Raw genomic sequence first — 72,089 nt, forward strand, 5'->3', positions numbered from 1 at the left:
CCATACTAAGTAGCATTTTATGGGTATTATGAAAATAAAAATACTGCCTGTAGAGGGGCACCTTGGTGGCTTAGTTGGTTAAACATCCAACTCTTGATTTCAGCTCAGGTCATGATCTCAGGGTCAGGAGGTACAGCCCTACATTGGGCTCTGCATGGAGCGTGGAGCCTCCTTAAGATTTTCTCTCTTTCCCTCTCCCTCTCCAACTACTCCCCATTCATGCTCTCGCTCTCTCTCAAAATATATATATATATATATATTATATTTACAAATATACATTGTATGTATAATATTTATGATATATATGATATTTATAAAATATTACATATATATTGCCTATAGATTCCAGTTTAATCATGTTAACTTTATTATTTAATTTATTTTCTTAAAGTTACCCATGAAAATAAACAACACGAAGAAATTATGAAAAATAGTTTGAAAATATTTTTGAAAAATAAAAGGAGGGGCACCTGGGTAGCTCAGTCAGTCAAGCATTTGCCCAGGGTCTTGGGATCAAGATCCTATCTGGCTCCTTCCTCGGCAGGGGAGTCTGCTTCTCCCTCTCCATCTGCACCTCCCCCTGCTTGTGCTCTGTCTCTGTCAAATAAATAAACAAGTTTTTTTTAAGTGAGATAAAAGTTAAAAGAAATAAATGTATTGCCCATTTAAGGAAGAATTTATCCCAATTCTCTACTATCTACTTCAGAGGTTAGAAGCAAAAGAAATTCTATGAAGCCAGCATTAGCCTAATATTAAAACTAGACAAAGACATTGAGGGAAAAGAAAACTTCAAATAATATCCCTCATGAAAACACATGTAAAAATCATCATAAATATGTTCACAAATTAAGGCGCCTGGGTGGCTCAGTGGGTTAAAGCCTCTGCCTTTGGCTCAGGTCAGGATCCCAGGGTCCTGGGATCGAGCCCCGCATTGGGCTCTCTGCTCAGCAGGGAGCCTGCTTCCCTTCCTCTCTCTGCCTGCCTCTCTGCCTACTTGTGATCTCTGTCAAATAAATAAATAAAATCTTAAAAAAAAAAAAAGGTGTTCACAAATTAAATAAAAATGTATGAAAAAATTATACACCATTACCAAGTGGGATTTATCCCAGGCATGCAAGGCTGACTCAACATTTGAGTATCAAAGAATGTAAAGTATCACATTAACAAACTAAAAAAGAAATATCACAGGCTAATATTATAGATGCAAAAAAGGCACTTGACAAAATCCAGCACAAATTCATGATAAAAACCCAGTAAAGTAGCAATAAAGAGGACCTTTCTAAACTTATAAATACTATCTACATAAAACCTACAACTGACATCATAGTTAAGGTGAGAACATGAAACCTCCTCAGTAAGATCAAGTATAGGGCAAGGATACTACCCTCACCACTCTTTGTCAACAATGAAATTCCTTTTTAATGCAATAAGGGAAGAATGTATACAGACTGGGAAGGAAAATATGAAACTGTTCATAGATGTCATGATCACCTCTATAGGAAATCAAAAAGAATCAGTAAAAATTTCATGAACTAATAAGTGATTATGGCAAGATTTCAGGATACAGGATTAATAGACAGAAGTTGTTTTTCTGTATGTCAACAATGAATAAGTGAGATTCAAGATGAAAAACATAGTACCTTTTTATTAGTACTCAAAAAAATGAAAGGCTTAGGTATAAATCTAACAAAATGTATGCAACATCTCTATGAAGAAAACTATAGGACTCTGGTGAACAAAATCCAAAAAGAATTAAAAAAATGGGACAGATATTCCAAGTTAATTGAAAAGAAGACTCAAAACTGTCCAAATGTCATATCTTTCCAACCTTCCCTACAGACTTAATATAATCCCAAGAAAAACCCCAGTGAGCTATTTTATTGATATAAACAACCTGATTCTAAAGTTTCTGTGGAGAGCAAAAAACCAAGGATAGCTTATGCAGTATTAAAGATGAACAAAGTTGGAAAACTGATGCTGCCCAACTTCAAGGGTTATTATAAATCTACAGTAATCAAGACAGTGTGGTATTGGTGAAAGAATAAACAAGTAGATCAATGGAACAGAATAGAGAACTGGGAAATAATCCCCATAAATATAGTTAACTCATATTTGACAAAGGATAAAAGGCAATACAATAGAGCAAAGATCATATCTTCAACAAATGGTGCTGGAATAACTGGACATACACATGCAGAAAAATGAATCTAGCACAAACTTTATAAAAATTAACTCTAATTGGATCATAGACCTAAGTGTAAAATGCAAAACTATAAAACTTCTAGGAGTTTACAGGAGAAAACCCAGGTGACCTTGAATAAGGTGATGCCTTCTTAGATACAACTCAAAAGACATGATGTGTGAAAAAAATAACTTATAAGGTGGAGTTCATTTAAATTAAAAACTTCTGCTTTATGATAGGTGATATCAAGAGAAAGAATAAGCCACATTATTTGCAAAAGACAGATCTGGTAAAGCATTTTTATCCAACATATATATAAAGAATTCTTAAAATTCAACAATTAGGAAATAAACAACTGGGTTTTAAAATGGGCCAAGGATCTTAAACACTTCACCAAAGATGGGATGGCAAACACACATATGAAAAGATGCTCTACCATATTGGTTCTTGACTACATGTTTCTCTTAATCATAATTGTGTGTGACATACTATTAATGAATTTTTATCTTTTTCATTAAGATTTTCATGTCATCTTATTTTAATTAATTAACTTATTTACTTGAGAGAGAGAGAGAGAAAGAATGTGGGGGGGAGGGGCAGAGTGAGAGGATGAGAGTCTCCCAGTCAGGCTCCATTCTGAGCATGGAGCCTGATGCAGGACTCAATCTTCTGACCCTCAGATTACCACCTGAGCCAAAACCAAGAGTCCTACACTTAACATATTATGCCACCCAGGTGCCCCTTAACACCATCTTTTAATGTTCTTCTGGGCCAGTTTTGCTTCTTAATAATAGCAATGAATATTCAAATCTGCTATTTTTTTTTTTTACTTTGCTTTAAATTTTGTCCTTAATCTAATTTTTTTACCAATGATGAACCCACACTGATATATCATAATCATCCAATGTCCATTGTTTACCTCAGGATATAATGACATATATCCATCATTATAATATCATGCAGGGAAATGCAAATTTTTAAAAAATATGATGCCACTACACATCTATTAGAATGGTCAAAATCTGGAACACTGATAACACCAAATGCAGGCATGGAACACATCCTGGATCATATGTTAAGTGTACATTTTTAGCTTTTTAAAAAAACTACCAAACTCTTCCAAAGTAGCTATACCATTTCACATTTCCATCAGCAGTATATGAGCATTCCTGTAGCTCCACAGTCTTACTAGCATTTAGTTTTTGCTATTTATTTATTTGGTTGTTTGTTTCAAGTTTTTATTGAAATTCCATTTAGTTAACATAATACAATATTAGTTTTAGGTGTAGAATTTAGTGATTTGTCACTGACATACAGCACCCAGTGCTCATCACAACAGCTGTCCTCCTTAATACACATTTAGCTTGGAATAAAAATGACTTATTGATTATTATATAGAAATTCTGTCAGTCAGCTGATATATAAATGTATGTCTGTAACTGTAAGAAGCAGTGTGTAATTATTAATGACATTTGGGAAAGCAGTTACCTTAAGATCGTTCATATTTGTTTTTAGAAATACTACCAATTCATTTTTTTTTTTTTTAAGTCACCCATTTAACCCATATTCCCTGCCCACCTCCCCTCCAGCAACCATCAGTTTGTTCTCAATACCTAAGAGTCTGTTTCCGGTTTCCCTCTCTCTTTCTCCCCCATTTATGTTCATTTATTTTGTTTCTTAAAGTCCACTTATGATTTTTTAAAGAAATCATATGGTATTAGTCTTTCTCTGACTGACTTATTTCATTTAGCATTAAATTCTCTAGCTTCATCCATGCTGTATTTTTTTAAACATTTATGGAAATGACAGATTAACCGAAGTTGTATTCTCACGTTCCCTTCCACTATCATGAGCGTAACTCCATTTCCCTTTTCAGAACAATTACTTGAAAGATCTTAAGCATGACCAGACACAAAGGTAACTGCTTTCAGTAACATCATTAATGATTACATATTTTTTCTTGCAGTAATAGATACATATTTATACATCAACTGATTGACAGAATTTCTATATAATAATTAAAGAGGTCATTTTTATCCTGTTATATCTAGAACCCTCTCTTGTAATTGAAAGTGAAGACATGTATGCATACACACATATAATATAAATAGCGTATCTTCTTTTTACTAACATTACTGATGTTGCTAATTAGATAATAGCAATTAATTTTTTTTGATGCTTTTTTTAAAGATTTTATTTATTTATTTGAAATAGAAAGAGAGAGATCACAAGTAGGCAGAGAGGCAGGCAGAGAGAGGGAGAAGCGGACTCCCTGCTGAGCAGAGAGCCCGATGCGGGCCTCGATTCCAGGACCCTGAGATCATGACCTGAGCCGAAGGCAGAGGCTTAACCCACTGAGCCACGCAGGCACCCCGATAATAGCAATTTAAAGATTCACATGGTCACTGATGATTTATTAATTGAGGGTAGCCAGAAATAATCGTGAAATGAGCATCCTACTGTATGACCTTCCAAAGGTCAAGGGCAAAGCCAACACCAAATGACAGGTTCCAGTCTAATAAAAAATATAAAATGAACTTCGCACTTCATATCACCAATTCTATTTTCTGCGCCATTACTTCTGCTTTATGTTGCTTCTGTGAGAGATTACATTCTACTGAGTATTTGTCTACTTCCATCATTTCTCTATCTAAAAATTCTCCAAGCAGCTTTCCTTTCGTTTTAAAATTTTAATCTTCTGATTTTTTAGGTTCATGTCCTCTTAAATTTTGAGACTACAAAATAGATTTTACTAAATTACTTAATCTTTTTTTTAAGATTTTTATTTATTTATTTGACATACAGAGATCACAAGTAGACAGAGAAGCAGGCAGAGAGAGAGGAGGAACCAGGCTCCCTGCTGAGCAGAGAGCACAATGTGGGGCTCGATCCCAGGACTCTGGGATCATGACCTGAGCTGAATGCAGAGGCTTTAACCCATTGAGCCACCCAGGTGACCCCTTAATCTGTTTTTAACTGAATTCTTGTTGCCACCTTATATAATCATTTGAAGAAGCAAATTATTTTTCCCTACTTGCGCATTCTCAAACATTATTTCAAGCCTATAGTGTGTTCATAAATGGAGCAAAGATGTTTCTTTATTACCCCATTTAGTTCCAGGTAGCTATTCAAACCTTTCTTTCAGATTTCAACTTGGATGTGTATTTAATATAATGAATATCACTGCTAAGTGTTCCTGAGGGGAATGGGGAGAAATCTAGAACTATGAGCTATTTTACTTATAGAACTTAATTTCTGTATAGTTTTATTTTTTTCTTTGAAATATGTGGAGCAGGTTATATCAATCTCTGTTTCAGATGTGACTTTCTTTTACAACAGGGGCAAACCTTCCACATCATGAAAAAAAATCTCACCTCATTGCCACTTTTCAATTTGATATAGCCCCTGGAATTTATCATCACCCATAGCTGATTTTAATATTTAACTTTTAGCAACAAAATTTGAATTGCTCTCTACCATTCTCCCTGCTTTCCTACCTTCTAGTCTGTCACCTTCTAAGTCAGGGGAATGTGTGGCAATCTTTCAGATCTACTCCACTTTGGAAATGAAACACAATGTTGCCATCCCCATAGAGATGGCCACAACTTGATCTTTCATATATTCCTTCATCTGGTTCTCCTTGTAGTGAACAAAAATTAAATTGCTCAAGTTTTCTGGCATATGCATGGCATTCTCCATTTTTTTTTTTTTTTTGTAGTTTCAGGTTTTTATTTAACTTCCCATTAGTTAACATACAATGTAATATTAGTTTCAGGTGTACCATGTAGAGGTTCAACACTTGCATTCAGTACCTGGTGCTCGCCAGGATTAGTGCATTCCTTAACCCCCATCACCTATTTCACCCATCCCCTACCTCCTTTCCTCTCGTAACCATCTGTTTGTTCTCTATAGTTAAGAGCATGTTTCTTGGTTTTCCTCTCTGCTTTTCCATGTTCATTTGTTTTGTTTTGTTTTTTCTTAAATTCTACATGTAAATAAAATCATATGGTATTTGTCTTTCTCTAACGGACTTATTTTGCTTAGTTTTAAATGCTTAGGTATATTCTTTTGTTTTTGTTTCCTGCTTATTCTAATGGAATATGGAAGACGAATAATGCACCCTTCCCAGAAAACCATTATTTTGATAGATACTCCTACCAAACAAATAAAAAATGCTCCTATGAAAATAATTTTAACCTGATAGGGAAAGATGACCTAGAAAACATTGCACAGATTATCTGAAAGCCCAGATAATAAAATTAGTGATTTTTTAAAAAAGGTTGACTAATTAGAATATTCCTTTTATGGATCTTACTTTCCTATATTTTTATAGGTTTAACTTTTCAAATTTGAATCTGGCCTGGGGACGCTAGTTTTCCCACTCTTGATTTAAGAGCATAAAAGTGATTAACTTATTATTAAACTGGTAAACAATGGTAATTTTTCCTCTGTGTAAGACATATTAGTAGATCCTGGGAGTGCTCTCTCCATATCCCCTAAATGCTTGGTCTTGTAATGTATGCTGGGGGTTTCTTACTACCACCTGCTTCCCTCTTTACCTGAGACTTTTTACCTGGGTGCTGAGACCAATATTGCCCCTATGTAGCTGCACTGCAAATGAGCATTCCCATCCCCCGGAGCTGTACTCACCCTATGACAGAAGAGATAACAGCTCCCTTGACTCGGGAGTGTGTTTTATACCATTCCCCATGCTGCTCTGCTGGGATAAGACCCCACCTGCTCAGAGTGGAAAGTTGTTTAAAATCATTCTTCATTGGCTTCCTTTCTTTCTAGTTTTACCTTCCCACTCTCCATGAGTATTTTCTAAAATTACTCCCAAATTTGCACTTTCTCTCTGTCTCAATGAGCTGCTTTTGTAGGAACCTAAATAAATAAATAAAAAGCTCCATTAAATAGAGCTTGTATATACAGAATTAAAAAGAAACAAGACCTTTCCGACATAATCAATAGATAAATATACCACGAATTTATATCAAATGTCATATATAGTAATATTCAGTATCTTAACCCACAGCTTCCTAATAAGTATTTGGCTGTTTACTGGTATATCACAATTGTGTTACAGTTCACAAAAATAGTGGTTATATCATCCCTGGCAGGCCAGAATTCCTAGTCAAGGTGTCTCTCCTTAAACATAATATATTTTCCCTACTCTACCACATAAATATTACCATATCCTGTATATGCCAATATTTTTTAAATGTTGGAAGAACCATCTTACTTGTGTAAGAAGTTTCTTACTGATATCAAATTTTTCTGCAAGCTGTATAATGCACAACCTTAGTGGATGCATTGAATGAAAGTTAAATTTAATGCCATTAATTTCTACAATAATCATTAGTTATATTGAGCATTAAGTGTTTGGAGAATTCCCAAGGATTAAAGAAAACATAAATATACCCAAATATGGTTCTTACATATTACATTAGGATATAGATATTTATCAACTTTAGAGAATTCTCAGGATTTTGATTACTAGTTTTGGAGATGTAAGAATTGTCAATTAACTAACCCAATGAGAACGTTAATAATACAATGAGCTAATATTCTTTGTAGAAAAATGAGAGGATGATAGCTAATTGATGCACTAGCGTCTTCAGATGTAACTAATCTCAATTATCTTCACTAAATGGCCATATTACTAGAGTCTCTGATATACAGACATTCACTACCATTGTTTTTTGACATGAAGTAAGTAAATAAATAAGAATATGCAAATACATTTATCTTCAGTTATTGAGAGGTTCAGAAAAGACAAAATTTCATCTTTTTTTAAGTTTTATTTAAATTCCTATTAATACACAGTGTATAATTAGTTTCCACTGTACTATATAGTGATTAAACACTTCCATACAATACCCAGTGCTGATCACAAGTGCACTCCTTAATCCCCATCACCTATTTCACCCATCCCCATGCCCTCCTTCCTTCTTGTAGCCATCAGTTGTTCTCTATAGTTAAGAATCAGTTTCTTGGTTGGCCTCCTTCTCTCTTTCCCTACCCCCACTTGCTAGTTTGTTTGGTTTCTTAAATTCTACATAGGAGTGGAATAGTATAGTATACTGACTTGTTTTGTTTAGCATAGTACTCTCTAGGTCCATCCATGTCTCCATGTCATTCATTGCAAATGGTAAGATTTCATTTTTTATGGCTGAGTAATATTCCATTATCCATATATATATGCCATATGTAACAAGGTTCTGCAATAATCATTAGTTATATTGAGCATTAAGTATGTGTGTGTATATATATACCATATATATATATATAATGCATGTATATGTATTATATAAATATGTATGTCAGTGTGTGTGTATATATACACACACACACGTATACCTCTATATATACACATATACATATATATATACCTCTTCCCCCCCTCCCTCAAATCTAGAGTCGGGGTAGATTTGGGGCCCAGGTTAGGGCTCGGGTTAGGGTTTAGGATAGGGTGAGGCTATGTGCCCTATATTCTGCAGTTCAGATATCATTCTGGAGTGTTAGGTTTAAGGTTAGGGTTATGGGATAATGATTAGAAGTTAGGGTAAATATGGATATGGCTAAGGCTAGAGTTCATGTGCCTGGCATCCTGACAGTTCAGAGACCTCTACAGAGGGTCAGTTTTAGGGTTAGGGTTAAGTGTTACAGTTTGGGGTAGGGTATGTTTACATTTAGGGTTAGGGTTAGTGTTAAATATTATGGTTGGGTTTAGGGTTAAAGTTATCATTAGAGTTAGGGTTTGCATTTGTTCTTACTATCTTGTGGTTCAGAAATCTCTCCAGAGCGTTAGGTTTTAGGGTCAGAATTAGGGTTAGTGGTTAGGTATTGGGTTAGGGTTAGGTTAAATGTAGGTTTAGGGTTAGGATTAGGGTTTAAATTTGGTTTAGCATTAGTGTGAGTGTATTTACCTGATATCCTGGAGGTCAGAGACCTCTCATGATGGCAAAGTCTAGTATTAGGAATTATAGTTTGGGGTAGTGTTACGTTTACTATTAGGCTAGTGTTCTTAAATTCCACATATGAGTGAGATCATATGGCCTTTGTCTCTCTTTCACTGACTTATTTTGCTTGGCATAATACTCTCTACCTCCATCCACATCCTTGCAAATGGCAAGATTTCATTCTTTTTTATTGTAGATAATGACTACAAGTACATTTTTCAGGACACAAAACTTCCTTGTTATATAGAAAATTAGTTTATCAGTCTATCCCAAGACTGAAGAAAATGAAAGTATTGGGAACTATTTATGAAAATATTAAGAGCACAATGTTTTATTCAGATTATATACGAGTTTTCAAAATAACTATCAATGCACAGTTAATCACAAAATGCTGGCATAGCATGAAAGTCTTTATGCTATATACTTTTCAAATTCCTTATTCTATTTTAAAAGTTGACTATATCTATGTTTTTATTCCAATTCAGAGCAAATTATAGTGTATAGGAAAGAAATGTCTGGAGTTTGTTTTGGATCTGTTGTTATGTTGATCTGTTTTCACAATATTGCCTTCCCAGAAGTCTTTTATACCCATTCTGTGAATTTGCCTTTACCTCAGAATTTTATTACTGTTGTGAACTATGCCTTAGTCTCAGCTCGATCACTGTATACTTATATAGCTAAACAGAATTTTATTGAATTTATTTGAAAATAAAACATTTAATATAATAATAATCTTGAGCTTTATCATACTGAGTATATGATTAATGTTATGTGTTTCCTTATAAAATATATATTATGAATCCAAATGAAATAGCATATGAAACTGCAGCATCAAATGGGGAATCTGCACTAGAATCTGAAAAGCAGTATAAAAAGATGTGATTTGGCTGATCTTTATTATAATCAACAAGTTATTGAGTGATTATGTAAAGATAAAAATAAAACAATGTCTATGAAATTGTCTAGAACAGTGCTTTGTCCATAGTAAGTATATAACAAACTGAATTTGTAGCAAACGTTGCCTAGAAGTTGGGGATAGAAAGGAAAAAGTACTTGTTCTCTTCTATCAGGAAGACAATTTAATTAATGAGGCAAAGATACATATAAATTTAAACTGATTACTTATGTAAGCTAGTCTTTGCTATTATGCTATATGACTTAGACTGAAGTAAATTCTGATGTGGAATGACCGTAGTCCTTTTTTAACCCTGTTTAAAAGATTTTATTTATTTATTTGGCAGATCACAAGTAGGCAGAGAGAGAGGGGAAAGCAGGTTCGCTGCTGAGCAGAGAGCCCGATGCGGGGCTTGATCCCAGGACCCTGAGATCATGGCAGAGGTTTAACCCACTGAGCCACCCAGGCACCCCTTAACCATGTTTATATATGCTTTGTATCTAAGTCGTAAATCTGAAATGTGCATGTGTGTTCTATACTCTATTTTAGCACTTTCTCCCAAATATTTGGCATTGCTGTACTCTGTATAATGTTTGCTGCACAAATCCTCAGTGGTGATGACAGTGATAGAAAAAGGTTGGAAAGAGCAGCAACTGTTTGGTAGAGGAGCTTGCACTTGGCCATGGCCACGGAGATTGGGTGCCACTGAAATAAAACATCAGAGAATAAGTATAAAAACATTCCAAAGAATAAAACAGTGTGACAAATAAAGGAAGCAGGTGTGTGTGTGTGTGTGGCATGCCTGGGAAACTGTGATTACATAGATACGGATAAATTTAAGACAGCTAAAAACTAAAATGACAGGAGTTCTTCTGTTTATAACACTGTAATACACACACAAGAAGAATGTTCAAATGACCATACTATATATAAAATGTATAGAAGTGTTCTTTTTATCATGAATGAACAAGGAGGGTGCAGCCCAGATTTGGCAGAGGAACTAAACAGTTGGATTCACTCATTAATTCCCAAGCATTCTTTTCTGGCATGCACTAGAGAATGGAATGATTATATAACTCTGTAATGTTAAAATCTGACAGCTCTCCTATAAGTCTTTCTGGTACTGTATTTTTAAATGGCTCTTCTTCACCAGCTGGGAAAGGCATCAGAAATCTCTAAAATATAACCATTCTCATTTTTTCAAATCAGTTTTTTGGTGAAAATCATAGCAAGCCCAGACCTCATGCTGAGGACATCTGCATCTGAAACATCATAAAGCAGCCTTGAACCATAGCAAACCGTAGCTCAGAATTGGCTACCACATTGATTTGAAGAAGTGCACTGTATTGGTTTTCTGTTTTCTTCTGTTTTTTATCAATCTCCAAACAATTGGATCTGAAGGCCATTGCATCCATATTACAAAGTTGGTAAAGTGTGCTTACTTAGAGCAAAATGTAAAAACTAAATTAATAAATAAAATTAAGGGTAAGATTGAGAGACACAACTTTTGCACAATCCCCCCACTTTCGTTCAGTTCATCTATTGTACAGAAGCAAATTTTATAGAAAATGTAGATATCATATGAATGGATTTATAAAGGGGACTTTCTTTTTTTTTTTTTTTTTTTTTAAGATTTTATTTTTTTGACAGACAGAGATCACAAGTAGGCAGAGAAGCAGGCAGAGAGACAGAGAGAGAGGAGGAAAGGCTCCCTGCTGAGCAGAGAGCCCTATGCGGGGCTCAATCCCAGGACCCTGGGATCATGACCTGAACCGAAAGCAGAGGCTTTAACCTACTGAGCCACCCAGGCGCCCCTAAAGGGGACTTTCTAAAGACTTAAAATTACAAGTGACATCTTGTCTTGGGTCCTAAGTTACGTATCTGAATGTCAAGTCCTTAGATATTTTTCTTGTTTATAAGTATTTGAGTTATTGAAGAAATTTTACATCATAAAATTACTTTTTTTTGCCCTTTTTACAGACCAGATAAGGTTCTCAGTCTATCAACCTGCATAAAACTCTTGACCTCCTACTACGTTTCAAAGTTTAATGAGCATTTCTCCACCAGACACTAAACTTAATAAAAATAAGGACATCACCCATCTGGATCACCACTTCCTCCCAGAGTAAGCTAATGTCAAACTACAGACCACAGACATAAATATTTATTAAATGAACACATCTGTTAAGTAATTATAAAAATAAGAGTGTTATAAAGAATGGTGTGGGCCATGAGAATTATTGGACCAATAGGAAATCACAAACTGAGACTTGAAGAACGAGTAAAGATTCTCTATGAAAGCATTATTGAACTATATATAAAGAAGGACATTTTAGGCTGAGAAAACTATTATACATTCAGTAATTTCTCAATCACTGCTTCTGTATGTGTGTGTGTTCTATGTATATGGGCTTAAGTATGTGGATATATGTTAAAATAAGGTATGTGTATAAGACATAATATTTATGTAATTTATAAATAATGCTTAGGAATATGAGAATCCCTTCTATCATTTCTTTGTCTTATCTTGTCAAGGATCTTCTACACATAGTTTGGAACTATTAAACAGTAATTCTTTAACATATCTCTAAAGATCTTTGGAATTAAATGGAACCATCACAACACTTAATTTTAGAGACTCTTTTCTTCTGAGACTTGCCAGCCCTGGATAGCATGATGTTAGTCTTTTCTCCTGTTTTTCTAACTATTTATTCCATGTCTTTATCCTTGGCATTTCATCTGCTCAAGATTTTTCAAATGGGGGCATCTCTGGATGTATTCAGGCTATGTTTACTGTTTTGTGTCAATACATCTGTCTCTTGTTCTGTACTTTAAAAGAATTCATCTCTTCAGTTTCTTCCCATCCACGTCTACTGTTCCAACTGTCAATTCTGAGGTATGAGTTTTTTAATCTAAATGTCTGATCTCATTTTAAAGCTTCAATCCTGAGTTTCAGAATTGTCAGAAGACATTTTTACCTCCATGAAATGCTATTGTGTCAAAATCAAATGGTAAAAAATATCAGACACAATGATGGAGAATATGTAAAACATGAATAGAAAAGGGCTGAAGGCACAATTCTGGGGATTATCAACATTTCCATCTAGGGAAAATGAAAACTGTAAAGGAGCTAAAAATAAACTAATATAGAGTAATAGGGTAAACCTGAGGAATCATGTAGAAAAAGTAAGGGAGAAGAAGGTTACCAGAAAGAGCAAATCTCTCTACCTGTATTTTATCTATTTAATCTACCATCTAACTGTAATTTTACAATCAAGAAAAGTTTCCAGTGGTTTAACAAATAAAGAATTATGTGTGAGGCTGAGGACAGCTTCTAAAAGAGAACTGGAGGGGCACCTGGGTGGCTTAGTGGGTTAAGCCTCTGTCTTCAGCTCAGGTTGTGATCTCAGGGTCCTGGGATCGAGCCCCGCATCAGGCTCCCTGCTCAGCGGGGAGCCTGCTTCTCCCTCTCTTTCTGCCTGCCTCTCTGCCTACTTGTGATCTCTGTCTGTCAAATAAATAAATAAAATCTTTAAAAAAATTAAAAGAATAAAAGAGGACTGGAAATATGGAATTGGAATTTGTGAAGCTGTGAAATAAATGAATGGGGAGATATGAAGACAGAATAGATTTACTCTTCCAGGAAGTTTGGCTTTAGGCTGTCTTTGATATGATTATAAACAAAAACATCAGGAAGGAACACCAAATCCAGCCTTGTGTCTTGCCTTTCCTGAAGAAGAGCACATGAATTGAGTGTTAAAGAACATATCATATTTTCAAGATGACAAGAATTGGGGCACCTGGGTGGCCGTGTTGTGGTTAAGTGTCTGAATGTTGGTTTTGGCCCAGGTCATGGTCTCTGTTAAGGTCCTGAGATAGAGCCCTGAGTAAGGCTCCCCACTGGATGTGGAGCCTGATTAAGATTCTCTCTTTCCCTGTCCCTCTGCCCTTCTCCCACCTATCTCCCCCTTAAATAAGTAAATGATTTTTGTTTTAAGATGACAAGAATGATCACAGTGGCATTCTAGAGTACTAAAACAAAAACCATAAGTTACTGTCAAGAAATGATAGTGGAACTCAGCGGACTAAAGCAGATAAAGATGAGGCTGGGAAGAAATTTAAGGACCAGTTCATAGAAGGTCTTACATGCCTTACTAAGAAGCTTTAAATTTAATAATTATTAATATCAGTCAACATAGAGTTATTTTGTGTCAGACACTATTTAAGGTTTTTACCCATGCTATTTATTCATGTCTTCAGAAAACAATTTTTAAGATTTTATTTATTTATTTATTTATTTATTTATTTAGAGACTGGGAACAGAGGGAGGGACAGAGGGAGAGAGAGAATCTCAAACAGACTCTGAGCTAAGCATGGAACCCCACACAGGCCTCAATCTCACAACTCTGCGATCACAACCTGAGCTGAAATCTGCCTAGACATTTTGCTTGTCCTCTCTGTGTCTAAGTTATCTCATCTTTAAAAGTAGAATAATTTTATGTGCTTCATAAAATTGATATAGATTTGGTTAAAGGGTATCTGGGTTGTTCAGTTGTTTGAGCAGCTCTTGATTTTGGCTCAGGTCATGATCTCAGGGTCATGGAATCAAGCCCTGCATTGAGCTCAGTATGAGCTCAGTATGAAGTCTGCTTAAGATTCTCTCTCTCCCTCTGCCTCTGCACTCTCTCACCCCACCCCCACCCACTCTCTAAATAAATAAATAAATAAATAAATAAATAAATAAATAAATAAAATCTTTAAGAAAGATTTAGTTGAGAAAATACATATAAAACACTTAGAAGAACATCTAAGAGTAAATACTCAAGTATTTACAGCTATAAGTATACCAACTTTATGAATTAATTCTTTATATTAATTAATTAATTGACTGATGAAATTTATTTAGAAAGTATCTGACAGAATATAGATAAGGATATATCTATCCCTAAAGGCCATATTCTTAATATATGCAATTCATATTAAAATGATAAATATAAGAAGAAACAGCTTTTTAAGGTAATAAAAATTACTTAGTTGGGGACATAGTAATTTTTGAAATAACCCTGTGACTATGAAGTATCAAGTATTAGACACTTAGATGTTCAGGTCTGCTATTTAAGACAATGATCTGGAATAATAATAGACATGTTGGAATTGTCAGCATATTGATGGTTCTATTATTGCAGCTTGTTCTAGGCAAGATTGACCATAAATTCTATTTCACACTAATGAAATAAATAAGGAGCTGGGGAAGAAGTGGCCCAAACCTTTTAAGTAGATCTGCTGAATAGTTTCATCTGAGTTTGGCTATATCTCTAGGTTCAACCACCCATTTATAAGAAATACGGATGATAGAGAGAATTCAGTCAGTAATATCCAGGCTGTGGGAAACTTTAAGTGCAAATTCCCCAATTACTTCCTCAAGTTAATTGCCAGGTTTGGAGTGTTAAGAGAGAGATACAGGGAAGACTATAGATTCAAAGAACCATAAAGACAGTAATCAGTCACAAACTATGAACTTATCTGGATCTAGCTTCAAGCAAATCTTTGTAATTTTTTTTAAAATGACATTTGTAAAGCAATTGGAAATTTGAATACTGACTGGAGATACCTATCTTAAATATTGCTAATTTTATAGGTGTCTAAATCATTTATCATTTCCTTTATTTTTAAAGAACATTTATCTTTCAGAGAAACATGCTGATGAAATATTACCTAATATATACCCTATGGTATTTGCTTTAATACCATCGAATACTAGGGATATAATGAGAAGAGATTGGCTGTGAGTTAATGACTATAGATGCTGGGTGTTGGATACATTGACGTCCATTATACTACTATCAGTTTTTGTATATGCTTATGTTTGCCTAATATATGTATTCAATATAATGTAGTTATGTAGTATATATTAAATACAGTATGTTTAAAGTAAAAATTAAAACAAAAATCAAATAAACTCTTTACAGAGAAATAAACATAACCTAAAATGTAAGCTGAGGCAGAAAAAGGTTTCAAGAATATGAGCAAGACTGTCAGAATCAAGGTATGGGGTCAGACTAGAAGTCAATGAATTTGACAACATTGAAATGATTGATGGTTTTCTGTTTTTTATTGGTAACACATTTCTACCAATCACATAGTCACACATTGTTATCATAGTCTTCAACTTCTAATTCTCCCTCAAATCCTGTGTTCATTATCCCTTCCCTCAAGCTCAGAATTATGTAGAGGATAGCTTTCTTTCACACATCTCATACTTTTCAAGGTGTTGTTTTCTTTCATGCCTCTTCTTTTCCTGTTACATTTGTCATTATAGTTTGCTTTCACTATTATGAACCTTGGTAATTCACTTTTTACCTTCTTTCCCTCTAATGTATACTGCAGCATTTCTATCTACTGAACGTGGTATCAATTGTTTAACTGTGGGAATCTAAACCCCTTAATTTCTCTTATGAGTATTCCACTAAGAAATAATTAAACCTTTTGCACCACATCCTTTTATGACCTTTGGTCATGTTTCTAGACTTAATCTTAAATATATGGGAATAAAATAATTTCTTGATTATAATTGTAGTTTTTTTTCTTTGAATGTTACTGGAAAATACTGTACTCATTAGTTTTTTTTAATTAAGTTTTTATTTAAATTCCACTTAACATACATGTAATATTAGTTTCAAGTGTACAGTTTAGTGATTCAACATTCACATACAATACCTGGAGTTCTACTCATTAGTTTTAGAAAGTGACCGATCTCTATGCTCACATAGCTTTGTAGGACTATTTCCATCCCCAGCCCTGAAAAAAAGAAACCCTCCCTAATATCAAATTATTGGCTTCATGCTAACCTAGAAAAAAATTTTGCTATGATATAAGAAATGTAATTTAAGAATATTAAGCATTCTTAATGGGTGGCCCAGTTAAGTATCTGCCTTCAGCTCTGGTCATGATCCCAGGGTACTCGGATGGAGCCCAGCTTCAGGCTCCCTGCTCATCAGGAAGCCTGCTTCTCCCTCCCCCACTCCCCCTACTTGTGTTCCCTCTCCAGCTATGTCTCTCTCTGCCAAATAATAAATAAAATCTTAAAAAAAAAAAGAGTAATAGATATTATTTTTTTTAAGTTCAAAGGCAACATAAATTTTGAAATACTACAAAGGATTGCATTTTCCCAGAAATTTCAATAAATTAAGCATTCTTGATCAATTTAAATTTTTTGACTTTGTATTTATATCCTAAGATAATTTATTATGTATTACACATAAACCAGCTCATACTAGAACATTCTGTACATATTTCTTACCAACTGTGAGCCATGGAATTTTGACTATACAGCTAGCCCAAGTTTATTATTATAGCAATAACTAAAGGTCATTTTTATTGATGATAGATGTTCTTTGGCTCAGTGACTTACCACAGTTCTGAATTTCTCCTCTGCTCATCCCATATCTTTCTCACTTAGATTTCACCTACATTCTGTCACTTGCACATATATTTAAAGTTCTTGAAATTTCCATCTTCTGTAAAATGGAGTTATTTCTGGTGTCCTCATGAACAAGTTGATATGAGCATAACTAATTTGCACATAGTATATACTCAATGAATTATAGCTATTGTTATTGCTAATTAGCATCCTTCCTTAATCTTTACTTCAAATGCTCCATAGTTTTTTATATTTAATCTTTATAGATACTGGTTCTGTTGGCTCTCTGTTGCTGTTATAACAAATTGTCACAAATTTAATGGCGTAAGACAGAGAAATTTATTATCTTACAACTCTGGAGGTCAGATATCCAAAACTGTCTTTATTGGGCTAATATCAATGCACCTATAGGTTTAAATTCCGTTCTGGATGTTCTCAGGAGGAATCCATTTCCTTGCCTCTTCTAACTTCTAGAGACCACTTAAATTCCTTGACTCATGGCACTAGTTCTCTATCTTCAAAGCATCAGTGCATCATCTTCACATTTCTCTCTGACTCTGACCCTTTTAATGCCCTCTTTTAGGTTTAAGGACCCTTGTGATTACATTAGGCTCACGTGCATAATCTGTGATAATTACCACGTCTCAGAATTTTTAGTTTAATCACATTTGCAAGCTCTGTTGTGCCATGCAAGTAACATATTCACAGATTTCGTAGATTAGAATGTGAACATGTTTGGGGCATCACTATTCTTCATACCACAAGAGTTTTTCATCTAATAATTTGGAAAAAAAATCTGACTACTGATTTACCTTGTAAATCAAGTATCTAGATTACTGCTTCTTAAGACCCTTACTCTACCTACATGTTCTAGTTAATCTGAGTTCTGTCAGCATGCTACATTCTTTTAAGATTTTATTTAAATTCCAGTTAACCTACAATGTAATATTAGTTTCAGGTGTACAATATTGTGATTCAACACTTCCATACATCACCTGGTGCTCATCATCACAAGTGTACTCCTTAATCTCCATCACCTATATCACCCCATCAGCCTCCCCTCTGGTAGCCATCACTTTGTTCTCTCTAGTTGAGAGTCTCTTTTTTGGTTTGCCTCTCTCTTTTTTTCTCCTATGATCATTCATTTTGTTTCTTAAATTCCACATATAAGCAAAATCATATGGTACTTGTCTTTCTCTGACTGACTTATTTTGCTTAGCATGATACTCTCTAGTTCTATCCACATCATTGTAAATGGCAAGATTTCATTCTTTTTTATGGCTGAGTAATATTCCATTATGTGTATATATGTGTGTGTGTGTGTGTGTGTGTGTGTATACACACAAATGAATGCTTATCTTTATCCATTCATCAGTCAATGAACATTGGGGCTCTTTTTATAAGTTGGCTATTGAAGCTAATGCTGCTAAAATATCAGAGTTCATGTAACCCTTTGAACTCATATTTTTGTATTCTTTGAGTTAACACTTAGTCGTGCAATTGCTGGATTATAGAGTAGTTTTATTTTTAACTTTTGAGGGAGCTCCATACTGTTTTCCAGAGTGGCTGCACCAGTTTGCTAACCCACCAACAATGTAAGAGGGTTCCCCTTTCTCCACATCCTCCCCAATATCTGTTGTTCTTGTCTTGTTAATTCTATGTCACTGTAATATTTTTCTCCAGTAGAGGCAATCTCATGCCATTGTGACTTCTATGCAGTCCTCCAGTAGCTATTTGATATTATGAAAATACCTTAACTTTTCTAAGGCTAATTTCACTCATATGTAAAATAGAAAAAATATCAGTGAGATAATACATGTAAATCATTGTAATACCTAGCATGCTTAATAAAAGTTAAGTTAATATTATTGTAGTTGCTGTTAGAGCCCAGTAGGCAAATAGATTCCTCTATTGTTTAATTCCATTATACTTATTCTGTTAGAAGATTAAACATTCCCTTGGCCCCTAGAGTATTATCGATTTTCTACTTTATGCCCATTTTTATTTGAACCATAATATTCTATGTCTTAAAATGAAAGAATATTTTGATTTTCCTTGCAGACAAAGCATTTCAATCAGTGTGTAAATAGACAAGGGTCATAAGTTAGATCATTCTATCTAGGGTTAGAACTAAAACATATGGGTATGCTTTCTATCTACTCCACTCTGCCAGTGGCAGAGGATTATCATCATCATCATCATCATCATCATCATCATCATCTACCTCTTCCACCACTTTATTTGTTTGAGTGTCCTCCTTATAAAAGGAGACATCTTTGTATTCACAAGATGGTATCTTCTAAAATATCAAAGTGACAATATGGGCCACTATCTACATTATTTCATGCCATTTATTACTCCATTGTCTATGTCTACGACATCGGACATGGTAAGTCCTTGAATGAATGTGTGGAATTTCTTGCGGAGAGCTGAAAATATGAAGTAAATGAATGGGTGGCGGGTGATGGAAGACATTGCTAAAGAAACAGGCATAGGATTAATGAAAAAAACACTAACATTTACTGAGGACTGAATATATACCATGTGCTGCTACGTACTTTATATATTAATATAAATAAACAAATGTTCATAAATTTTTAATCCTCATCCTTTTATCATCACTTCATTCCCTCCCCCTGTGCCTGAAGGTGAAATTCACTGTGTGACCCTAGCTAATTCATTTGAACTTAGTAAATCTTAGAATAATATGGAAATTACAATAAAAATTCCATCTCAGAAGCTTCCTAAAAAATCTAAATTTATAGAGTTATACAGTTTTATACAGTTTCCATCACAACGTCTGGCATTACTTTTCTTCTCTCATTGTATTTGAATTTGACCAGTTTAATTTAGCATGGCTGTCTGTAAGTGGTGTGAATTGTAAGAAATGTCGTGTCACTATATAGAAAGACCATAAAAAGTAATAACAACTGATAAGTATTAAATCCTGATATATGCCAAGTAGTTTTCCAAGTGTTTTACATGTGTTTATTCAATCCTAACAACAAACCCATTGAGTTAGAGCGAGGTAAAGCAAGTTGTCTATGACTATATAGCTATTAAATGCAGACGTGAATTCTGATCTTATGTGGTCCCATTATAAGCTTTTAAACACCAAATGCTCAGTCAACATAGAAATATAATTCTAACACTGTGCTTGTTTGTTTTTTTAACTCTTACCAGGTATTGTATGTTGAGGTTAATTTTAAGAATGCAGTACTGGGGGGCGCCTGGATAGCTCAGTGGATTAAAGCCTCTGCCTTCAGCTCAGGTCCTGATCTTAGGGTCCTGTGATCGAGCTCCACATCAGGCTCTCAGGGAGCCTGCTTCCCCCTTTCTCTCTGCCTGCCTCTCTGCCTACTTGTGATCTCTATCTGTCCAATAAATAGATAAAATCTTTAAAAAACAACAACAAAAAATCCCATCTCTTCCAAAAAAAAAAAAAAAAAAAAAGAATGTGCAGTAGGGGAAATGAAAACCTGTAAGAATCGTAAGCATACTATTTTACCTATTATCTTTTTAAGCTATATATTTTTAACATATTGAGTCAAAGTAGATATACTTGAGTTTCTTACAAATATAAGCATTAATATATCTGGGGAGGTGTGTTTTGGCTGGATTTTGCATGCCCTTAAATTCCCCATATTTATCATATTAGTGTATAACCAAAGTAATCATGTACTGTCATAAATGCATTTTGCGTTGGTTGGATATTCTTTTTTTTTTTTTTTTTAAAGATTTTATTTATTTATTTGACAGAGAGAGATCACAGTAGGCAGAGAGGCAGGCAGAGAGAGGGGAAGGGAAGGAAGCAGGCCCCTGCTGAGCAGAGAGCCCGATGCGGGACTCAATCCCAGGACCCTGAGATCATGACCTGAGCCGAAGACAGCGGCTTAACCCACTGAGCCACCCAGGCGCCCATGGTTGGATATTCTTGAGACAAGAATTTCTTTCTTCGGTTGTCCTAAAATATAAAATATTTTTATATTTTATAATTTCTAAATAAATATTTCTGTCGTGACTTCTTATTACAAATCTAAAATTATTACAGTGTGATTGTTTTTTACTTTTCATATAAAAATCTCTCCACCAGTAATATACCTGCACGTTAACTTTCTTTAAAATAAATTAGATGGGCACCTGGAGAATACTCAGCTATGTGCTCAAGCAACTTTCAGAGTATAAGTAGCAAGTATTTTTTAGTCAGTAATATGCACATGTTTTTCATGGTCTGATGGCTAGATAATTTGATATTCCTTCCTCTATGTCTCTTTTCATAGATCAAATTTAGCAAACCTTTAGGACAACATGTAGATTTCAGATGTTTCATTACACAGAATCAGTAAACCAATCGCTAAGTTCTTGCTCAGCACTTAGGCTCATTTTTTATAGTATCTACCACTACAAGATGTTATAAAAATCTCTTTTGAGGCTATTAAATTTAATCAGTGAGGCATTTTTGAGCCAAAACATTATACTGCCCACATCTTAAGCATGTCATGAATACAGGCCCTGGCTGTTTACAGTTTTGTTTTGTATTCTTTTTATCTTAATTTGGGGATGTCTGGGTAACTCAGTTGGTTAAGCATCTGCCCTCAGCTCAGTTCACGATCCCAGGCTCCTTGCTCAAATCCCAGGCTCCTTGCTCAGCATGGAGCCTACCTCTCCCTCTGCCTCCCACTCCCTCTGCTTGTGCTCTTTCTTTCTTTCTCTCTCTCTCTCTGACAAATAAATCAATAAAGTATTTTAAAATCTTATTTTGATCAAATAAATAAATAAAGCAAAAGATTGCTCTCAGCCATTTTGATTTTCTCTCTTGTCATTAAAATCATCTACTCATTTCTGCCACCTGACTCTTACACAATTCTGTAACACACACATAATTAACATTCATTTAGTACAAGAATGAATGGCATCATTTTGAATTACTTTTCTGTGAGGTGAAATAAAATGCATGTTTTATAGAAGCTAATAGTGGCGTGTAATTTGCCTACAAAATGATATAGCTAGTATTTCCAGCATTTGTTTACAGCTGGTAAGCTGCATTTGTTTACAGCTGGTAAGATCACTAATTTTTGCTTATTACTTGTAAATTTTCTTTATCTGTAACTCTACTCTTCCTCTCTCACATGCACACATGCAGTGTAAATAATGCTAGAGTGAGATAAAAGTCAGTTTAGGTATCAGTTCTGCCACAGACTGTCTTTGAGACTGTGATTAAGTTATTTAATACCTTATATCTATTTTCCTCATCTGTTTAATGGGATAAAAATGCTCACCTGTGAGTATCTAATGGAGCAATATCAAGAAGTACACAGTAGTTAGAGTCATATCATATTAAGTAAAGTTGTATAAATTATATAAAACCTACTATTTGTAATTAGAGCTTCTAGATTATTGAACTTTTTGGATGGTATTTATTTCAATAGTGCAAAAATATTTTTGTTCAGTAGATCTGTAACTTATAAACATGTATTTAAATCTCCAAAAAATATATTAACTATTGCCAAAAAATTTAAAGGAGGAGTGGAGAAGAGGGACATTAACAAGTAATTCACTCTGGCTCTATGTGAAGGATGACTACCTGAGTAAATGACCTCAATCAGATCCCCATGCAGTTGTCTCTAAATGAACTTCTTTATAAACATGTTAATGCCATTTGTTAGTGGAAAAGGGGGTTTTCTATCTATAAAATGTTTTCATATGATATTATTTCTCAGATTAAATGGATTATTTATAAATAAACTACAGTTTATTTATTTGAGGGGCATACCGGTTGATGAGTGGGAGGCAGCAACAAAAAATATTTATTTGGGTAATTAATGGTATATAAAATGTAGCAGTATTCAAACCAAAATTGCTCCATTTAATAAAATTTTATTGGAAGTTGACTTGGATCCAGATCCTCTATCACTGTTTTTTCAGTGACCTTGAGCATATTAATAAATTTCTTTTTTTTTTAATTTTCAGCATAACAGTATTCATTATTTTTTCACTACACCCAGTGCTCCATGCAATCTGTGCCCTCTATAATACCCACCACCTGGTACCACAACCTCCCACCCCCCCGCCACTTCCAACCCCTCAGATTGTTTTTCAGAGTCCATAGTCTCTCATGATTCACCTCCCCTTCCAATTTCCCCCAACTCCCTTTTCCTCTCTAACACCCCTTGTCCTCCATGCTATTTGTTATACTCCACAAATAAGTGAAACCATATGATAATTAACTCTCTCTGCTTGACTTATTTCACTCAGCATAATCTCTTTCAGTCCCCTCCATGTTACTACAAAAGTTGGGTATTCATCCTTTCTGATGGAGGCATAATACTCCATAGTGTATATGGACCACATTTTCCTTATCCATTCGTCTGTTGAAGGGCATCTTGGGTCTTTCCACAGTTTGGCGACCGTGGCCATTGCTGCTATAAATATTGGGGTAAAGATGGCCCTTCTATTCACGACATCTGTATCTTTGGTGTAAACACCCAGGAGTGCAATTGCAGGGTCATAGGGAAGTTCTATTTTTAATTTCTTGAGGAATCTCCACACTGTTCTCCGAAGAGGCTGCACCAACTTGCATTCCCACTAACAGTGTAAGAGGGTTCCCCTTTCTCCACATCCCCTCCAACACATGTTGTTTCCTGTCTTGTTAATTTTGGCCATTCTAACTGGTGTAAGGTGATATCTCAATGTGGTTTTAATTTGAATCTCCCTGATGGCTAGTGATGATGAACATTTTTTCATGTGTCTGATAGCCATTTGTATGTCTTCATTGGAGAAGTGTCTGTTCATATCTTCTGCCCATTTTTTGATGTGATTGTCTGTTTTGTGTGTGTTGAGTTTGAGGAGTTCATTATAGATCCTGGATATCAACCTTTTGTCTGTACTGTCATTTGCAAATATCTTCTCCCATTCCGTGGGTTGCCTCTTTGTTTTTTTGCTGTTTCCTTTGCTGTGCAGAAGCTTTTGATTTTGATGAAGTCTCAAAAGTTTATTTTCGCTTTTGTTTCCTTTGCCTCTGGAGACATATCTTGAAAGAAGTTGCTGTGGCTGATATCGAAGAGATTACTGCTTATGTTCTCCTCTAGGATTCTGATGGATTCCTATCTCACATTGAGGTCTTTTATCCATTTTGAGTTTATCTTTGTGTACGGTGTAAGAGAATGGTCGAGTTTCATTCTTCTACATATAGCTCTCCAGCTTTCCCAGCAACATTTATTGAGTAAATTTCTCTTAGACTTTGAAGTTCGTCTTGAATATTCAAAACTACATGTGTAAAATATTGGTTACTTTGTAGATTCTCAAAAATGAGAACTGGATATTTCAATAAATTATTTTAAATATAAGCCAAAATGTGTCCTAATGGAGGGAACAAAAAGAGATATTCAGCTGGTAATTTCACCTGATGGATTTAAGCCCTAGAAAATAGTATATCCTCTATGCCTTGTTCTTACTTGTAATATTTGAGTCTTTAGGGAATTTAAATGCCTTTGTGATATGTGTTTTGACTTGACAATTCAACTCTTCATGTTAGCACAGCATCCAATTATTTATCTATCATCTATCTAACTATCATCTATCTCTCTAGCATCTATCTCTATCTGACTTAAAAAACCCTTATCATTTGTCATAATATAATAGTGGCAACAATATATTTTTTCTCAACTTCCCATATCATCCTTGTCAAAATTATTAGAAAAAAGAAAGTTGTCATATCCAATCAGCTCCACTCCATAATTCCATGAGTTATGAATCTTTTGTTACCAAATGAAACATATAATTAGACTCTAAAAAAATAACATCAAACAATTTCCAAATAATTGCTGTCTCACCATTAAAATTAAGGCAAATCTGTAACCTTTTCCATATATCCTACTAGATTTTTTTGAATTTAATATAAAACACACGCAAAAACTCCTTTCTTCTCTGGTGTGACTGTGATTGAAACTTTCACACAGTTCCCAAATGTACTCCTCTGGTAATGAGTTCTCTCTCTCTCTTTTTCATTTTATTTTATTTTATTTCTTTTATTTCTGTTTATTTGTTCATAAAAATCAAAACACGTTTGGCATGGGTAAGGTTGTCTTTCTTCTTGTATACTATAGTTGATGGAAAGGAAGAGAGTAGAGAGGAAAAAAGAACTTCACAGAGAATCTCCTAGGTTCTAGATTTGGCTGTGTGCAATATGTTTGCTACTAGCCACTTGAAGCTATTAGAGAACCGTTGAGATATAGCTAGTGCAAACTACAATGTGCCATAAGTACAGTGCATACATTGTATTTTGAGGACAATACAATAACAGACAGAATGTATGAACTCATTAATGTTTTATGTTTATTGCATTTGGGTGATACTATTTTGGATATATTAGGTTAAATAAATTACACTGTTATAATTAATAATACTCATTTCTTTTCACCATTTCTAGTGTTATTATTACAAGAGTAAAAATTAGTATGTGTCTTGAATTTGTAGTTTATATTTTATTTCTTTTGGCAGCACTGTTCTAGATACTTCACAATAACACTCTGAGTTACAAATAAATACAGTGTTTCCTACCTGTATCATGGAGCCTGGGAATTTGACACTTAAGATCCTGCTTATATTAGTTTTGTACCATTATATAACAAAATATCACAGACTGAGTAATTTAATCAATACCCATTTGTGATCTTGTTGAAGAATGAAAGTCCACTCAAAATTTAAAAAAGATATTCCACAGGAAAATCAGCTGAAGAAAAGGGAATTTCATGTCCTGCTTTTTCATTCTCCAGTTATACCCTGTGGTAAACTGCTCATTCTCACTAAGGCAGTTTTTTCTCTCAGTTTGAAAATGAGTGCACAGTGTCTTTTAGCATCCTAGGATTTCATAAGGATAAAAAGAAATGGGTATATATATTTTGTAGAATTTTTACACACAATAGGATATATGTATATGTTATATACAAATAAAGTTTGGAGTGCTTATACAAATGTAAGTGATTACTATAATTTAGAATATACCTTTCTTTCTTTCTTTTTTTTTTTTTTTTCTGACCTGCCAGATTCTTGACCACTATGTTTTGCCAAGTCCTTTTAGGTCATTGGAAATGTTTCTAAGGCAACATTTCTGTCCTCATAGAACTTAAAGAAAGAAAACAAAACAGGGATGCAAAAGAACCAGGCTGAATCATGTTGGAAAATTCATATTTCCTTTAGACTTTGTATCTTAAATATCAAATCTTCTCCAAAGGATGTGTAAACACATGGTACAATTTGCATTTCTAAGAGAAACTCAGGTTATGCTTTACCTTCTTTCATACTTGTCTGTTGAACTTAACATATTTGAGTTGCCTGTAAGTTGAAGAACTTTTCTTTCTTTTTTTTTTTAAATGTTTTATTTATTTATTTGACAGACAGAAATCACAAGTAGGCAGAGAGACTGGCAGAGAGAGAGGGAGGAAGCAGGCTTCCTGCGGAGAAGATACCAATGTGGGGCTCGATCCCCGGACCCTAAGATCATGATCTGAGCTGAAGGCAGACGCTTTAACCCACTGAGCCACCCAGGCACCCCTTGAAGACCCTTTCTTGCACAAGAGTTAGCAGAACTAATGCACCTTGCTCTGCCTTCTGCAACAGTGTTGTACTTAAATCAGCTGAGGCCTTGAATCAAATTTCTGCTTGCTTGGTGTATGTTACAGGTAAGTAATTAACTCATTATTTTTTTCTGAAAAAAAAAATTTCTCATGGAAGCATTTTGAAGGAATATGAAAATTAATATTGCTTATTGACAAACTCCGTTTTAGGAAGAAAAGGTATGTAACTATATAACAGTTATTATTTTCCTTTTTCTAAATAATTTCAACAGATATTTATCAAACATGGAGATATGCTTGGCACTATCTAGATGTTGGAAATACTGCAAGAATTAAGACATAAACTTCTTGTCTTCCCTTCATGGACTTACATTCTAGCTAAACAATGAAACAGATAAGAAATAGTGGTCATAAACGGTCCAGACTGTTAAAAGTAACAGTTCTACAAGTAAATGAGGGTGAAGTGGATACTGAATGTCAGGGTAGGGAGCTGCTATTTTAATGAGATCTGGGAGTAGTCCCTCCATATGGTGACATTTGAGCAGAGAACTAAAAGGAGTGAGGAAATGATCCATGTAGGTGTATGAAGAAAGAATGTAATAAACAAATGCAAAGGGAGCAAAGGCCAAGAGGAAGGCTTGTTTCATGGCCTAGATTTTGAACAAATAACAAGGAGTCCATAATGACTGAAAATAAAAAAGCATTCATCGTAGAAAGAGAAGGTGAAGTTAGAGAGGTAGAATAAACCCTATGATGCCAAGTCGTAAGACAAGTGACCTGAGAAATTTGTCATTATACTTTTGGGTAGCTCCCACTTTATTATTTTATTCCAATTATTTTGCCTCTTTAATTTTGGCAGCTTTATTTTATAGTTTCAGATCTGGTATATCTTTTGACATTTTTATTCCTGAGAATATCATACTTCTATCACTATTGTAAATGGTAGTTTTACTTCAATTCTTAGCATTTATTTTGAATATAAAAAATATGATTGGTTTTGTTGCTTGATTTTGTGTCCTACAACTAAGTTAAATAAATTATTAGTTCTAGTTCCTTTTCTGTAGAACGTTGGATTTGCACATACATGGTAATGCCATCTGTGATAAAGTTTTACTTCTTCCTTTCTCATCTCAGTAACTTTTTTGGGCACATTTCACTAACTACAGCATCTATTATAATGATTACAATGTTGAATAGGAGTGGTGGAGCAGATAACCTTGACTTGGTGCTGTTAAAGGAGAAATACTTAAGCTTAATATTAACTCTGACATAAGCCAGATGTTACTGTAAAATCTCCTATCTCAGACTGAGGAAATTCCCAACTATTTCTAGCATGCTGAGATTTTTTAATCAAGGGTGATGATTAGATTTGCCAATGTTACTCTACATCTATTGAAATGATATGTGTGTGTGTGTGTGTGTGTGTGTGTGTGTGTGTGTCTTCCCCTTCATTCTATTAAAAAAAAATTGACTTCTATTGACCTTAAAAGGTGGGGTAGATGGCCAGCTCTGTTGAGCATGTGGCTCTTGATCTCAAGGTGATGAATTTAAGCCCCACATTGGGCCTAGAGGGCAGTTTAAAAACATAAGTAAATTAAAAACAAAAAACAACAAAAAAATCCCACAAAAAACAGTTACAAGAACTTTCTTTCCTTGGAATAAACCCACTTTATTATGGTATATTAATGCCTGATTTTCCCAAAGTACCAGCTTTTAGTTTCATTCATTGTATTGTTTTTCTGTTTTTATCTTATACATGTTTTTTATCTTTATTTTTTCTCTTTTCTTTGAATTTTCTCTTCTCTTCTTCTCTAGCTTTTTTAACATGTGAAGTGAAGACATTATTTGAGAACTTCCTTCTTTCCTGTTAGAGATTTTTTTGTTTAGTTCCAAAAATTTTTGTCTGCTTACTAACTTAGAAGAATCTCAAATTTTGATGTTATTTCCATTTTCTTTCAGTTCAGTGTTTTATATTTAGTTATGTATTCTTTTCTTTTCTTTTCTTTAAAAGATTTTATTTCTTTATTTGGCAGAGAGAAATCACAAGTTGTCGGAGAGGCAGGCAGAGAGAGAGAGGGGGAAGCAGGCTCCCCGCTGAGCAGAGAGCCCGATGCGGGACTCGATCCCAGGACCCTGAGATCATGACCTGAGCCGAAGGCAGCGGCTTAACCCACTGAGCCACCCAGACGCCCCAGTTATGTATTCTTTTAGACTGATGGTTTATTTGGAGGCATATTATTTTGTTTCCTAATATTTATGTGGGAATCTTTTGGAAATATCTATTCCTTATTTCTTATTTAATTTTATCAAATCAGTGCTAATATAATTTAATTCTATTTTGATCATTATCTGTTTTGAAATATTTAAACATCATTAAATTTCCTGAGACTGCCTTTATGCCCAGAATATGATCTTTCTTGCTGTATAATCCCTGTGCATTTAGGAAAAGTCAGTGTAATCTCCTGTAGTCGAGTGATGTATGCTACAAATGTTAAATTAGGTAGTATTGGTTGACTGTATGATTTAAGTCAAGTATTCTAATTTGGTTGTGTTTAAATGCTTGTGCTATGTTGTTTTCTATTTGTCCAAACTGTAATTTTTTCCCTTTTCTTCATCTTGTCTTATAGGCAATTTTACTTTATTTTTTCCTTGTTTTGTGACCTATAATTGACACATAGTATCATGCAAGTTTCAGGTGTAAAATGTGATGATTTGATGCATGTGTATATTGCGAAATGACCACCACAATGAGATGAGTTAACACTTTCACAACTTCACACAATTATCTTTCTGTGTGTGTGTTGAGAACCCTGAAGATATACTTTCTCAACAATTTTCAACTACATAATACAGTATCATTAATTATAGTCACCAGGCTATACAGTAGATCTCCAGATCTTCTTAAGATCTTCATCTTAACTGGAAGTTTGCACCCTGTGACTAACATTTCCCTCTCTCTTCCATACCCAGCCCCTGGCAACCAACATTCTACTCTCTATTCCATTCTTTTCCTTGTCTAACATCTTTTGGATTTCATTGATCATTTTTAATAACTATGTTACCATTTTAGCTATAGCTACAATTTCTTTTTTTTTTTTTTAAGATTTTTTTATTTGTCAGAGAGAGAGAGAGGGAGACAGAGCGAACACAGGCAGACAGAATGGCAGGCAGAGGCAGAGGGAGAAGCAGACTCCCTGCCAAGCAAGGAGCCCGATGTGGGACTCGATCCCAGGATGCTGGGATCATGACCTGAGCCGAAGGCAGCTGCTTAACCAACTGAGCCACCCAGGCGTCCCTACAATTTCTTTTTTGAATGTTTGCTTTAAGGTTCAGTAAGTACATTTTAATGCATCACATGAAATGCGAAATAAATTAACTTAAAATAACATTATGCCTCTTCTTTTGCAATGTAAGAACCTCCCAATTTAATTCTCCTAAACTGCCTTTTTAGCCTTTGTGCGATTGCTATCAAAAATTTTACCTCTATGTATGTGACAAACTGTATAATATGTTGCCATTATATCTGCATCTGTCAATTACCTTAACCAGTTTTAAGTGGAACACCTGGGTGGCTCATTTAAATAAGGCTCATATCATGATCTTAGGGTCCTGTGATGGAGCCCCACATCAAGCCGCACACTGGGCTTCTTGCTCAGCGGGGAGCCTGTTTCTCCCTCTGCCTGCTGTTCCCCCTGCTTGTACTCTCTCACTGTCAAATAAATAAATAAAATCTTCAAAAAACACTTTTTTGGCAAAAAAGTGTTTTATAATTACATACGCATTTACTATCTCTACTAATATTGATTTATTTTGAATAGAGATTTCTATATCATATCATGTTTTACCTGAAGGACTTTATATAAACGGAACCATTTATATTAACATTTATATAAACTGCATGATTTATTATTTAAATCATGTTTATTATTTCTTTCAACATTTAGTATTTTTATTATTTCTTTCTACATTTACATATCTGAGAAAGTCTGCTACTATTTTTTTTAATTTTTTATGCATCAAAGCCTATTCTTTTTCTTTTATGTTCAGTTAGGCCACATATAGTGCATCATTAGTGTTTGATGTAGTGTTCAGTGATTTATTAGTTGCATCTAACACCCAGTGCTCATCGCAACACATGCCCTCCTTAATACCCATCACTGGGTTACCCTATCCCCCACCCTCCTTCTTTCTGTAACCCTCAGTCTGCTACTTTTAAAAAAGGAAAAGCTATGTTTGCTGGTTATGTATTACTAGTAATCTACCTTAAGTTTTATTCTGTAGCAACAATCAAAATATCATTCCATGATTCTCTGTCTTGATTTGATTTTAAAAGAAACCTGCAATAATCATTTTCTTGTTTCTCTCTGCAGTATTCCTGTTGCTTCTGTTTGCCTTTAGCATTCTCTGTTTTTCAAGAATTTCATTTTAGATTACGTGGTACAGGTTGTGTTTCATATACTTGGGCTTTACTGAATGTGACTGCATTTGTTTATGGTTTTAATAAAATATGAAAATATGACAACTATTAATTCTTGTTTATGATTGTAATAAAATATGAAAAGATGACAACTATTAATTCTTCTAATATTTTTATTTTCTTTTGGAAATCCAAATTATACATATAGTTGATAGTGATCTCAGAACTCCTTGATAGTGTGTGTACTTATTTTCAGCTTCCTTTGTATTTCATTTTCAGTAGTTTTTATTGGTTAACTTCAAGTTCATTAGTCTTGCCATGTTTTTGTTTCCTGCAGTTTTTAATCCTTTATTTATTTCATGCAGTGTATATTGCTTAGATCTTATACTTCCCATCTCTAAAAATTAATTTTATTGACTTTTTATTGTTTCAATACTTATAATATGCTCAATTTGCCATTTACCTTATTGAACATATGAATTTTAATTACAATAAATCTTTGAATGTCATTGTCTAGGAAATCTATAATGCTAATTCCAGGTAGGATTCCATTGATTTTTTTCTCTTCATTTTATGTTTCTCTGCTTTTTGAATGCCTGGTTAATTTGGATTAGAGATTGGATATGGTGAAGTTTTGAATGTTACCCTACAGGCTGCTAGATAGATATTTCTGTATTTTCAAAAATTTTTTGAGTTTTGTTCTGAGATACACTAAATTTCTTGGAGACCGTTGGTTTCCTTCAAAGCTTGTTTTTAGGCTTCATTTTATAGGACCCAAGCAGCTATCAGCCTCTTACTCATTTTTGCCACTACTGAGTCAATATCCTTCTGTGATTTATAGTGGTTTTTTTTTTTTTTTTTTCCCCTCCGAACAACGGGAACAGGAAATCATCTCCACTTTATGTGAACACCTGGGATTATTTCCTTTACTCCTCTGGAGTGGTTTGTCCTGGCCTTGTACAGCTTCTTCACACTCAAATGCTGTTCAATCCTTAACTAAAATCTTCAGAGAGGCCTCTCTATCCCTCGCTTTGTCGTTCTGTAACCTTTTCTTTTCCAGCATAGTTCCCTACAAATTCTGTATGTCTGGGATTTTCCAGACCCAGATTTATCTCCTGAACTCGTAAGATTTCTAAGTTCCACTTTGATTCTCTTTCTTCATTCCTCAGCCTGGCAGCAGTTTCCAAGCCATATGCCCAATTATAGAACGAGTATCATCTGTTTCCTCTTTCTGCAAATTCAGTCTCCTGCATTGCCTACTACCTAAAGTATGAAAACCAAAGGTATTTTATTTTTGATGCTTTGCCTGGATAGTAGGAGTTCCAAGCAGAAGGGTTTATATTATCCCTCTTATTCTACATTGACCTGAAGTAGAAGTCAGTTAATTACCTTAAGGCTCGAGAACTAAATTTAGAGGCACAAGCTGTTTCAGATTCTGTGTATATTTAGGGAATGTAATAGAGTAAAACTGTTGAGAATGTCTGATCTTACCATATCAATAATGCACTAGTATTCTACATACAGTGACATAATTTATTATTTTTATATATTACTGTTTAACCAGTGGCATTGAATTTTACAGAAATATGGCTAGGTAAGTTGTAAAGGGCCAATAAAAATAACCGTGACTCAAAAATATATCAGAATTCAATCACCTGGTTCAGACCAGTGTAAAAACAATTAAAACTACCAAGCAGTTTCTTTGAAAATATACATCAGTGTAGCAGATGCTGAAATTGGAAACAACTTTTTTTTAAAACTCACTGAAAGAAAAATGGAAAGGAAAAAAGTTCACTTTAATTCCACTGGGTAACATAAAAATACATTTTACTGTCAGATTATTTGCAAGTTTATTTAAAGATACCATCTCTGTGAATATTTATGTACTGTGAGCATGACTCCTCTTCTGGTAGTCAGAAATTTGTGTTCAGCTGTCACTCAGAGTGGCTACTTCAAGATATTCTGCTTTGAAAAAGTCATTGAAAGTTTTAAAATCTTTCGTCAAGGACATCTTTTTATAGAATGCCAAAGGGCACCCTGGGAAAAACACTCAACATATATTTTTCTGCTTTCTCTTTCTCGAGGATAGTAAGCTCATAAGCATCGAAGCAAATTTCAATTACTATTTTCATGTTACATTTTGGGGAAGGAGTAGGAACTTGATCCTCAATAATAGTTCAAAATAGAGGATCTTTTCAAAAGCAAAATCATCTATCATATTGTTTGACTTCACCAATAATGAAATATTAAGAGTCATAAAAATGAAATGAAACTTCTAGTGCTATAGCTTACTCTTGAGTTGAATGGAATCAGTTACTATCTCTGAGATCTAGTTTGTTTATTTACCTACCACACAGGTTTTCCTCTGATAATTTTTAAACATTTACTATTTTAAAATTTTAGAATGGTTTTAGATTTACAGAAAAGTTACAGAGATAGACTCCCATTTTCTCCACACTCCAGTTTCCTTATTATTAGCATCTTATATTAGTATGGTACATTACAATTAATGAAATAGCATTGATAAATGATTACTAAATAAGTTTATAGTATATTCCTATTTAGTTTTTAGCTAATCTCATTGTTATGTTCCAGATTCCTACTGACGATACCATGTTACATTTAGTTGTCATGTCTCCTTAGGGTCCTCTTGGCTATAACTCCTTCTCAGACATTTCTCATTTTTGATGACCTTGATAGTTTTTCTTTTTCTTTCTTTCTTTCTTTCTATTTTTTTTTAACCTTGACAGTTTTATGGAGGAGTGGTCATGCTTTTGTAGGTATACCTCTTTTGGACTTTTTCTGATGTTTTCTCATGAGTAGACTTATTTTATGCTTTTTTTTCAGTGGAAGTTCATAGAGGCAACATAATTTTCATCACATGGTATCACATATATACTATGAACACGGCTTATCACGGAGAATCTTAACTTTGACCAACTGGCTGAGATAGTGCTTTCCAAGTTTCTCCACTGGAAAGTTATTAATTTCCGACCTTATCATTCTTGACTCTATGGAAGGAAGTCAATATGTGCCGCCCTATTTAAGGAGTAGAATTATAAACCCATTAGGCTCATGAATGAGATCATCTGCACAAATTCCGTGAGATAATTCTACATGAGAGATTTGACTCTTCTCCAAATATATCTACTTAATAATTTATTTCTATTAGTATGGACCCAAGAGTAATTTATTTTATAATTTGATTAGAATTCATTGCTACATTAGTTGTTTCTTAAGTTGTTATAACTTTGGTCATTGGAAGCTATTTCTTTTCACTCCTATGTGCCTTTGACGTAATCCCATCATGACCATGGGTTCATTAGTTTGTTTGTTCAGCACTTTTTAACTATGTGGAACTACACGTTTCTTTGGGATCCCCTTATATATTTATTGCTTCAGTCCTTAATTCACACATTTCTCAACGGAGTCTTTGTACTTATTTATTGGTATTGGTTAATACGTATGTCTCCAATGCTATCACTACATGGATCATTCTAGTGTTCTCATGTTGCTGGTCTGTAACCTCTTCCTCTAACTGTGAGAATCCTGGCTCCCTCCATCCATTCAAGTACTTAATTGCTCGATTCAAGTGTAAATATAAAATGACTCTAGAATTGATAATCCAGACCCTTTGGGGACAACTTTATTAACTTTTATACAGTGCTTATATACAGCTTATTTTACCTTAAGTCTTACAGATGATATTCATTTCTAAAGTAATTTAGGTTAGCACCAGTTTCTCCACTCCCTTCAGGTAGGTTGCACCATACATTGGTAAATAAAGTTATATTAGTCACATTTTGAATTCGATACTGAAATCTCTTGACCTCTTGTTTCTGTTTTTGTTTTTGTTTTTCATTTCATACAACAACTTTCTCACCTTGTGCTATGAAGGGCCATAAATGATGACAAATGCATATGGCCACATATGCACCGATATTGAATCACACAAAATAGTTTCAATAGCTAAACCCAATTTAAAATTTTTCTATGCTTCATACATTCAACCCCTTGCTGAACTCCTGACAACCATCCATCTGTTTATAATCTCTATAGTCCTACCTTTTCCAGAAGGTCTTATAATTGGAATCATGCAGTAGATAGCCTTTATGGAATGGCTTTTTGCACTTAGTAATATGCATTTAAAATTCATATGTGATGTGATGAGCACTAGGTGTTATACACAACTAATGAATCATTGAACATTACATCAAAAACTAATGATGTACTGGGTGTTGGCTAATTGAATTTAAATAATAAAATTTAAAAATTCATACCTGACTTTAAATGGCTTTAAGCATTATCTGGCCCTAAACGTCAATAGTACTGAGGTTAAGAAACTCTGCTAGACTGTCCATTGTGAAATACAATTTTACTGTTGTTGTTTATCTTTGTACAATGGTCTAAAATTGTATTTTTTAGAACCTCTAGAGTTCTACGGAGGTGTCTCAATAATTTAACCAGGGCATCTCTTCTGTCTACTTTTTGATAAATTGGGATTATTAATGAGATATTATGAAAAGATTTTAATTGTTCCCAAGTGTCTATTTCTTCCTTTGTGCTTCTAATAACAGAACCACCACTTAAATTTTTGAAGCAGCATTGCTAGAGACAGTGTTCCCTAGCCATCCATATGCATTCACAAATGATGAGGTTTGATCAATCGATTGTGATCATAGGTGATTTGTTCAAAGCCACTTGCCCTGAACTACTTTTTCTTACCTTCTAGTTGAATGGAAACAAACTTTGAATTCATGTTTTGAGGGTGAGAGAACCAACCTATAATGTGACTGCTCACCTTATGACTATTTATTTGAGAAAAGAACTTTATTTTGGTTCTCACCCATTTAATTTAAATTCTCACAATTACAGATGACATGTATGCTTCTTGATAAGGTGACTGTCTCTTAAAATCATTTTTGTACTACAAGATAAAGCCTGACAACATAACATGATGTACAAGGCACTTTGTGACATAACCCCCGCTTGCAAGTCTTGCTCGTCCTCATTAAACTTTGCTACTCTACATGTCTGAAATACCAAATGTAACAAGCTGTCTCAGCTCTGTCTATTTCCATCCTATTCATAAACTTAAATTGTCCAATCACCTCATTCTAATAGTCTCACTGCTAAAAACTACTATATAAATCTTTTAAATATTTTATTTATTTATTTCAGAGAGAGAGAGCATGAGTGGGGTGCCGAGAAGTAGACTGCCCCCTGCACAAGCTGAGCAGGGAGTCCAACACAGGACCGGATCCTAGGTCCCTGAGATCATGCCCTGAGCCAAGCCAAATGCAGGTGCTTAACCAACTGATCCACCCAGGTGCCCCTAAAACTACTTTAGAATGGAATACATACTTAACACATTTTTCTAAATAATAACCTGTGTAAGATTTTCAAAATTATACAATTAATGGTTCAACCAAGCAATGCTTAGCAGTTTATAGATTGAAAAAAAAAAAAATCATTGGTTTTTTGACCTTGAATTCTTATCTTAGAAAGTATCAGTGAATAAAATAAGAAAGTATCAGTGAATAAATAGCTAATTACTAGATTAACTGTGGTATTATTTAATAGTAATGTTTATAAACAAACAACTTTTGTTAAAATACACATCTGGATTTTAACTCTTATTTCTAGATTCCACTTTTATTTTCAGTTCACTACTTAGGGTGATTTTTTAAAAAAAATATATCATTTATTTATTTGACAGAGAGAGTGATCACAAGTAAGCAGAGAGGCAGGCAGAGAGAGGGGGGGAAGCAGGCTACCCCTGAGCAGAGACCCCGAAGGAGGGCTTGATCTCAGAACCCTGAGATCATGACCTGAGCCCAAGAGAGAGGCTTAACCCACTGAGCCACCCAGGTGCCCCACTACTTAGGGTGAATGGTTTACTTCTAATTCCATCTAATAATCCAATATGCAAACTCCCTTAGATCAAAAAGTTATTTTCCTTTTTAATTAGTTTGTGTACAGGATTAGGATGTTTAAGAACACATGCATTCAATTTACTGTGAATATTTTAGTCAAATAACTATTTTATTAATATGTATTGCTTGCCTGAGACCTTAACTATAATGTATCTCCTGTTATTCAGCAAATATGACTCTTCTAAGTGAAAAATTTTATAGTAAGAAAAAAAATACAAGAAATAGGTTCATAATGCCTACACTCTAGGAGAAATTTATAGGTGAGAATTGTTTTTTTTTTAAACTGATAAAATGTTTAGAAAATAAAAATTCCTTGAATGTGATGACCAAAAAAAAAAAGACAGAAAAGCATGATAACTATTGATAAATATATTGATTTATGCGTTGAGCCTGATAGTCAACCAAACATGCATAGCTTCTGCATAATTATTTGAAATAGGTAACTTGTGTAGTTTTCATAGGAATTATCTCAGAGTTTATAATTCTTCAAGGATTATTCCTACAATTATCCCTATATTTTTTTAAGGAAGCCATATAGTAGATAAAAGCAATAAGCAAACAAAGCAACACACACAAACAATAACAACCGAAAAACATCCCCATTGATTTTGTTGTCATTAATACCTGAATTGAATCCCAGTTCTAGTTATTTAATAAGAATATGATAACAGCTAGGATATTCAATATATCTTACCTATATTGTCCTTATTAAAATAATATGAAAAATAATACAAGGCTAATATATTTAAAAGCCTACCAAATTTTTGGTAATTATTAATTTTCTACCCCTTTTTAAGTAATAAAAATACGATCATTATGTTTTCTTTACCAAAACTTAGTACTTGTGCTCTGAAAAGTTTTACTTTGAATTGTTATTATATTGATATAAAAATCCTAAAAGAAAATTGAAATGTTGATTTGTAAGGTATTGCCACAAAGCGAGTAAGTTTTTTAAGATATTGAAAACTGTTAATTATTAGAGGTACAGGATGGTTAATCACTCCCAACTAACTTCATTACCAGCATAAAAGGAAAGAAATCTCAGACTCTATTCTGCCATATTTCAGCCATTCATGAACAGATATGAAGAAATTTTCTTATACCCACTTCTCTCATCTAGAATAAAATCTTAACTATTTTTTTTTTTTTTATGGAGGTCTAAAAGCACCCTCCTTGAAAAACTCAGCTGTGGTGCATGATTAAAGACTCAGGAGGTAGAATTAGGCTACCCAACTCTGCAAACTCAGGTGAACTGTCTATACTGTAGTTGAATTCAGAACCTTTTAGGAATCAAGTGCAGGGTACTATCTCTTAGTACTATTAAAGAAAAAAAACTATATTAACCCCTGCTAAAATGATAATGAAGATTTTATTCAGCACCATCCCATTGGTATCAAGACTATTGCAATAGGGGGATTTAAATTGGGCTCAACTTCTGTTATAACAAGAAGTAGGATTTTATAGCCAAGGAGCACATTGGATGACAGAAGGTCAGTGAATGGAAAATTACTAACAGGAAACATCTAGGGAAGGGGAAATTCTTGCGAATTGAGTGAATAGGATTTTTGATGAAGTCAGGCCAGGGTGATCAAGTATCACCGGGGACATAGTAGGGGTAAGGCCCTAGATCTGATACCAAGAATGATCAGATATCAAGGGTAAGGGTTCTTGCTAAACTAACTTAGCAGAATTCTTGCTACAACTGGACTATGGAAGCCTAGCAAGAATAGCGACCAAGATTGAGGCTTAGTAGACAAAAGGACTCTAAGGAGCCTAAGTGATGCTTAGGAGATAGTCTTAGGAGATAGTCTTTCTCAGTAAAAAGAGTGAAGGTTCACTTGATTCTTTTTTTTTTTTTTTAAGATTTTATGTATTTATTTGACAGACAGAGATCACAAGTAGGCAGAGAGGCAGGCAGAGAGAGAGAGGGCGAGGGAAGCATGTTCTCCATCGAGCAGAGAGCCCAATGCGGGACCCAATCCGAGGACCCCGAGACCATGCCTGAGCCAAAGGCAGAGGTCCAACCCACTGAGCAACCCAGGCACCCCGGTTCACTTGATTCTTATGCCTCAAACATGCAAGACTGTGGAAATCCTAGAAACTGTTTTAAACAAAACACGTAACTTTAAAACTAATAGTTTTACCAAAGGGAATCCACTTCTAACATCCATTACTGAAAGTGGTAAAGCTTCTGATGTTGAATCAAGATATGGATTATAGAAACGTTTGAGGAAGACACCTCTAGGGCATAGGCATTCTGATTAAATCCTAGCTAACCATACACATACTAGATGAATGAATTCTTGGCTAAGTGAGAATGAATTCTTGATTAATCTAACTGAATGCTCTCAGACTATCAATTAACACAAATGCACACACATTTATTATATACATGGTCAACTTGGAAATCTCTTAATGTAAGTATAGATATTATACAATCATATATTTATTTAATCATGTTTTGAAAATAGTAAAAACAATAATGATAACTGGCTTAGAAAATTCAGATCGTATGTCCATTAGATTTACAGAATTTACAATGAAAAATTGATTGATCTTAATTCTACCTCTGAATTTAAATGCCAGACTAACAGAAAACTAGGATGAGATAAATCTGGGAATCTGAATTATCTGTTTTGATCTTAACTTACCTCATGCTTTTCTTATGAATACAAGCAGAAGAATATGTTAATTATTCTTCATAGGGTTACCATGAAAGGGAAGTTAGAGGAAATTCAAATATATCTGGAATTTCAAACACATTTCTGTAAGCCAAAAATGTTATTAGAAGAGTGAGAGTCTCTCATTAAAAACTTAGAAGATAAAGACATGGTGCTTGACAATAAAATTGCAAATAAAATCTAATTAGTGAATATGCTAATTCTTCTCCCCACCTGTTCACATTAACAGGAAATGATATTAATGTTTTCAATAGCTGAAAAGGGATACAATTAACTTTACATTATCATATCAAAAGAACTGAAGTAACATTATAAAACCTAGCTTTTCATATATGCATGAAGCAAATGCAATCTTCACTGAAAAGTGGCTTAAAAATTTTAGAAATAAAGAACTGTCTGAAATTAGAAACCATATTATTGCAAAATCATAAATGTTTCCTCTTTGTTGAGCAAAAAAATGAGCAAAATGTAATTCTTGGTAAAACAGTGATAGATTTCAGAGCACATTTAAAAGAAAGAGAAAAAAATAGCACAGAAACATAAATGTAATTTTCACACCCTCTGAAGAGCTTTGCACAGCATTTTTAGAACAGTTTCTGTATTTCATTTCGCTCATTAAAGCCATGTAGCTTAGCAATAGTGTCATTTTGAATAAATATATTTCCTTTACAACAACCTAATGCAGATTTTATGGATAATTTATTTACATAAATTTCCTTTGTGTCATCTTGTGTTTATCAGAGTTCAATTTAACTTATATGATATATTTATACATGATAAATTAGATTTTTTCTTTTGATGTAATTCACCTTATATTATATTGAGTTCCAATTTATCTAAGTAAGAAATAACTTTCAATGATGATATCCCTGGCCTACAGAATATATATTTGGCATAAGCAATTAGTCTAACTAAATCATCTCATTCTTTACAGTTGAATCCAAAATTCTTGTACAAAATTTTATAAAATAGACCAAACTCTGCATAAATATTTAAGATCACATTCTATCTTTTGAATTGTTAACTGGTATCAAAAGTTGTCATCTGCTGATGTGGAAAAGTAATGGAGGATAAAATACCCTTTTTGAGGATGTACAGTTCAACCAAGCTAAATTCTGTTCATCAACAGCACGAATTAGTAGTAGATATAAATCACTGAAATACATCTTATTAAATTCGAAGAGCTTCTTTAATGATATTCATATTGCAATTCTTAATGCATAACTCAAAAATATTGAAATAATAAAACTAGTATAGATGCCAAATCCCTTAGATGTGTTCAAGTCTCGTTAATTTTGGTAGAATACCAAAATCATTTTAAGACTCTGTTTGATGTTTTAGCTATGAATTATTCTTAATGTAAATAATACTCTAATGGAGAAAATGTGTTATTCTTTAAGGAAAATTGAGAACAGTAGAAAATTAATTTCTATTGCTAGATAATGAACAATGTAACAAAGTTTATATTAAGCACTAATCATATGCATAGTACTCTGGTAAAATTAAAAAGACCGGGTGAAAAAAAAGAAATGCTGTATTGCTGTTGAGATAATATTAAACTTCATGAATAAATTAAAAAGCAAAGCAAAAATGTGTGATAAGCATTGAATAAAATACAAACTTTTATTACAATAGAGGAAAGAAGTGAGCAACTAAGTGTTTGAATGGAAACCTAGAAAAATGTCTAGATATTGGCTTCCTGGTGTGTGCGCATCTTTTATCCCTTATTGTTTATGACTTTTATCTCTAAACTGTTTATGACATATAACTAAGTGTGCCCTTCTCCCTCAAAACTAGTGGTCCATGCTTATGTGATCATGACTTCATTCTTATTCAAACCTTAATTGTCATCTTTTATTCCTTTCATTTTGTCACAGTTAATAGGTCACAATTTATTACTTTATTTTCACTTTCCTCTTTTCAAATTTAAGCCACTATATATCTTTTATTTAATCTGCTAACTTTATGGTATAATTACTATGCTATACCTTTCCTGTTGATTATCAAAGTTACTAGAAAAATTGGCTGTTCTCCATTAGTCTTGTTTCTACTGGTTCCTTAAAGACTCAAAATTTGTTTACTATAATTTCTCAAGATTTGTTATACCATATCAATCACACTGCAGTCTTTAGAGATAGTGATGTTAAAAATTATAACTATACACAATCAGAGAGATATGGGAAAAGAATCAGAGGATTTCTGATTCTAGATATCAGTCATTTAAATATTTAAATATTGCTCTTTAAAACACCTATAATTTCATATTTGCATACAAGACTTCTCACTGTATGCAAAAGAAGACATTCACTTGACCTCCCTCTCCACTTATGCCTTTTCTGTTCCTCTTGCCAAGAATTCCTGGGTCAATACTCCATTTCTACCTATTGAAATATTGACCAAACTTTAAGCACTGAGCTTAATTCTGTTATCTCCATAAATAGTTTCCAAATTCTTCCTTTAAAAATTAGTATCTTCTTTCTCTATTTTTTTTGTTTTTACTCAGTGATACCCTTTACTTCATTATATTCGAACTGTTCACATATGTCATCTCTTCCTCTATGATGTCAGCTCCTGGTCTTATAGGGACGGTTATAAGTTTATTTTGAATAGACAACCAGTGGATTCTGAGTTCCAACAGCAACACAGTCATGCCCAGACAGCCAATTAACATTTAGCTTTGGTCATAATATAAAGAATGTATGAAATCTTAGCTGCACAAGTAGAAAGTCATGAATAGTAGATAAACTGAACTTGAAGTATATGTTTGCTTATGCCATAGTTAATATTTCCCCCATTCCTATTTTATAATAAAAAATTACCCAAGTACCTATAAAATTTTTCTTACTAAATGATCTGCTGAAAACCTCTACTAATGAATAATAATAGTGGAAGTAAAAGGCATATATGTTTGCTACTGACATTCATAATAATTCTTTGATGTCTTCCCATTCAGAAAGATTCTGGTTTGGGATCAATATGATATATACCATACATGTATACACATTCAAATGTGTATATGTAGTATGTTTACACATGATTCACAGTTGAATCCTGATAAGGGCTCCCTGGCATGTAAAATAGGGCCTGTGTGTTTTGAACCACCTGCCATGCCAAAGGTAGTACCCAAACTTTCTTATCATCATATCTAGATGTGGGAAGAAGGAGAGAGTGGGTGCAAAGGGCTAAGAGGCTTAAAAGCCATCATCAGTTAAACATAAGAAAATGGAATCAGACATTTTATTACAAAGTAAATGTGTTGTCTTAGCTTCTGCTTCTACTTAAAAAAAAATGTATTTTCTGAGAAAATCACTTTATCTCACCTTCATATTTACTTGTATAATTTCAAATTATGAATATATTTAGTTGCATAGTCATTTATGATCTTTAAATTCTCTTCTATAAGCATTTGCATTTAGAATCGTCAGTTTTGTGCACATGCAAGATGGCCTCCTTATGTACCTGAGGTTTTGTTGTATAGATATTTTTTCAAAGACTTTAGTTTGTATTTCTTACACTATACTCTTCTTGTATTTTTTTTTTTTTGCTTCTAGCATTCACGCTGCTTGTTTTATCTTTAAGCATATTAAATTGCTTATTTAATAATGTATTTTCTCTTATTGTCTTTATTAATATTTGAAAGTATAGATTTTTTTTCTAAGTACAGCTAAATCAAATTAAGTGATTTACTTTATAGATCCATTCCCAATATAATTTTTAGCATGTTAATGATATTCTCCTCTTTTATTGATTCTAAAATAATATGGTTGGGTTAGGAAGAATCACTCTTATTATTTTAAGTATCACTAAATTAAGCAAAAAGAAATTCTGAGAAGAAAGAACAAGGCAGGTAGCATCCCATTTTCCTCATTTTATGTTATACATTGGAACAATATAGTATTGGCATAAAAATAGACAAAGAGACCAGTGGAATGGAATCAAGAGCTCAGAAATAAACCCAAGTATATCTGGGCAACTAATATTTGACAAGGAAGAAAGAAAACTCAACTGAGAAAAGATAGTCTCTTCAATAAATGGTGCTGGGATAACTGAATATGCATATGTGAAAGAAAGAAACTGAACCAATAACTTATACCATGCACAAAAATTAACTCAAAATGGTTTAAACACTTAAAAGTAAGATTTGAAGCCTGGAAACTCCTAGGATATACAAAGCCCCTTAACATGTATCTTGGTAATAATTTTTTGGATATGAAAGTTAAAGCACAAGCCACAAAATAGAAAACAAGTGGGACGATATGAAGCATGAAAGCTTCTACACAAAGAAACCTATCAACAAAGTGAAATGACAAACTATGGAATGGGAAAAAAAATTTGTAAATCATATATCTGATAAGGGGTTAATATTCAAAACATATAAAGAACTTACACAATCAATGGCAATAATAATAATATTATTAATATAATTAATATTAATATTAATTAATATTATATTAATTACAACAACAACCCAATTTTAAAATGGGCAATGGACCTGAATAGACATTTCTCCAAAGAAGATACATTGACAAGACAACAGACACATGTAAAGATGCTCAATATCACTAATCATTAGTGAAATGCAATTCAAAACCACAGTGAAATATAGTCTCATGCTTGTTATAATGGCCACCATCAAAAACACAAGAGATAACAATGCTGGCATGCATGTGGGGAAAAGGGAACACTTGTGGAATGCTCCTGGGATTGGAAATAGGTACAACCACTATGGAAAATAGTTGGGAGGATCTTTAAAAATTGAAAAATTCCTCTTGTTCTTTTTTTTTGTGTTGAATAATAGATCAACCATATGATCCACCAATGCCACTTCTGAAAATATACCCAAAGGTAACAAGAACACTAACTTGAAATTTGCACCCTCATGTTCATAGCAGCATTACTTACGATAGTCAAGACATGAAAACAATCTACATGTCCATTGATAGATAAAGAAGTTGTGGTGTATATATGCAATGGGACGTTATTCAAACATAAAATGAGAAAACACTACCATTTATGATAATGTCAATGAACCTTGATTGAAGGTGTTGTACTAAATGAAGTAAGTCAGAGAAAAAAAAATACTGTAAGATCTCACTTATATGTGAAATCTAAAAATAAACAAAAACTAACAACCAACTTTTAGGAAAAGAGATCAGACTTGTGGTTACCAGAGGCAGTGGGTGAGTGGAAGAGCCATTGTGGGGAAGGGGGTCAAAAGGTACAAACTTTCAATTATAAGATGAAAAGTACCAGAGGTGAAATGTAAAGCAATGTAGGTCTTTTAGGAACCAAAAAGAAATAATACAGCTCCTTTTAAAAAAAGCACTTAGTGAAGACTATTTTATTATAAGATGACTCCAATAGATAAGTTCTACTTGCTTAAAATAAGTTTCATGAAGGCAGGAGTTTTAAATCTGTTCTGTTCACTGAAATATTTTCACTAGTTAGAAGACAAGGGCTCCCCAAAGGTACATCGTATGAATATGTGGTGATGATGATGATGATGATGATGATGATGATGATGGTCTTTTGGCTAATACTGAACTGGTAGTTTAAATGTTGTAGATTTTATTTTGTATCTTGCTTTATGGTTAATAAAGCCTCCCTTTTTCTTTTTTAACACTTCTTACTATTCAAAGTTAAATGTAGAATCATTCTTTTTTGGTTATTATTTTATAATCTGCACATAACCTCTTTTATGTTAAAGACTTTTTAAAAAATTTTCTTCAGAGTTTTTTTTTTTTTTCTGCCTTGTTATGTATCCAATTTTGTTGCCTTATTTCATGGACAAATAAAAATATTAGTATCAGCAAAAGTATAAGTAGTCATGGATTGCAATATTATTATTTCTAAACTGGTGGGATCTCAGATTTTAGTTAGATTACTTATTACTCAGCTGTTGAGGCTTCTTTTCTCTGGGTATGACTTTGAATATGATGTTTTGAACAGAATGTAATAACGACTTTGAATTTACTAACCAATCCACTGCTAATTTGGCGTAAAGTAAGGAGAAAGTGTTTTGATGCATATTTCAGAAAATTCAAAGTCTTTTATTAATACAAGTCACGTGGTTACAGTGAATATAAAGAAAATGAACTCCTCCTATGTATTGATATAATTTTTATCTTTATTAGTATTATTTTGACAATAGCAGTGGAATAATAATCTAAAGCTGTTATAAAAAGAAGGTTGATGATATAATGGAAAAGAATAACCTCTGCTTTTACATGGAAATATTTAGGAAAAATTCACTTACATTTAATTTTCATCAGTTAACACACTTCTCTTCTCTATGCCAACCTAGAGCAAGACAATTGTCTTTTCAGAATTTCTAACCTTCAGATATTTGCATATAATTGTTTCCCCCCCCCCAGGGGCTCCTCCTTTTTAATCAGTGCTTCCTCATTGCCCTTAACTATTCCTCTATGGCATCCTTAATTTTTAATTGACAGTGAAGCATATGTATGTGTATATATTAAAATGTGCACATCCTTATGTATTCATGTGCAATCTAGAAAATAAGAAAACTTTGCAGAAAAAAAAAAGATATTTTTAAGAAGGGAAAGAGATGCCATTTGTAGCATCTTTAGAATAGGTTATGGGATTTTGCTTCCTTTAAATAATGAACACAACTGAAAACTGAATTTGAGGATTTTTGAAATCTTCTGGTGGAATTAAATGAATTACATGAAATTTTGACTCATCGCCTATCTCTCACAAAAAAGGGGAGATAAAGTACTATAAAATACTTAGTAGTAATTTGTGTTTGATTAAAGAGCCTTTAAAGGTCTCAATATGATGCCTTAAAATACTTTAATTTGTTGTCATGTAATTATTTTTGCTTTGGTTTTAATTTTATGTAGATTATTTACTATTTAAATTAGTCAAGTTTCCAGTATTTATTGTTTCTTGTTTCTGTGGTATGTTTAGGAAAGAAACAATAATTTCAGATGATCATTCACCTACACTTTCTACCTAGGATATCAATGTCATCATTATGTTTACATTTTATCTTTGCTCTAGCTTAGAAATAAATATTGTGGATTAGGGATCATGTTTTGCTTTGTTTATATGGCTACGTATTGTTTCCAACTACATTTGTTAAAGAAAACCTTTTTTTTCAATGAATCATCTTCACCACAAATAAAATTGCCATAAGTAGCAGGACAATGTTTATCAGGTATTCTGTTTCATTTGAAAACCATCTATAAAGTTTCCACCATAGGTTGTTGATTAGCTTTTAACTGAATTTGATAATTTAGTTAAGAAAACCTGTTTGTTTTTGGTTTGTTTGTTTTTTGTTTTTAATTTATTTTTTATTTATTTTCTGCATAACAGTATTCATTATGTTTTGCACCACACCCAGTGCTCCATGCAATTCGTGCCCTCTCTAATACCCACCACCTGGTACCCCAACCTCCCCCCGCCCCACCCCGCCACTTCAAACCCTCAGATTGTTTTTCAGAAAACCCGTTTTTTTTTTTTTTAATCATTTTAATCTTCTGTTCAAAAGCCCAATCACAGCACGTGATATCATGGTTCCACCCACATATTGTCAAATCTTTTTGCGAGGGGCATCCTTTCAGATCTTTAAGTATGTCCCTGTTCTTGATTGAAGAGTGTCCTTCAGTTTACCGGTATCTGTTGTATTTGTATGTTTTATGCCAGTGACCAGGAATTTATAATTAAAGCCTGACAGATGAGGGAGTACTGATGCTCCAAATCCCTTACTGCTGATTAGGACGATTCCAAGGTGTGACCTGAACTATTTCCAGAGTATTCATCCACAGGTGAACCGTGGGTACTCTCTTGGGACTTTAGCTGATTCTATTTCCTTGCTTGGCACTTTCCCATTCTGGTCTCTTTTTTTTTGCTTTTCGCCTCTGCTAAATTGCCGGAAATGGCCAGCATTCCCTGTATGGAGGGATGAAAGATGACTTCAAACTCTGCTGTGAAAGAGGAGAAAGCAAGGGAGTCAATGCTCAAGAGACAAAGACACTTTGCTTTTTGCTTTGCTCCCGGTTTTCACAGTCTTTCAGGATCATCACAAAACCTGATCACTGTTCCTCCAGCAGGTGATGTGTGACAAGGGTCTTACTGCAAGTAGGGCGCTCAGTTTATGGGAAGATAGGATATGCTAATCTGTGTGTTCTACAGTTCTGCTGCACAGAGCCTGAAGGACAATGCATACAACTATTAGACCATGGGGCCGCTATTTGGGCTAAGAAAGCTTCTGGGAAAGCAACTCCCAGAGACATTCCTAAGGCAAAGTTGCAGCTCAGGCCTCGGTATTCCAAAGGCCTACGCCCTTGTTTGGAAAATTTTCTTCGCCCCCCAGTGGCCTCCATTGTTGTATTTAAGCAATCTAGGTAATACAGCTGATTTCATGCTCTACATTAACTCCAACACTAAATTTTCCTGGGAACTAATAAATTACTTCTGCACAAATCACCCCTCCTGTGTTGGCTTCCAGGTGGCCCAAGAAAGACATATTTAAGGAATCCAGTTGTGGTGATACAGGTATCAGACAAGTAAGAGTTTTATATTAACGGAAGTTATGATTACCATTATGTCATTTGCTATCAAGTGTACTTATTGTCAGACTTCTGGGGTCCTGGTTATTTTGTACAAAGTGGAATATAATAGTAAAGACAATAGATGGAGAATCCACTTTCATAGATTTTCCATTCTAATTGTGAAAGACAAAAATAAGTAAATACATATATACATGCATGCATAGATACATGCTTCAATAAATAAATAAATAAATAAATAAATAAATAAATGAAGCAGGAAAATACCCTAGTGATGAAAATATGCAGAAAGGTAAAGTAGAATGTCATAGGAAGGAGCTGGAATGATGATGCTTCTCATTTATTAAGCAGAAACGAATCTAAGTTTAAATAAGATGTTAGGTTACATTGAAGTTGAGGTCTAAAATGACAGGATGATTTTAAACATCTGAAGATCAGGAATAAATGTATTCCAGCTAGAAGGGACAGCTGTTACAATGGCCCAAACACAGAAGGGAGATTTGCCAGAACAAAATTAAGAGCGGCCAGAGCATTTAGAATAGGATAAGTAAAAAAAAAAAAAAAAAAAAAAAAAAATGCAATAAAAAAATGAGTAGAAGAAAATCTGACTCATTATCAATCAGAACCCTATTAGTCATATCAGGTTTTTTGTTTTTGTATTCTGTTTTTTGCTTTTTGTTTTTTTCTGATGGTGGTAGAAAGGCAATGAACATTTGAACAGAAAAGTGATTTAATCTGTTTTTAATGGATAGATGAGCTAAACCTTCTGTGGATAAATGGTTCTAAATTGGTGTCTTGGGTTTGGTTCCTTAGAAACAAAAATACGAGAGAAGCAGGATTGGGCAGAGGGAGAATTTAAACAATGATACAGTTGCCAAGAAAGGCTTTAGACATTCTCACATGGAACTTGGCAAGAGGCCTTCCAGAGTTGTCCCAAAGTGAGGCAGTGGTTTTGGGCCTTTGTGCTTTCAAATCAGACAATCATTAATTGCAACCTTCCCCCATAGGAAAGGCACCTACCTTTAGCTAAAGAACACATATGTAAGCTATCAATAGTCTATGTTCCCAACAGCTGGGGAAAATGTATGCTGTAGTTATAAGGGAAATCCTAGTGGCACACCAGAACATGTTCTATATATGAAAAGAATGAAGGTAGAAGACCAGTGGTAGCCTAAATAGATGATTAACTGGCCAGGGGCAGTTAAAGCATTCGTGGAGACAACTGTTAGATTTGAGATATATTTTGACCCAAATTCTAACTAATTTGCTAACAGATTTTGGAGAGTAGTAAGGAAAAGAAAAGAGATAAAGCTGATTCCAGTTTTATTTTGTTTTGTTTTTCTTCTTCTTTTTCCTTTTATTATTCCTGAACAGTTGAATAAATGGCAATATGATGTTGTAATGGGGGGGTGGCAGAAAACAATAGTAAATCAAAAGTTTGCTGTCGGATATGTTGTATTGAGATGCCCATTATAAATCCAGAGTCAAATGTGCAGTGCATTATGCAAATCTAGAACTTAGGGAAGCAGTTAGAGATGTAAATGTGAGAGTCACCACATACAAATAGTATTTAAAATCCTGGGCCTGGATAAAATGACCTAAGGCAATGCCTCTGCATCTTTTCTTAATCCACAATAAAAAAAACATTTGACTTCTTAACCCATATTCATGCATAAATACTGAAATAAAACTTTCACAAAAGTGCTTGCATCGATTACACAGGATTGAATATTTGAAAGGACTCACAAGACTTCACAGGCTGAATACTTATTAAAGCTTTAATACGGTTAAAAAATATAATACAATGGGAGACAGGATGTACAGGCAATTATTGGTGGCCTGAAAGATTTCTAAGCCCAGCTCCCCAGAGTTCTTTAAAAACTGCACAAGAAAAAAAAAAAAAAAACTGCACAAGTTCCACTTCATCTTTAGTTTATGAACCACTAAGACATACATACACATGGTATCTTTGTTTCAAGGGAGTCCAGGAAAGTTTCCATTCCCGGGCATTTCTTATACCTTATTGATCACATTCCCAAAGCAGATTATACAAGCAGTTAAACCAAGTGTAAACTATTAACATAAATTGGTAAATAATGTAAAATATGCTTGTCTGGGGACTTTCAGGGAATTTTTTCACCCAGTATACCATATTAATTATAAAACTCATCCTGATCTTGACCGTAAGTCAATACAAGATTCCAGGCATACTCACAATTACGCATAGAGCAGACCCAATCCAGCTGTAAAACCACTTATTTCTCATGCTCTTACTATGTGTGATATTCACTGACATTTCCAATGCAATTCTCATTTTATTTCATTACAAGCAAGATCTGGTCATGATTCATTAAACTGATTTCATGACTCTTTGTTTTTAAACCTCAGTAAAAAAACAGAACAAACAAACAAAACCAGTAACCTAGGGAGACTGTAGAGGGAAAAGGGAAGAGGATCTAGGACAGGAACTGTGGAAATATCAACACCTAAATAAGTTGGAAGGAGAAAGAGGAAATAGGAAAAAAAAAGAAAATTGATGAGAGAAAATTAAGATAGGAAGAAACACAAGAAACAACATCTTTGAAAGTGATTTACCCTTAAGAGGAGCAAGGAACAGGGCAATAATTGGATTGGGTTGGGGATCGTAACATGTTTTTAATAAACTAAATAACAGCATGATCAGGTGACAAGTGTTAATGATCCAAAAGAAGGGAAAAGTTTGGTGATTTAAGAGGTAGAGGAATATTGCAGGAAGAAACTAAAGAAAGTGAGAGGGGGTATTGCCCAGAGAACACGGGGTGTTTTAACCCATGTGGAGCAAAGGTAGTTTATCCATTTTAATGGGAAGCAGGAGACTATACAGCTGCTGTGCAATGGATGGTGTGCAAATGACAGCTTTTCTAGCTTTTCTAATGACTGCTAATTTTACAGGTGGATTTATTCTATGAGAGACATAGGGGCAAGAACATTAGATCTGAAGAGAAGAGTAAGATGCAAAATATTTATCTGAGAGAGTGGAATAATAAATTAGTAGAAAAATAAAACAGGTTTTCTGAGTATCACTAAGGGTCCGCTTCAGACTTCTTAAAGTTGAACAGTTGATCGTGTGTTTTCAAAAGCCACTTTCACCTGTTTGGCTGTAGACAAAGAGTTAATCAAGGGCTGGTTGTAACTTGAGTTGAAAGTCTGCTGGTGGGCACCTGGGTGACTCATTTGGTTGGGTGTCTGCCTTCCGCTCAGGTCTTGATATCAGGATCCTGGGATCGAGTCCCACATCGGGCTCCCGCTCAGCAGGGAGCCTGCTTCTCCCTCTCCTTCTGCCCCTCTTCCTGCTTTTACTTGCGCGCTCTCTCTCTCTCTCTTTCTCTCTCTCTCAAAAACTAAATAAAATCTTAAAAAAAAAAATCTGCCAGCCAAGTGTTGTGGGAGGAGAAAAAAGTAAGAGTTGAGGATGTGGATAAAAAACCAAATAACACTTCCCAATCTAAATTGACTTAAGTAGGTAAAAAATGTGAGGGCAGTGTGGAAAGGAAAAATTATGGGGTACAAATGTGATTGAATATCATACAGAGTGAGAGCTTTAGAACAAATGAACTCGGGGCGCCTGGGTGGCTCAGTGGGTTAAAGCCTCTGCCTTCGGCTCAGGTCATGATCCCAGGGTCATGGGATCGAGCCCCGCATCGGGCTCTCTGCTCAGCGGGTAGCCTGCTTCCTCATCTCTCTCTGCCTGCTTCTCTGCCTACTTGTGATCTCTGTCTGTCAAATAAGTAAATAAAATCTTTAAAAATAAATAAATAAATAAATAAAAAGAACAAATGAACTCTGCAAACAAGAGTAGGCAAAGATTGGAACTCCCCCAATAGAGATTTGGGGACAATGGTACAGTTATTGACAATGACAGCAACGATAGTATTACTGTGGGTATCACTGGGAGAGACAAGGTGAAGAAAGAGATAGTTGGAATTGAGAGTATTAAACATGAAAGCTCAGAGTGCTACAAAGATAATCTGCATGGATTTTGCCATCTCCACAAATGAAGACTAAGATTAGAAGGTGGAAGAGAAGGGGAAATACTTATGCACTCATAGCAGTGGTGTACCCTGAATTTTGTGGATTGGGTGTGAAATTTTGTCAGTCTCCAGCATATGAACCTCCAGACTGCTGCCTGAAAATACCCTGGTTTTGTGCTGCTGGCAGCTGAGATACTCAATATATTGTTTTCTTCAGTCGTTCCACTTCCTGACCCCTCCTATACAAATTAGCACATTTTTCTAGTCCTCATTTAATGGAAGGAGCAGCATTTTATGAATGCAGTCCTGTTCCCTGCATTCCTGACTCTACGAACTTCCTACATGAAATGATGAGAGCACTGCTTGGCATTCAGAGCTCTCATAGGACCCTGCTGACCACAACTTAAAATCAAAACTGCTCAGAAGACATACAAGTACGTGATTATCAATGTCCAGCCTACTATTTCACTTGTAACTCTTATATTCCTTCTTTCCCATTCTTCTGAAATCCAGTGTGGTGAAAATCTTTTTACATTGATCTAACTGCTAATTCACCAGCCTGACTGACTTACATCTCCTTCCTTTTAGACAGATTTTTTTCCTTCCTAAAATATTACTTCATTTTGTTACCTGACCAATTTCTATCATTTTGTAAGATCCAGTTCATATGTCTTCAGTTAAGTTTACCCTAACTTCTCTGTTCTGATTTATTTACATGTACCTTAAATCTGTCACTATCCTTGCTTTTGAAATGACTTCCGTCATGACATATTGATTTACATATTGGTATTTTTGTCTAGCTTGCAATTTTATCAATGAAAGACTTTTTGTCATTTTGTTTGTTTTTATATCACTTAATATAATTCCTGAAATATAGTAACTGTTTACTAAAATGATTGCTGAGTATAGGAACATGTTAAATGATCGTTTAGCCTTATGGCAAATGTCTTATATGGGCAGCATAATATAATGGTATATATAAAACTGAAAGACAAGTGAATTTGAGTTCTTTTAAAAATATATGTTTTGTTTTTATTTTTCAACAAGTGGTATCAAATTCAATAAAGAAATATGCCAGCTCTCAAATACAGTATTTATGGGGACATTAGCCATTAAGCAGCCATTTTTTTTTTTACAAGGTGGAATCTTTGAAATTGCCCTTTTCATGGTTACTAATAGTTGATTATTAGCGCTTTTATACATTTCAAACTAAATATCTCTCAGTATAGAAAAAACAAACAAAAAAACAAACTGCAAGTACAGTAAATCTTTACCAAGCTTACAAAACTATTTAAATTCTTCAGCAAACTTTAAATGTGCACATCTGATTTATGACATCTGATTTATGTCAAATATTCTTTTGATGGGGTAATATAAATATCCTATTGCCTTTTTTTAAAATCAAATTTTGCATAGTAAGGATCTCACATTTGAACAATGCTGAAACAGCATAATATCAGTGTAATTGCATTGACATCATAACAGTTCCTTGGCAGCAATTGTGCTCTCAATAATGCAAATATAGTGCATAATTAAGGTAGAGGATACCACCATGATCAGCAGAATGCCTCCTCTGGAGCCTATACAATGTCCCTGTATTATTGCTATGAGAGCAATGATTGCATCCCGCGTCTTCTGAGGACCGTGTATAATGGGCAATATGTGAGTATCATAAATGATGGAAACTGACATTTGCAGCAGCTGTGTATCTTGATTTCTTCAGATGTTTATTCATAAAATACATATTGCTCTTGTCACTCTGCCCAGATACTATGAATACACAGCACTGAAGAATAGATCAGAAAAAAGTCAATTAAACAATTTGCTTGTTTGAAACTGTTTTAAAGTACAAGCCATTCTTAGTATTAAGAACTATTTGTCAATTTATAGTGCATAAAATGGCAAAATATTTTATTAATGCCTTTTTAAATACTCTAATCCCACAAAACAATTCTACCTCATATTCATTTATTGAACAGTCTTCTTTCTGAGAGACATAATCTATGGAGTTAATTTTTTTTATGTTTCTCTTTTCTCCTCTATAAACTGAGGGAGATATGCTATGTAATGAATATGGAGGTTTTGGATTTAGATGAGATAATGCAATGCAGTTTTGATTTAACTCCACGCCTATTACAATGCAGATACTCAATGAATTTTAGTTTTTTATTACTGTTGCTATTATTTTCTGTCAATCCTGACCTCCTCTCTTATAAACACTTACCATTAAATGATATCAGTTAATTTAGCATGCATATCAGTATTCTAAAATGGAATGTCTATAAAAACCAGGGCCTTTGTCTGCATTGTTCATCACTGAATTTCCAATATCTAAAAGAGTTATGGCATACAAAGAATTTTTATTTGATCTGGTACATGGATTAAAAAGTTCTATGTAGCATGTATAATTTTAAACAAAATCACAAACGGGTGATTCCAGGTTTCTGATTATACGTAGCTCCTCATCTCTTGCACATATGATTCAGAGGTACAAAGCACTCTATGAAGTGACAAAAACAAAATTAGGATCAATTTGTTAATGTTTCTAGTCACCTGTTTACTAGTTGCTTTGTCATGACTTAAACTTCACAGATCTCATTAATCATAAAAATAAGAGAATTGGAAGAAAACCTAGAAGACTTTCTGTATCATACTGCAAAATAGATTATAAATAATCCAAGTATGTTGCCAGATACAAGATTTCTAATAAACACATTTTTTAACAATAATTATATTTTTATTGAGGAGCCAGGATGGCTTAGTCAGCTCTTGGTTTTGGGGTCATAGCCTCGGGGTCGTGAGGTCAATCTCCAGATTGGGCTCCAGGTACAGAGAGGTGTCTGCTCAAAATTCTCTCTCCCTGTTCCTCTCTCTCCCCTTCGGACTCTTCCCCAACTCTTGTGCATGCTTTCTATCAAATAAATAAATAAAAACTTAAAAAATAATTATATTATTATTAACAGTAGTATTTTGTACAATTTCTGTAAACAGTGGCAAATTAAAGGGGATTGTTTAAAGCATGTGTTTGAATTGTAATTGTCCTGAGTGACCCATTGGTTCTTTTCCAAACTTGAAATTCTAAGTCCTTTCCTGTTCTGGTATTTTAAGAGTTCTTCAAATATTAGTTAAAGTAAGTTTTGCTTATCTTTTATCTACATCCTAGTCATTGGATTCAAAGAGATTAAAAAATTTCTGTTACCATTTATTTTTGTGGCAGAGTATTTAAAGCCAGTTCTGTCTGGCTCAATATTCCTCATATTATTCATAGTTGATCAAACAACATTTCTTATCTTGTATTTTTTCTCTACCATCAACATTTTTTCTCTACCATAACATTCCTTTGAATTAAGGATTTTCTTTTCTCAGGACATCTTTTTTTTCTTTTTCTTTTTTAAAATTTTATTTTATTCTGCCAGTGTTCCAAGATTCATTGTTTATGTTCCACATCCAGTGATCCATACAATATGTGCCCTCCTTCATACCCACCATGAGGCTCACCCATTTCCCCCCCAAACCCTCAGTTTGTTTCTCAGAGTCCACAGTCTCTCGTGCTTCATCTTCCCCTCTGATTTACTCCAATTCCCTTTTCCTTTCCTTCTCCTAACATCCTCCATGCTATTCCTTATGCTTCACAAGTAAACTCATGATAGTTGACTTTTTCTGCTTGACTTATTTCACTCAGCATAATCTTCTTCAGTCCCATCTATGCTGATACAAAAGTTACATATTCATCCTTTCTGATGGCTGCATAATATTCCATTGTATATATAGACCATATCTTCTTTATCCATTCGTCTGTTAAAGGGCATCTTGGCTCTTTCCATAGTAGGGCAATTGTGGACATTGCTGCTGTGAATGTTGGGGTACAGATGGCCCTTATTTTCACTACATCTGTATCTTTGGGATAAATACCCAGTAATGCGATTGCCAGGTCTTAGGGTAGCTCTATTTTTAACTTTTTGAGGAATCTCCACACTGTTTTCCAAAGTGGCTGCACCAGCTTGCATTCCCACTAACATCATTAAAGGGTTCCCTTTTCTCCATCCTCTCCAACACTTGTTGTTTCCTGTCCTGTTAATTTTGGCCATTCTAAATGGTGTAAGGTGGTATCTCAATGTGGTTTTGATTTGAATCTCTCTGATGGCTACTGATGATGAACATTCTTTCATGTGTCTGTTAGCCATTTGTATGTCTTCTTTGGAGAAGTGTCTGTTCATGTCTTCTACCCATTTTTTAATGTGATGATATGTTTTGTGTGTGTTGAGTTTGAGGAGATCTTTATAGTTCTTGGATATCAGCCCTTGTCTGTAGTGTCATTTGCAAATATCTTCTCCCATTCTCTGGATTGCCTCTTTGTTTTGTTGACTGTTTCCTTGGCTTTGCAGCAGCATTTTATCTAGATGAAGTCCCCAAAGTTCATTTTGGTGTTTTTATTTCCTTTGCCTTTGGAGACATGTCTTGAAAGACGTTGCTGTGGGCCAGTGTTCTTGCCCATGTTATTGCCTGTGTTCTCTAGGATTTTGATAGATTCCTGTCTCGTGTAGATCTTTCATCCATTTCCAGTTTATCTTGTGTATCCAGAAAATGGTGGAGTTTCATTCTTTTATACATAGCTGTCAGGACATCTTTAAAAAACATCTTTTTTTTTTTTTTTATTCTTAAAGCTATAAAATGATAATGTAAGGACCCATTATCAGTACTTACATAATAGTGATACAATATCTTTGGGATTTGTTCATCAGAATCATTTCTAAGAAGCATCTACATAAGAATAATAGACTAAGAAGATACATGTAGACAAGATTGTTTGAAGGTATTTTTTTAAATCAAGGAAAAATTTCTTATAACTAATATTTTCTGTAGCCTTTAAAAGGAAATCTTTGGGAAGGAGTGGATTACTTTGTATATCTATCCTATATTCTTCCCCTGTGGCTTTTATCTTACTATTTACAATATCATCACCGATTGTTCTGTGTATGACTGAAAATCATTTAGTAATAAAAATTAAGAATTTTTATCCACTGATAACTCTCCAATAATAATAATAATAATAATAATAATAATAATAATAATGCAATTCACATTCACAATCATTGAAGTAAATAATTATGAACTGTGATAATTATGAAATAGGTAATGGTTTAACCAGTTACTTCTGGTTTGAAGGAAAAACACTTTACAGTGAACAAATCAATGATAACAGATATTCACTCAATAATACTCTTTCCTCCCCTTAATGGGAAGACTGAAAGTTTTATACCCACTAGTATAGAGCTAACTACTCTCCTTTTTGCTTTTATGTTATAGGCTTCCTAAAATTCCAAATATCAGAACATATCATACTCAAAGATATCTTTATGTTCCCCAAAAGGCTGACAATCACAGAGCTCTTTAAAAGTATTACAGAAGCATAGGGGCATTTTTCTATTTGATTTTGATTTTTTCTTTTCCCCCGAGGAAGTAGTTACTGGCTTGTTCAGTATCAGACAGCAAAAATTTGAAACACTACCATCTTTAAAAAAAGATTCATCCCCTTATATTAACCTATCTGATCTATATTTCTGTGGAAACAGGGCCAGAAAGTCAGGCAACAACTGAGTTAAGACAGATTTCAGATGTTGATTGCCTTATGGAAAAATTCAGGTTTTAATGTACAAAAAAATATAAAATGTTTATAGACTTTTCTCAAAAGTCAGAGAGCTTTTAGAGATACACAGTTTATAGACAGCACAAAAGACTAAAAAGTGAGGTTATATTTGAATTCACATCATTTGTGTATTTCTAAGTTTAAGTAGCTATCTTTTACAAAATGTTTTATAATTGTGGTTTTAATACATAATTGAATTCAAAATAGGTGTATATTATATATAAGTTGCAGATATGTAAATATATATAATTGTATGTATTTATATATTTATAGTTATACTTAAAATAATTTGATCTTATTTTATTTTCCCTTACACCAGGTAATAATCAAATCTTTCTTTATGTGTAACATTTAGATAAAGGAGAGAGATAATTGTAAAATTTTTACTGTCACTCTCGTATGCATAATCTTACATCAGCATATAATATGTGACAAATACCACAAGCAGCCCCTGATCACACTCAGCTGAGTTGTCCCAGCTTGCATAGCTAAGTGATAGTGTACTCTATTGACAATAAACAATTTTACAAAATACAGAAACTATACAAGGTCATTCTGTGACCTTGATGGAGTGGGACAGAAACGAGACCACTCCATAACAATGACTGAGCACAAACAAAAACTGAAGCACCACCCAAATCACACAAATGACCTAAGATCCACCCTCCCCTATTCATGCTGATATAACTGTTGTTCCTTTCCCACATGACGTTTGGCTCCCTTTCATTTCTTCTCCCTTTTAGATAAAAATTGGTAAGATACTCAAGGATTATCCTATTTCATACTTTATGAAGAGCAACACTGTACTTCTTTAAACCTTCTCCAAAATTATATAGCACTAGCCAAAATCCTCTAACAAATAATTTACTAATGCTTTTCCACTGAGACACCCCATAAATCCTATATTGTTGTCTGTCTGATTTGTTGCAATGAGCTAAGAAACCTAGCTTTATTCTTCTGTAGGTGTGTTGCAGGTGGTTTTCGACTGGAAGGAATTGATAAAGACAGCCCTTTAAAGATGTATGTGGTTGTTTTTATACCATTAAATATCTGGTAGCACAGTGCATTTTTCTCAGAAAAATAATGTAAAGCAAAGAAATATATTGAACATCTGTTTTCTGTCAAACATTTTCTTTGGCAATTTGCATATTGAATCTTCTCAAGCATCCTGTGAAATTTTGCAATTTAACAAACCAGGTCTCTGTAAATAATAGAATCATTACTTGAGTTGTATTTTTCTGATAAAGAGTTTCATACAAAGCAGCACAGATGTATAAGATTTCCTATTTCTATGAATGGCATTCTATTGAATGGCTAGCTCAGAAAAACATCTACACAGAGATAAACCTCTTTTAACAGCATCTTTTTGGAATTTCTGTGCTACACCACCTTTTTACTTTTTAGATAACCTTACCTAATCTAGGTCTCAGCATTTATCTCAGATCATTATTGTTCCAAGGTGAGATTTCTGAATATGGGAAGATACCCTTGACAGATTTCTAATGGTTAACGACAGTTTAAGAAAAGGAATTGAAAACCATTCCTTCCTTTTCTATGATCTGAAATGCTTTATAAAACATGGCAAGTATGTCTTTTAAAATTGAAGTAATTGCTAATGAAAGAGCAAATGTATTTCTTTATTATCTTTTCTTTTTCCTCCAAGCAGTGTCAGTGTAATTATTTAATTTGCCTATCACTTCCAAACTGAACTTATATTTGAAATTCATAAGTATCAAGTATCAATACAGACTAGGATGCTTTCTGGATTCTGTGAAAGTCCATTAATTATCATTCTATTCTTTGCCAATTATATTTATTTCTTTATGTTTCTAAAAATATTAGATTTCAATTATGAGTCAATGATTTGTACATTTATTTTATTAGTTTATACAATCTATTAATTTTAAATGATTTTCACACTAATAATATTTAAATTTTAATTGGAGTTGATATTACTCCCCTAATTTTTATGTACTAAATATTTGTAATATCTTTTTCTGAGCTGTATTTTTAATATTACCTGCATAACAAAAAAAGTTTAGATAATCTATTTTCAGAATTTTAAACTGTATTTGTTTTTCAGATTTATCATGATAACCAGCAGATTTACTCTTCTAGATGCTTTATCATCAGCTTCACAAATCCATTAGTACATTTCAATCTTCTTAATTGATTTCTCAGTAGCCTTTAATATGGCATCTCTCACTCTGGAAGCACTTTATTTCCAGTATATCTTGCTCTTGGCATTCCATTATTGTATCATTTATTAAATTTGTCTCATTTACTGGCATCACTTTTTCTTCTTAAACTATAAGTATTTGAATATCTTAGGAATCACACATTATTCCTTTTTACTTATGTATATTTATTCCTTCAATGACTCATCCAGAATTATGATTTTAAAAGTCAATGTAATCATTTACTTTGAAATTTATGTCTCTAACTCAGATTTTCTCCTGAGTGACTCTTTTTTTACCCAGCAGTGTCTTTCTCTTTCTTTGTTTTCTACTTGGATGTTTAGTATCTCAAACTGAACAAGTTTATTTTTAAGGTTTTATGAAAAACATCTTTGTTCTTTTTATTAATGATAAGAAATTTTCATTATAAATTAAATTACAAATATACTGTATACTCTGGATATTTGCAAAAAATGGTAACAGTTACTATATGTGTTTAACTTTGTTTAATCTATTCCTTTTTTTTTTTTAAATAAAACTAACCAAGTGTATAAAGGGGATTTCTTGCATCATATTAGAATAATGATGAGAATGACTTAGTAAAGTGGGTAAATTTTAATATTCCAGAAAAACAAAAAATAAAGATTCTGAAAGGGATCCAGAATACAAGAGAATTGATCTTTGAAAGGAAGAAAAATGCATTTTCTGTATAATAGAAGAGAAAGGTAAAGTAAAGATAGATACAGATATTAATTATGCTGGTTACTGTGGTGTTCGAAATTGGAGGGAATTATCATTTGTTGGCTAACAGTTTAATCCTTGTCAAGTGTGACATAAGGTCATCAGCTGAGAGTGCAGAAGTAAAGAAGAGTCCAAAGCATGAGAATGAAGGGGAAGGGAGCAATAATTATTACAGAAATTGAGCCTTTGTAAATGTAAGAAAACAAGGGAGTAATGAAAATTCATTTTGATGTTTGCTGTTATGTTTTTATAACAAATACAGTGTGTAAAAATCACTCACACAGACCAAAAAAAGGAATTATTGTGCAAATATTAATCATTTGGGCTATACGAATGATCTGACAGTTTGTAGACATAAAAGTACTAAAGACTAATAAGTATGAGCAATGTTCATGCACAATTTTTACATGGAAATCTAAATATAGTTAATGAAATATTTTAATTACAGTGCTGTAAGTATAAACGTATTTTGCTTTCTCTCTCTTTCCTTATTTCTTTCTGTCCTCCTTAACTATGTATTCACCTCAGTATATTGTAATGAGAGAGAATTTTGCAAGTTATCTATAGAGGTTTTAATTGATATAATTCCAAAATGCATTTGATTACTTCTTAGAACCTGATCAAAGTGTATAATCAAATTCAAATGTATAACCAAATTCAACATGTATAACCAAATTCAAATTTTTTTAAAGACATTCATTTCAAAATCACTTATGATAGAAAACCATTGGAAATTCTATAGTACTACATAAAGAAATGAGTACACATATAATGGAATATTTGTATAATGTTGACAAATAACATCATTAAATGTGTATATGAGAAAATTCAATGAATTATTTGAGGAACTAGAGGTGATTATGCAATCTCAATCAAAAATAAAATCCAGAGGAAGAATTTCAAGCTACTAAAAAACCAGGAGAGGAACATATTCTCTTACACTGAACTTTTAAAGGAAGAGGCCAGTAAAATATATAAAAATTTTCTAGTTTAGGGACACCTGGGTGACTCTCTTGGTTAAGCATCTGCCTTTGACTCAGGTCATGATCCCAGGGTCCTGGAATCGAGTCCTGCATTGGGCTCCTTGCCTGGGGAACCTCCTTCTCCCTCTATCTGCTGCTCCCCCTGCTTGTGCTCTCTCTCTCTCACCAAATAAAAGCTGTTTTAAAAAATTAAAAATAAATGAAATAAGAAGCTTCCAATTTAGTTGAGGAGCTTACCACATTTCTCCCAATTCCCAGAAGCAATAGTTGTATAGCAACAAAATCTTACATTTTGTCACTAATAGATCCATTTAAGAGACAAGAGAACTAAAAAGGAACAGTCTCATGGTTTCCTTGAAATATTAGCTAGTCTTGTAAAAAATTCAAATACTACAAAGTGAATACTACAACTACCTTTACCATTCTCACCCCAAAACACAACCAATTCATTGGCATCATCCATGTATCTTTCTTCACATTATCTTACGCATTCATTGAATGCGTATTTCTCTGCATTCTTTGAACTTGGCTTTCAGCATATTTCAATTCTGAAGTCCTTACATTGTATAAAGTTCTAAAGATGTATGCATTTTTATTCTACTATACATCTTTTAACTTTCTAATAATAATTTGAAACATCTACTTATACAATCCCAATCATAAAAGTCATGGTACCAGATAGTACCTACAGATTATCAAACTCAATTTCCATGAATTAAGATATAGAATACAGTTCTGTCTCCCAGCTTTAAAAACTTTGGGTTGCTTCCCATTGCCCTTGAAATAAAACTCAAAAGTTTTCCTGTGGCCTATGACACCTTGCATGAGCTGTTCTGTTTTTTTTGTTTGTTTGTTTGCTTGTTTGTTTGTTTGTTTGTTTGATTTTCCAGGCTTTCTGCTCCTCTCATTCTCATGCAGAACAACCCAACCAAAGTGTCATGCTTGGCTTTATCCAACTTCCCAAACTTCTTTTTTTCTACAGAATATATGTCATTCCTTCTGCCTATAAACATCTATCTAACATATATTAATTCCCTCATATCTCAGCAACTGTAATCATTCCTTGCAGAAATTATTCTCCCTACCTTTATATCCTTTCTCTCCATTTCTATCATAGATATATGGTATTCTTTTTTTTTCCCTTTTGTGTCATGCATCATACTGAAGCTACAACTGCATAATACATGTCTCCTCTAGTACATTATAAGCTCCAATAAGCCAAGACACTGATTCAACTATATATAAGGCTTTATCCCATGGCATTGCAAAGATCCTGCCACATGGTATAAACTTAAGAAATAACTATGTAAGTGTATGAATAAACTCCATTCTATGGCTTCATTTTTAAAATAGAAATCCCTGTACAGTGAGCAATTAGATAAGAATGTCAAACAAGAATTGCCTGGGTGGCTCAGTGGGGTAAGTCTCTAAATCTTAATTTCAGCTCAAGTTGTGACCTCAGGGTCCTGAGAATGAACCCAAGTCAAGCCCTGCATTCAGCGGAGAGTCTGCTTGAGATTCTCTCCCTCCCCCATTTCTGTCTCACTTTCTCTAAAACAAGTAAAGAAGTCTTAAAAAAAAAAAAAAAATGAAGACCTTGATCAGTGATTGAACCAGAAATGCCATTAGAATAAAAACTTTGAGCAAAAAGGGGGGGTAGCATTTTAAGATGTGTGAATAGTATTTCTTTTCAAGACTGTCATATAATACCTAAATTCTTTTACTGTCTTTGTAGAATGGGGAATATTCCTGCTGCTGTGGTATAACCAGGTGAAAAATACCTATAATTCTCAATGTCATTGTTAAATTTACTAATGTAACTTTGATGCTTTATGTATCAATATTGAACTAGGAATTGGATGAAAGTAACCTATATTTTATAATTTTATGGACCTGGGCAACAGAAAACCTGAATAACAGTTCAATTATGTATAAACTTTATGACTCTATATACAAAGAAAAATACTTTCTTAAATAAAACTTCCATGTATTATTATCCATAATAATTTTGTGAAATTCAAGGTTGTGCAATGATAGTTCTCTCCCAAAATATTCATTTTTCATGATATTAGCCACATAGGAACAATGATTGGTTTTGTGAACCTAAATTATATATATTTATGCATTTAAGTATGTGTGTAGGTATATTTCAGTGGAATATCACCTTAACCATTAATACAAATTTTATTTTACTGGTCATCAAAATAATTATAAATGTTCTAGGAGCATACTCTTTTTGAAGCTTCCAGTTTTAGAAATCTTCTCATGCTTCCTCATACTTCTCTCATCTTTCTGAAAACAAATTCATCTATTTTCAAAAGAATCCAAGAAATTTTCTTGTAGTTAGCTTAAATTGATAAATCATAATATTGTCCCATGTTAACTGTAGAGAAGTTCTAACACAGTGTCCTTACCATCCACTCGTCTTATTATCACCTCTGTTGCAGGAAATTAAAATTGCTTGGATCTGATCCTGACAGATTAAGCTAACACTCTCAGCTTTAACTTTTCCTGGCACAATTCTTCATCTTCTACAATGGCAAATCTTGGGATTTGAATAACATATCCATTAAATATTTTAATCATTTTGTAGAATTGAACTGGGTAAAAATTGAACCGTATCTGTGGCTTTTCCAGCACTCACATAAACACACACACATAAGCAAAGGCACAAATATATACTCTTCTGTGCACCATGCCCCTTTCATTAGACAATTTTGATTCTAATTGGTTGTGTATGGACCTTATTATCTAATTACAATGTAATTAAAAAAAATAAAAACCATTGCATAGGGTATCTCCAATCTTAATCATGGACATTAATATACTGTTCTTTGAAATTCAATCTGACAGCCTCTTCAAATTCAGAAATTGGCTTGCTAGAGACCTTCAAGGTCATGATCCTTCAAAACACTGTTTGTCAAATTGCCCTGACACACCTCCTGCAGTAAAAACTACTCTTTGATTATTAATGTGCGATGGAAAAGTGACATAGCCTTGCATACTGATCTTATAGATCAAGAAAAAAAAAAATGAGCTAGCAAAAATACCTTGAGTTAAACCTCATGTATGTAATGAATGAAAAAAAAAAAGAGCATGATTTGATAGGTGAATCTTTGTTTCTGAATAAAGAATTCTGAGTTTCTCTGTTTTTTTTTTAAGGATTTATTTATTTATTTGATTCACAGAGACAACAAGTAGTCAGAGAGGCAGGCAGAGAGAGAGGAGGAAGCAGCCTCCCCACTGAGCAAAGAGCCAAATGCAGGGCTGGATCCCAGGACCCTGAGACCATGACCCGAGCCGAAGGCAGACGCTTTAACCACTGAGCCACCCAGGCCCCCAAGAATTCTGAGTTTCTAAAATGCATACAAATATGCTAGAAGATTACACATGATTTTTGTATCTTCAACATAAAACGTTTGTAATATCTGTATACAGATTCTTCACTTCACAATGGAAAATAGTATCAATACCATTGATTATACAACCAATTAAATTGTATAAACTACAAGTCAGTTTATTTTTTTTAAAGATTTTATGTATTTTTGTATGTATGTATGTATGTATGCATTTGAGAGAGAGCACACATGAGTAGAGGGAGGGACAGAGGGAGGAGCAGACTCCCCACTGTGCAGGAAGCCCAGTGTGGGATCGATTCCAGGACCGTAGAATCATGACATTGAACTGAAGGCAGACACTTAAGTGACTGAACCACCCAGGCGCCCATAGGTCCATTTATAAAGAAATAGTTATACTCCTCTCTGCTGTATTTTAACTCAAGTCACACAAATACATCTTTTTAGTATATATTACACATTGATAATTACTTTTAATACTATAGAGAATAGGAAGCAAAAACCCATAGAAAATGTATTATATAAAAATAGCACACATGCACACAGATGCATATTGAAATGCATAGAAATACAAAGTCCATGTCATTATGGGTTATTTATTTCATAAAAATATTTTTATAAATTGTTCTTTGATAAACTTTTTCATGAAATTAAAATCTATGTGATGATGCATATTATCCACAGTATCTCATGTATATATATATATGCATGTATGACCATCTAATAAAATCAATTAGTTTGCAAGAGCAGAAGAACAGCAAGTCACAAGCAGATCATAATTATATTATCAGAACTTCTAAAGATAAAGAGACAATTCCAAAAATTCTAGAAAAGAAATAGAAATTATCTGGCACCTGATTTCTCCTCAGTAAAACTGTACACCAGAGAACACTGAAACATGATTTCCAAGTTGTGAATTAGAGAGATAATATTGATTCACCATTTTTACACCTTTAAAAGCTATCTTTCAAGATGCTAGGTAAAATAAGATACATTTTCGGGGCGCCTGGGTGGCTCAGTGGGTTAAGCCGCTGCCTTCGGCTCAGGTCATGATCCCAGGGTCCTGGGATCGAGCCCCGCATCGGGCTCTCTGCTCAGCAGGGAGCCTGCTTCCTCCCCTCTCTCTGCCTGCCTCTCTGCCTGCTTGTCATCTCTCTCTGTCAAATAAATAAATAAATAATCTTTAAAAAAAAAAAAATAAGATACATTTTCTGATATGTGAAAAATCAAACAAGGTTTCTCTTCCATGCATCATTTCTCAGGAAATCACCTCGAGCAAATGACAAAAAGGAAGACACAGTGAATATAAGATATTTTATAAGGTAAATGTTATAACTCAGAATTTCCATGAAAGTAAATTAATCAATCATTCATAATATTTATATATCAAGCCCATAAGGCAATCAGTTGAAACATGAGTAGGAAGAGAGTAGGCTCCAGAGGAATATCTGTAAAGAAGTGTCATATTTTAAGAAATAAGTGAGGTTGAAAAAGAGATGAGAGATGGATGATAGTGATTAAACTGAGTAGTAGATAAATATTTTTAAGAATATATGTATGTATATTGTATATGTATACAGATTACATACAGAATACATACAGATTACCGGTTTGTTTGTTTGGGGTTTTTTGTGCATCTATGATCCTGTCTATAACACTACTCTCCAATTTTTGTTTTTTGTCTTTTCATGAATAGCAAATTCCTTTCTGAGCCATCTTTTTTCCAAATTATCACAATTTGGCTGTAGAAAAGCATTAAGAAATGTGACTCTGTCTTTGCTATGTAACGTCACTAGATGCATATGAATATGAACGAATCAATAGGTACTCATTTTGTATATGAATGAATCAATAGGTACTCAATAGGTATTTGTTGTATGACTGATTAATCAGACCATTAGAAACTAGACTAATGTCCTCTCATTGGAATGATTAGCCAACCACACACCTAAGGGTAAAAAGTCAGTGTATATAAAAACTGACTTGATACAGGTTGTAGAATGTGGAGAGAAACAGAGACACAAAAGTAATTGTTTTATAACAAAAATTGATCAAGCTTGGTATCAGTGATGATACCGGTGATGATGTAGGCATGTCCAGAGTGAGTAGAGCTAATTTGGATATTTAAAGATAGAAGATGTTGAGTTCATTGTAGGATATGTTTTTATAGAGAGGGCAACAGTATATTCAGATAGAGATATTAATATCATCATCTGTTAACATAATTATTTTTTCTAGCCTCTAGAAATATTGGAATTTCTCATAGATTTTCACCTTTTGGTGTGTTTCCATAACACATGGGATTGAAGTATTGTTCTTTAGGGACTTAACATAATGTGCTGATTTTGATCTACTAAATTCTTAATTTCTTGAGAGCAGCATACCATTTTGATTATTTTACTTATAAGAGTCTTATATATTGCCTGACACACAGAGTCTCTACAAATGTATGTTAAACTGAACAGGCAAGTTCAGAAATAAATAAATTTTTAGTCTGGGGACTGTCTTCAAATTAGAGTTCAAATCAAGTGGTAGGTGTCTAAAAGTCCTCAGTTATAGGAAAAACTGGTATTAATAGAATGTAAGGAAGTATTCATGATGGAGAATATTTAGTAATAAATAAATCAAGCTATGTAAAATAACTGCACTTGAAGCATAACCGGCACCAAAATATTGTACTGAATAGTTACCGTAAAGTTCATTATAGACATTTTCTTACAAAATAACACTAGAAAATATTTCTAAATTAGTTCTTTAATTTTGCCTTAACAAAGTATCATGTTTTAGAAATTATAGACAGGACAAATAATCTTAAGTTGATGTATTCTTGAATAGATTTTTTGAAAAGTATGATAGTGAGATAAAACTATTTTTTCTTATATAGGATTCACTCCTAGAATGGAAATGAAGGTCATTTTGCAACAATATTTGAGGATTCCTTCTTTTCCCAAGGATCTTCTTTAATTTCTTGATATCCAAAATAAAACCTATTGGAGTTCTTATGACTACATCCTTTTTGCTCATTTTCTCATACTTCAATATGTACGGTACTGTCAGAACCTCATTCATCTGGCTTTCTGTGGATTGGGAAAGCTCTCCCAAATCACTTTCATAAACTTCATAATATTTAATTATTATAAGATTTTAATTTTTAACTTTTAAATGTATTTTCTTTATACCGAGATCTCCCAAATGCTGGACTTCTCATTCCACTCTGGACTACCTTTGTGCATTCTTTTTAATAGTCCCCAGAATAAAGCAGAATCATTTCTAGTATTTATGAAAATAAATTTTCTTTTAAAATTTCTTTTAAATTTCCTATATTGCTTATAAAATCCCCCATAAAACCTCTACTTTTTTCATAAATTTTTATTCTACTTAAAAGTTAATTTGTTGTTAACTGCTGGTGTAGTAGTTGTACAATACATGTTTATTTTATATTATATCGAGCAAGAGAAATAAGCACAGTGATATGTGGATAAAAATAAGAAAAGCATGGGTTAAATACATTTATTTTGTAACATGGGAAATAATGACTATATTCAAATCATGGTATGATACATAGTGTTTTTAGTTCCAGCTAAATTTTAAACATGGTTATAAGCATCTAGAGGGTAAGTTTGCAATTCTGTTATGCTCTGTATGGCATTATGTAATGCTTGTGTGCTTTTTATTACAACATATTTGGAATTGTTTTTAGTAAATGCAAAGGTGCAGTGTAACATTTGTTATAAGCCACTGCTTAAAGTAGAGCCTTATTGATCAAGGTGTTTGAAATGAAGGTTTAATATCCCAGACTATAATTAAAAGAGAAAAAATATAGAAAGTCAAATCAAAGTCCTAAAGTGAATACCTTATGAAAGAGAACAGAAGCTTACAAAGTGAATCATCAACTAAAATATATATGATTGCTTTTGGGTGTGTTTCATTGTTCAGCTGTAATCAATATGACACTCCGAGTCAGATACTATAATAGCAATAACTTTTAAAAGTCTTTGAACATTTATTGCTCATCTCTCTTGCATTTCATTTGATTCAGGGTGCTTCAAATTTGAAACAATCTAAGTAGAATGCAGTCATTGTGCTTGAAATGGTTAGTGTAGGCAATTGAAAGAAATGCTCAGCTTTCTATTTGATGTTACTGCTGGTATTTTATTCCTTGTAATAAGGCCAGAGGTAACTACACATAGTAAAGGAAACTCTTGACAATATATATATTTTACTCTAATATATCCTATTTATTTTGTGTTCTGTTTGTAAAATATACTTTTGTAGGAAAATACACACACACAAACACACACACACAAACAAACTTTACAATTCTGTAGATAAGAAACACAGTTCTTCATCTCCCAGAATAATAAAGAACAAGTAGATACTAGGTAAGCCCCATTGGAATTAAAACAAGTTTTGTTTCTTTGGTTGGTTGGTTGGCTGGTTTGGTTTTTATCAGAATTACAAAGAGTATTCTATACCTGCCAACTTTCATATCTGTTTCTTGAGATTTATTATGCGACTTTTCATTTCTAAGATCCTTGTAATGGAAATTGTATTGTTAATTGTAGCAACTTGGGAACCTGTACCTATCTTAAAATTTCCATAAAAGGCAAAGAGTGACCTAATGATAAGTGTCAAAATCAGACTGGAAAATGCCAAAGTTTTAAAGGATTTTGTTTTAAAAGTCCTAGAGACTTGTCATGAGTATCCCTAATGAATATTAAGAAACCAGCTCAGCCTGGGGCAAGATCTATTTTTCCTTTTGCCTTGTATTTGTTTATCTCCTTTATTTCATATTATCTTTACTTTTTGCAGGGTGACCAGGGAAATTAGATGTGAAGAGCTGAAGAACTTAGGGGATCAGATGGGAACTGGAGACCATAGGGAGAACGAAACCAAGGGTACTGAAATATGCAGTTGATGAACCCCAAATGCCTCTAATATAAATACTGGAGACATATTTTCAACATGAGATCTGTTATGAGTACTTAGTCAAAATAGGAAAGCAAGCAACATTTTGTATTTCTCTTTCATACATCTTTTCCTACATCCCCAGTCCGACTCCTGCCCCCCTCCCAGTCATCCATAATCATCGACAGACTGATTTAGGAATAATTTTATAGAGAGAACCACGCTTCATCCAATGTTTATTCATTGTTTTAAAAATATAATTTGTTGGGAAGGTTAAATTTGTTATAGATATTATACCGATCCTCAGAAGTATAATATATTGTGGGGATGACTGGAGATAACAAATTTAGTAAAATTAGGAGATAAATGTGAAGAAAAGAAAATCATGCATGAGATGATAAAAAGGAGAATAAAACGATGTTTTCTTTTCTTTTTTTTTTTTATGTTATGTTCATCACCATACAGTATATCATTAGCTTTTGATATGGTGTTCCATGATTCATGTTAGCGTATAACACCCAGTACTTCACGCAATCTGTGCCCTCCTTAATACCCATCACCGGCTCACCCATCCTGCCACCCCCCTGCCTTATAAAACCCTCAGTTTATTTCCCGGAGTCCATAGTCTCTCATGGTTCAGGATGTTTCACAAGTGAAGTATTAAATGGATATGTGTTTGCAAGCCAGAAGGATTAGTAGTTTGGACAGATATGAAGACTCAAAAGTCTAATTCAAGGCATTTACTTTGAACTAAGTAGATTAGAAAATTATTGCTTTCAATGAATTACAGTAGAATAGCAAAAAAAAAAAAAAAGATTATACATGATGTTTAGTGCATGGTCAGGTGTTAGGCATTGTCAGGGATTTGGTTTCTCAGAAAGTGATGTTGAAACAAATGCATATATGAAGGAAGATTCCTGGGGAGCTTTTCTGGGTAATCACACATTCTGGAAGCTGAAGAAGCAAATGGAAAAGTTGGTATATTAGTTAGGGTTCTCCAAAGCTGGAGACATAGGAGAGCCAATGGTTCATTTCCAATTCAAGTCAAGGATTTTTCAGTAAGCTGTTTTAGGTTTTTATAGGATAATTTGAGCAATTGTGTATAAAATAAACCGTGATTGTGGGACCAAGATGGAAGGAGTCAGAAGAATTGTTCAGTCAATTGGCTGGATGATTCTAATCCAAGGTCACTTGGAAGCAGAATATAAAATGATGACTGGAAGGTTAATATGAACATGTTCATGAAGGCTGAGATGTGTTCTCTGCAAATGCTTGAGAGTAAGGTGAGAGAAAAGAACGGACATTTGAGTTTGGTTTGTAAATAAATAAATACATAGACCAAAATGTTTCTGGAAAGTTGACTTTCAGTAGAATGTTTGATATCCAAAAAATTATGTGTTTATAAGAAAAAAGAAAAAGAGAAATGGACATGTTGAGCTTTGACAAATATCTGGAAAAAAAATAAGGTTATAGTTCAGGGTGGAATTTTGAAGACAAAATGCCAGCTTATATGGAACTTTGGAAATAAGACTATTTATAAACAATCAATTATTATACCTTATTAGATTGTGATGTATAAAATAATGGAGAATGATGGGCACAAATCTATAGAAGCACACATTTGGAAACCTCATTAATGAAACAACTAACTGATCTTGCTACTCA

The sequence above is a fragment of the Mustela nigripes genome, chromosome 3, assembly GCF_022355385.1.
Source record: "Mustela nigripes isolate SB6536 chromosome 3, MUSNIG.SB6536, whole genome shotgun sequence".
In the NCBI taxonomy this organism is placed as follows: domain Eukaryota; kingdom Metazoa; phylum Chordata; class Mammalia; order Carnivora; family Mustelidae; genus Mustela; species Mustela nigripes.